Raw genomic sequence first — 72089 nt, forward strand, 5'->3', positions numbered from 1 at the left:
GTAGCATGTTTACAGTCCCTGACCACCTCCTGCAGTATGTCTGTCAGTGCCAGATCTAGGGGGGTGCTGCCATGCCCCCTCAGTACCCAGGGCTTCCAGGTCCGGTCAGTTCAACAGGGGGGCCATGAGTGTTCCAGTAAAAGCTTCTCCTACAAGGCAATCCAGGCCATGATGCTGCAACTTTTTTTTTTGTCTCTGCACACAGACCTCAGGTAATAGGCAGTGCAGAGCCAAGGGAACTCATAGACTCCTTCTTGGCTCTGATGTGTCATATGACATAGATGAGGGGGAGGTCTGGGAGGGAGGAGTTCCCCTGGGGTCTGGTAGGTGTACAGGGAGAGACTTTCTGCCAGGATGAAGTATCTTGTAAGCAGAGAGCTTTATGATGTGTGGGGAAGATTGCTTTGGACGGATTGTTCTTGTGGGGACGTTTACTATGGAAGTTAGCTATGGGAAGGGAGTGTGCTTGAGTGAAGGGAGGTTTGCTTTAGGTGTAGGAATTTTGTAGGAGCATATTTGATGTAGATATTTTTGCTGTGTGGGAAGTGGGGTTGCTTTGGGGTGGAGTAGGGGGATCTTGAGGGTGAAAGAGACTTTTGCTTTTTGAGGTGAGCGTGTGGGGTTTGCTTGGGATGGGGTTTCTTAGGGGTAAGAGGAGGACATTTTTGCTGGGGCAGATTTGTGCTTTGAGTGGGGTGCTTGAGTTAAGGTGTGTTTTGCTTTTGAAGGGGAATTTTGTTTGGTGGGAGAGGATTGTTACTTTTGGGGCATTTCTTGAGGGAAGAGATGCTCTTGCTTGGTGTAGGTCAACTTTTAATTCGCATAGATTTGTGTTTGGGTGGGTGTAGGGGAGTTTATTTGCTTTGAGTGATAAAATTATGCTAGGGAAGATTTTACTTGTAATCACCAGAATGGGGATGTTGGAAATGTTTGTCTGAATGCCAGATCTCTGGTGTGGAACTCTGCTGGTGTGCACTGAGTGTAAACAGTGCTGATGCACTGATTCCAGGATATCACACTGTTTATTTTTTTTGTGTTTTTGTAAGAACTTTATTGAAATGTCACAAGTGACTTTTCAGTTTTTTTATTCAGTATAGTGACATTGCGATGAGGTGGTTTGCTTTGGAACACACTGCATTGAAAAAAAGTAGTAGTGCAGTCTTTTTTATTTTTTTTCAGCACACACCAACACAATGCTGTGGTGTGAACTAACTACATAGAAAAATAGGCAAAGCACTTTTTCTTTGTGTTGGGACAATACTGGGCAAAGGTAAGTACATTTTTTAAACATTGCTAGGAGATAGAGTTTCCTCGTTCTGCTAACAAATCATTTCCCCTGTCCCATAATAAGATTTTATTTAGTGTACACTGCCTGTGGCACATATGATGTCCAAAAGCCAAATTGCAGTGATATGGAAACCAGAAAAAGTGGCATTAAAATATGGAGTATGAAATCAATTGCAAATTTATAATCCTCAATAAAATACAAAATTTGTGACTGAGTGATTTTTTACCCTTAAATTAATTTAAAATCCCAGTAATTTATAAGATTAATAAATCCAATTACAGTGATTTTAGTGCCAAATAATCATATAAACAAAATTATTATCATTAAATCAATTATAAATTAATAATCCTAAATACAATACAAAACATGTTACTGAGTGATTATTCCTCTTCAATTAGTGACTCATGTGAAAATGTATTAATTTTTTTTTTTAATGGGATTTGTAATTTAAAAATAATTATTGTTTAAGGGTTACTATGAAGTATTAAGGAGCGCAACATACATTGGTGAAATATTTTGATACGCAGTGGTAGTTATGTGTTTTATGTTGGCGATCCATTAGAATTGAGGATATTTTGGCTCGCAGGTTATATAAATGTATACATATTTTCAGAATTAAAATATGGAGGCACCGAAGGATGAAGCGACAAGATACAGCTCAGTCATTGTTGATGGAGGGCAAACAGGCAGGTTTTTCTGCCACAACGTGCAAGCTACAGAGTACCAGGCAACTGCATTTTTAAGTAATCCTGACCTGTGCATTCTGTATGTTAGCCTGTACATAGCATACTTCTAACCTCTGCACACTGTACATAATATACTCCGGATCCCTGCACTCTGTACATTACATACTCCTGACCCCTAAACTCTGAATGTTTAAACCCCTCCCATTATTACTGCAGTTTGTTCACATGTAGAACACGCAGCGGCATGCAATATAATATTGTACAATACATACTGTATTGCTAAAAGAATGAAGTATATATTTATTTTTCAGAAACACAGCTGGGCAGTAACAGTGTCCAGGTGTTTTTAATGGTTATGTCATACACTGATGACATTTATTCACTGGAATTGTGCATTCAACTTATTCCTGTTTTGGGAATCATCTGGGAATCTCATAATAACTCCTACCATATGGAGAGCTACACGGATTTTCTGACAATGCCAGGTTAATTAGACATCAGACATTGCATTTTACTTCACACAGTTTGATTGGGACTGAAGCTTTTCAGATAATGTTTGTTATTGAAGCTGAATTCCAGGCAAGCAGCTAAATACATAGTTAGAAAACATATCCACGGACAGTTTAATCCACAGCAGGACTGGACATAGGTCAGCCCAGGATAACCCCTTCTATTTCCAGCATGGTCAGTTTGTAACAAGCAATATTAAGAGCATGATCATAAACACAAAGTATCTTAAGTCCCTTAATCGACTCCAAAATCATTTACAGTGAGTACAAAAACCCTATTTTATTTTTCGTCTGTTGAGGGACACAGGAAGTCTTTAATTTTTTTGGTCATCTACAGTCAGGCTGCCCAAAAGCAGTCCAAAAGTATTCTTAAAGTGTAACTAAAGGCAGAACTTTGGGAAGTAAGATTAGATCACTTGACATTTTTTATTGCTGTCTGTGCCCCCATTAGGGAGATTCTCCCTCTCTATTTGTCCCATTTACTATTGTCATTAGAAGTGAGGATAAAAGAAAAATCCAAATTCTGGGTTGACAGCAGAATACCAACCAACCAAAAAATAAAAATAAAAAACTTTAGTGCTTCTTGAGTTCTAAATATAATTTGGACCCATATAGTGATTATGGATTAATAATAAAGTGGCCCTTTTAGAAATATCTTCACAATTACCGACTCACCAAATAATGTGGGGTTCCATAAGGCTATGTACAGTACCAACCAAAAAGTTATATAGGAAGCGCCAAAGATGCACTAGCCTATAAAAAGTAGCCTCACAAGGAAACCAACTGCAGCATATTGTGAAAAAATGTAAAAAAACAACCTTTATTAAATACAGATCACATATAAAAAATACTCACTATCAAGAGGCAAATATAACTGAATTTTCCCAAACCACTTTTAAAATAGGGCTGACATTATTGTCACCTCAATATTTCCCCATTTGAGCCTGGGCTGTCACACAGTACAGTCATACCCACATATATATCACTCAATACTTAGTATTTGAATCAGCACAACTTGCTTTCAATACAATACCCAATTTATATAATTGCCATCTCATATAAGATATCAGGTACTCAGAACTTGATATTCCCTGTGGTATACTGAAAGCAAGTAAAGGCAAATACCTAGATGCATCAATAAATGATCTGCATTTAATAAAGGTTGTTTTTTACAATTTTTCACAATATGCCGCAGTTGGTTTCCTTGTGAGGCTGCTTTCTATAGGCTAGTGCCTCTTTGGAGCTATGTACCTATATACATTTTTGGTTGGTTGACAGCAGAATAGTCATAGAGGGGAAAGCTTCCAATGGGCACACTAGTTCTTGTGACCCTGGTGCCACCCCAGGATTCCCTCATCTTGGAGGGATTTCCTCTCACTTTCTAATTTGGCTATGAGACAGAAAATGAAAGGAAATCTCCTCTATTGGATACAGACGGAAAAACAACTGACATTGGTTATAACCCTCCTTTACTCTATCCAAAATGGAAAAAATGCCTTTAGTTTCACTTACAGGAAAAAAGCCTTCTTCATAAGAATCAGCCAATGAAGAGGGTCTAACCCCAGGTGAACAGCCTATGAAGTCAAGAAGGCATTCCTGGTTCATGTCAGAGGATACCTGCAGCAGGAGACTGGTTTGTTCTGTTTGCAGATGGTCCAGAGTGACATGGGGCCCTCCTCTGACATCCTTCAAGTTCAGAAGCTACTGGAAGAACTGGCCTCCAGAGGATCACCCTTAGGGCATTAGTGCAGGTAAGACTAGGACCAATAGCATCCACAACAGGAACCAAACTGCTTCTCCTGGCACAGGAAGGACTCCCATTCCTCCTTGGTGATGAAGACACACCAGTAGCTACATGGTGTCCCATTGTGTCTGAACCAGGAGACCTGTCCAAGAAGGGATCCCATGATGTAGAAGGAACTACCAGTTCTGCAAATCAAGAATGCAGCACAGGAGGAAATATCAGATGTCTGCCTGGGAAACTGAGTGATCAGGCCAGGAACTACCTAATCCTTAGAGGTGGACATGTAAGGACATGTAAGTCTGCTCAGGAATGAAACCCACAACAGCAGAAACAGGGGTTGAGGTATAGCACTAGAGACCCTGAGAAACCTGCTACTCCTACAAAGGTTGAGAGATGGGTAATTACTAGCTAATGGTGTGGGGCATAAGGTCAAGCATGCTGTGGACCTCTCTACTGAAGAACCAGGCTGGTCAATGTTGCCAGGTGACAGACAGTTTCCAATGCCGGTACCTGACAAAACCAGACAATTAGCCCTTGGGGAAAAATTGCTCACTAAGCAAGTAGAAACTGCTCTTTTCACAGAAAGTTATCTGTGTGCCCTACATTGCTGATGCAATGAGAAGGTACTAGGATGGACACTGGAGCCAACATCCTGAGCAGTACTTGGTGTGCAGAGCAACACTGAGGTCTCAGAGCCCTGTTAAGCAAGAGAACAACCAGTGCTGAACCCAGCTAACCAAGCAGGCCAAAGGGTTCCTATAGAAAAGGAAAGAACTGATGTCGTTGATAGATATTAGGCACCACTGTTGACCCTACATATGCCAAAGGAAGAGAGTTGCTCTGAGGGAGAAGGTGGTAGCCAGGCTGGATGACAGCTCCTGAGATCAAGGGAGCATGAGGGATGTCTGTTAATTTGTACAGAGGCATGGAGGGTAAAGGGTGAGCAGCTGAAGAGAATGCCAAAGACAAGAGATTAGACTGTAAACTTAAAGGGGTAGTCTCTGCACCTGATTGCTTGAAGGGCAAACTACCTTCACAAGTATTAGTAATCATCCACCCAACTGGAAAAGTTGGGGTGCATCTTCATGGTGAGGAAGTCTGTGAGAGTTTAGCAGGGTTCTTGCTTTCTACCTCTGGAGTAGGTGAACGAGAAGAATGGGACTGCTCTTTTCACAGGAGGTCATTGGAATGCCCTACAATATTGATGCCTTGAAAAGTTACCAGGACAGACACTGGAGCCAACACCCTGAGGAGTGCTCGGTGTGCAGAGCAACACTGGGGAATCAGAGCCCTGTAAGGTAAGAGAACAACCAGTGATGATCCCAGCTAAACAAGCAAGTCACAGGGTCCCTCTGGAGAAGGAAAGGACTGATGAGATTGATGGGTACCAGGAACTATTGTTGACCCTACATGCTCCAAAGGAAGAGAGTTGTTCTAAGGGAGAAGGTGGTTGTCAAGGTGGGAAACTGCTCCTGGGCCAAGCTGACAAAAGAGTTAGAGCAAGAACCCCTGGGTTGAAGAGAACCCCAAGGCAGCAGAGGGAATGTCTGGTTATTTGTACAGTGGCATGGGAGGGTGGAGGGTGAGTAGCAGAAGAGAGCAAGATATTAGCCTGTAAACATAAAGGGATACTCTCTACCCAAGGATCCACAAGAATAAGCAGCCATCCTCACAATTGGAAAAGTTGGGGTTCATCTTCATGCTGAGGAAATCTCTGAGAACTAAGCAGGTTTCTTATTTTCAGCCTAAAGAGTAGGTGCTCCCTGCTTTCCAGATAGAAAGAAAGTATGATAACAGATGGAACTTGCCATTAAAAGATAAGTGTGTAGATTATCATTTTAAGGCTGTGGGCATGTTAATTTCATCACATGGTAAAGCTGGGTGCTGGTGATTGCATCAAAGGAGGTTGTAATTTATTTCCACTTTAAGGCTGGCTATCACAGCAGTGGACCAGTAGTAGAATTGGGAGGTTCTAGAGACATAACCAAGCGTGATGTTTCCTGTACGGTAAATTTAGTCTAGCCTCTTCCCAAGTCCCAAGTCTTCCTATTAATCCTAAAGCAGAACTCTAGTAAACTGTTGCACATCCAAAAATTTTCAATAAAGCCACAGTGAGAGATTTTTAGAGGATTTATTGCATGCATTAAAATCAGCTATCACGACTGCTATCAGCAGTCTGAGCACTGTGCTAGATCAGTTTACTAATACATTACAAACGGGAGTTCTGCTTTAAGGATGGCTATAACATTAGTTGATTGAGAAATTTGGGAGGTTGTACAGGCATGGCCAAGAGTGACTTTTTAAAAATTAAAAAATTAAAAGTTGTACTTAGTCTTGCCTACTGAATTTCCTTTATATCCTTAAAGCCTATCTAAACCCAAAAACAAACATTTAATATAAATATATTGCATCTTACAAGCTCATAAAGCTGCCAAAATCATTGTCTATATTTGTCCTTTAAAGTGGTTGTAAACCCTTACATTTACCCAGTAAAGTGACTGGTCTCAGGTGATACACAGAGATGAAATAAATCCTCCTTCACAAGTTGTGCCTGTTTATCTGCAGACTTCTCTACATGCATTCAAAGTCCAGAATTTATAACCTTTGTCTGAGCTGTCAGAAAACAAGGGATGGAGAGCTGAAGTTACACACTGCAGAGCTCAGTGAGGAGAGCTCTGAAAGATGATTGTAGGGAAGGGACACACTTCTCTTCATACAGCACACAGGATCAAAGCTGAGGCTGTCATTCACTGGCTGTGTGCTGGAACTCCCTCCCCGGTCACTTTTCTTCATTGGAAACCTCTCAGAAGTGATTTCTACTGTCAGGACATGCTATAGAGGGATATTCTTTGTTCATATTTCATGTCTGAAGTTTACAACCACTTTACGTTTATTAAATCGACTATAAGGCTAAATATCATCTCACTGGTCTATTGTCATTTCTACAGCAAGTACTGTATACCATGCACATCAACAGGGTAGGAAACATTCTTTGTAAAAATATTTTATTCCATCTTTAAATTCAAACTAATTATACATCTTACATAATTACAAACAAAAAACAAAAGAAAGTTAACCATACTTGATCATCTAAATAAATTCATTAAATAGCTTATCTGAAAGTTGTATTGAGAGTTTTTATGGCTTTTTCATCCATTAGCTATTATGCAGCATGTCAACACATTCATACGCTCAACATTTATTGACCATAAAGTTAAAATAAAATTGTTCTACAAAATGAGTGTACCAATAACATTCATCAATATAATAATTTACAGTTCATACACTGAGCTGAGCAGAGCAGAGCAATATATTGGGTTACAAACATTTTAGATGCTCTGTAACAGGCTTATTACAGTCCCAAAGCCTTCTCTGCATAGCCAAAAAGAGATCTTTTGTTTGGATTAAAAAAAAAGAGAGAGATCTTTATATATACCATCAACGGTTCATTTCGAATTTCTTCAACTGTAATATCCCTATTTTGTCTATTACAGACATACTTGTGAACTTTAAACATTTGAGTTTCTGCACATTTATATGTTGGTGCTTTCTCTGAATACATTTCCTTTTTTGCATGGGGACTGTATGAATTGTGTAGACATTCATTTGGTACTTGGTGCAGGACACAAATCTACAAGAAAAATGCTCTGCATTTGGAATACATAATGACATAATTATTACACAGCCCATGTTAAAAGCATGGATGCATCTATCAATGCAGCCATAATGCATTAACCACCCAACAAACACATATTTCAATACATGCACAACCATATAATTGTGAACTTACCCTTTAAAGTTAAACTGTAGTTAGATTTTGGGCATTCATGTATTTACATATTCTTAACAAACAGTAAATAAACATTAAACCAAGCCCTCATTGACTCCTTTACCTGTAAGCACTGTGAAGTAAATAATTCTCAAAATTCACAGCAGGGTCACTATAGTCATTCAGGTTATTCTCTCAGCATTCTCTCTCCCCTACTCCCTGAGCTCCGGCTGCTCTGTACTTACATTAGAGTAGCAGTTGCTGGGTGGGGGTAACAAGGGTAGCTGAACATATGTGAACACTTGAATGCCCATAGCCTGGCCACAGGTTCACTTTAAGCCAGGCAACTAGGATTCACAATAAAAATGCATTACAGCTGTTATGAGTATTTACATTTAAAATGTGTTTATCTTGATACACAAATAAGACATTGTAGTCCATATAGTTATAAATAACATATATTACACTTATTTCCACTCTGTTGCACTATAAATAAGTACAACAGCGTGTTCTTATTGCCTTTACATGAAAATAATTACAAGATATATACAATATATTGATCTGTGTTAGTGTTCATTTTACTTCTGATAGGTATGTGTTTGTGTGTGTCTGTTGGGTTGATTTAATAAAGGAGTGTAGACTGTTCACTTAGCAAAGTGAATTTTCATTTTCAGTGGACGTTTTCAATGAATTAGTGCAGTGTTTCTCAACATTTTTTCAGTCAAGGCACCCTTTAAATTCTGCACAATCTCCCCATTCCAAAATTTAAAAAACAAAACTTACAGTTTTAGATACCACAGCAACATCCACACATGTAGGACACCCGATATTAGAAGTGATTGTTTATTCTTTCAAAGCAAATACACCTTTGTACACTGGTACTGACTAGTATTCCAATGTTTCTTTTCTGCCTCAGTTTCTCTCCTTCACTCAGATAACGTGACCCAAGTGATGATGGAGAGGGGCAGAGAAGGAGCTAACAAAGATTCTGTGCATATCCAAATGTCCTCATTATCAACTCCGACAGCATTGGTTTTTAGGTTACTGGCGGCTAAAAGGTTGTAGTAGTGCACAAAAACCTGTGGCTTTGTGTCACTAAAAGGTGGGCTGATTCATCTCCTTGTGTGCAATTTTTGGACAATTTTTAGGCGTTTTGCCAAGGCACCCCTAAAGACATCTGAGGGTACCCCAGGGTGCCTAAACACCCTGGTTGAAAAAAGCTGGCTAAGTGAATAAGATGAAGCTCTGCTGACTTAAATTATCCAATCGTGTACGAGTAAACAATCCTCTGTTTTTAATTTTCTTTGCACTTGATTGGGTATTCTTTGCAAAGTGAATCTTCACTATAAAAATGCTCTAGCCCTTTTGTAAATCAACCCTTAAGAGTGTGACTGAAAAAAAAGGCACAGGTCTCAGTTTAGTACTGACTGTACATATTTAAATGTTGAACTGTTTGTATTGCCCTGTATTGTGACAGTATCCAATGACACCCAAGGAGGTTCTCGGTGATGGTAAAAAGTGGTGCATAATGGGTGATACACACATATTTAGACTTTTAAATCTGTAAAAACTGAGTTTGCATAGTATTTAAGGTGCCAGGTGTTTGTATTTCTGAAAACAGCAAACAAAACGGTTACTGCAGAGTTATTGCTATATCTTACATCTCTGTTATTGCCTTATTGGGGTTGATTTACTAAAACTGGAGAGTGCAAAATCTGGTGCAGCTGTGAATTGTAGCCAATCAGCTTCTAAATTCATCTTGTTCAATTAAGCTTTGACAAAAAAAACTGGAAGCTGATGGGATTCTCCGCAGAGCTGCACCAAATTTTGTACTCTCCAGTTTTACTAAATCAGCCCTATTGTGTATTATTACAACACAGATTGCACAGACAGAAAACATTATTAATAGACAAAGCTTTGGCAACTGATATATAGCATGTAGCCAGTGTATAATTCATTGACTCCTGTTCTTCAGATGACATACAATTGGGCTAATTCAACAACTGAGATCAATGGTGAACCTTTGACTGCACTACTCAGTCAAAATTAGATTTTCAAAGTTTCATGTAGACTGACAGCAACAGGTGGCAACAGGCTTTGCATAAAATAAGTGTTTCACGGCTCAAGGTTGATCTCAGTTTTACAGCACAGATATCAAGCCATCAAAGGAGGCTTCAGATAGAGCCACAAACTGAGGTTTATTTTGTTTCAGATATGAAACCATTTTCTGCAATTGTCTTAAAAACAGGATACACAGTATTGTAATATGTATCCATTGAATGCTGGAATAGATGTGGCATATCTGTAATCAGGTATACTGTACAATTACATATTCAATAACATTCAAATGTCTGCATATAACATTATTATCATATTTAGGTTTCCATGGAACCCAGTACAGCTCCATCAGTGATGGTCCAGTTGAGCCTGTTTATAAATCCATACAGTTGTTAACAACTGTTGATCTTCTCCAAGTTTGGCATTAATAGAAGGCATACACGTACACTACCAGCTTCACTAGTCTTCAGGAAATCTAGTTGTGAGTCACTCAACGTCCAGATGTGGCATGTGGCTCCCAATGATTCATACCCTGTTTCTTGAACAGTATAAAAATATATAAATGTCCATACTTTTGAGGCAAAGCCATTCCTGACCTGGTACTGAAACATCCAGGGGACCTAGTTCTGCAGAGAACTGAAATTCTGTCCTCCAGTGGTGTTGATGCAGAGCAGATTTCCATAATTTCAGTCTCTATTAGTGCATGGTGTGATGTTAATAGTTCTGAGTGTCTATACCTCAGTGCTCAGTTCGATAACAGCTTGGTGTGGTTTTGTCTCCCTGTAGTAGATCTCAAGTGAACTCCCCCTTTTTAGCAGCTGCGTTTTTTCATTGGTGTCATGTGCAGTTTCTGTGTCATCTGAGTGGTATCCCGACTGGTACTCACTGGTTTGATTTGAGGATCCTGATGTGACTGATTCTTTGCTTTTACTTGGCATCAGAATACTAAAATTAATTAGAAATACAGTAATTGTAAATGCTGTTCAGGTTTATTAAACAGTGTGCTATGGCCAAAATTACTACATCAGTAAACTGAGCAAAGCTACTTTATTGAGTGGTAAGACCATAACAATTATTATAGATATAAATACAGCTTTTAGCATAATTAATATTGTCACAGCTAGGGCCTGGGTATGACATATACTGATACTGATGCTGTCTGTGGTACATTGCAGGATTTCTATGCAAAACTGTTCAGTGAGACAATATATTCCCTACAATTTCTAGTAAACATTTGAGAGATGGAGACACAACACCTAGATGCACATTAGCATAGACAAATAGATAAATAGTAAAACAAAACACACAAAATGTAATATTCATGTTTTAACTTTTCATATTTTCAATGATACTGGTAGGCCATTGCAAGCATAAAAATTAACTCAAACATTTACTAAAGTAAGCCCTGGTTCACACTGATGCGGTGCGGAATTCACAGCGGTTTCTGTGCAAATTCCGCACTGCATCAGAATCGCACCCCGTTCATGCGAACCGCTGCGGGTGTGTATGTTAAGTTAACAACACCCCGAAAGCGTTCCGCAAAACGTGTTGCGATGTGCAGAATCGGATCGCATAGGTGTGAATACCCATGCGATCTGATTCTAATGCAGACCAAAAAAGGGTCCTGCACCTTTTTGGTGCGGGTGCGGTGAGAATAGAGCCATACATAATGTGTGGCTCCAATTGCACCGCACAAAAATCGCATGTGATTTGCACAGGAACGCAGTGCGGTTCCTGTACGAATCACATGCGATATTCCGCACCGCATATATGTGAACCCAGGCTGAGAGTCAAAATATGAATGGCCATCATCTGAGTCCAAGCATTTAAAAACTACAGATTTATGTTAGCCACAAAAAGGCAGCTGACTATATGCTGCTGAAACTCGTGCACAGTGAAAGGATTTAATTTTTTTATGGAAAACAGTCAACATTTTTAGAGATTTTATTCAATGTAGGAAAACTTGCTGCCTAGGAGTTGAAGACTTTTTCACCATGTTACATGTTACACCCATATTTAAGGGGTGACATGGTGCAAATATGATCACCACACTTCCTCCAGCTCTCTAACTGAAAGTCCTTACCTGGGTATGGAGGAAGAATCTGCAGGAGGCTTTGCACCCACAATCCACCACTGGTGCAATGCTTTGCAGGCTGATTTGCAAAAAAAAAAAAATAAATGCACATTTTTTTCCTGCAAAAATATGTGCATTTATTATTTTTTTGTAAAGTGTCAGTCTACCAAAACTGATATTTTAGCCAAAGTTGGATCCAGGTGGGCTAAGTGAGCCCCTGGCTTAATACAATATGGGGTTTACTTACTAAAACTGGAGAGTGCAAAATCTGGTGCAGCTCTGCATAGAAACCAACCAACTTATTTTTTTGTCAAAACTTAATTAAGCAAACTGAAGTTAGAAGCTGTCAGGCTGAGCGCAGATCCTGAGTCAGTCCGGAGCGGCGGAGCTCATCCCGCACCTGTCACCTGCACGCAGCACTCCTACTGGAGGAGGGACAGCACACTGAGCCAATCCGGTTCTGCTGCAGTTTACCATGAGGGACTCTGCACCCAACATGACTATGTCCTGATTGATGGATATTATATGCGCATTTCCTATGCGCGGTCGGTGAGTGCGCATTTTTGCCATACCCTCTGTCACAAGCCGTTTGAAATATTTACAGCTGTGGGATTACCTGATTGGTTTTGCACATCTATATATATTTATTTTCTCTGCACAAACTTTTTTGAACAAACTTTTTGATGTTGATCCTTTTTAGCGCTGCACTTTACTTTTATTTGTCAGAACATGAGGCTGTTGTGATTCCCTCAAGTGTTTTAGCTGCTTTATACATTTTATTTGATGAGCGCTCGCTTTATTCTATTATATTTGAAGTTAGAAGCTGATTGGCTACCATGCATTGCTGCAACCAGATTTTGCTTTCTTCAGTTTTAGTACATCAACCCCCCTATGTCTTAGATACACGAACAGCAAGGTTATCCTGTAACTGCCCATCAATCCTGTCTGTCCATCAATCAAAAGAGTGTCACACAGTTACAAATACAAGACAAAAACATGTTAGATTTTGTAAAGACTTATTTTAGATGAGTATCAATAAGCTTTTTGCTGAAGGATCTGTGATCAGGCGCCTACTCTTTTCATCAATGTACTTCCACTGATGGCTGGCAGGAGTCAGAGTTCTGCACTGATGTCCAGAACAATCTGCATTGGGTGGAGGAGGTTGAGTGATCTCATACTCCATGTTGTTCTGTTTCTGTCCAACTGGGAAATTTGTGTGTTCCAGTCCAGCTTTGCTTGTTCCAGCATTGCCTGCTGTATTTTTTAAAATATCAAATAAATAAAGGGCACAAAAGGTGTGCAGACCTCGGAACTAAAATAGAGATCTCACAAATAGAGTCCCTAAGAGATATAAGGGAGGAAATTAACACTACAGCAAATAGCAAAAACGAAATTATTAGTTTTGGCTAGACAGATATTGTAATCCCTTCATTCACCAGGAACGTTAAAACTAGTTTCGCTGCTTGAAAACATCTGACTGGGAAAGGACATGCTTACAGCTAGAATTGGGCCTGAACTGAAATAGATCAAGGAATACATAAAGCAACTGATACATGTTCAAAGAAAAGATTCTTTTTCACTTGTCAATCCTCAACTGGGAAAATCAAAAATACAACTTTATTGACTGTTAAGGGCCTTACATTATTTGTTATAGTAATTTACTATGCACAGTTATAGACAATAACAGTTTATTCAGTATAATTACAGTATATTCACATATAATGATAACATTTAAAAGCAGGTCAAATAAATCATATTATATTGATCATTTTAATTGGTCTTTTCATTGGTGTTAAGTAAGAACTGTTTCACGTTGCCTAAAAACCACCAATTCAGCTTGTAAATGTGCAGAAATACAGAACAGTTCTTACTGAATAAAAGTGAAAAAAGAGGCCAAATAAAAGCCATTTCATCTACCTAAATAACTGTGCTTACTTTTGCGTGTTCTCCAATGTCCTCAACTCTTCCGATGCAAGTATCATCCCACTATCTGTTTGGTTGTCCTAAAATATGAACAACATGTTTAATACTTGGTAGAAAATTCAAAGAATGCTGTAATATAATAACCAGCCTGCAGCCAATACTAATCATCCTTACATCAGGGGCTACTCTCACTGCAGGCTCTACAGGGATATCCTCAAACGTCTTCACACTGACAGGCCGGCTATTTCTCTTTGTGTTTTGGATTATTCTGTAGATAATAAATGATGTTAAATATATTTTATAAGAGTGATTACAATGCAAACAAAATATGATCTGCTGTTGCCTCCACATTGTGCATGATCATAAAACAGAACGTTATGAAGGTATAGTCATGGGGATGGGAAGTAGGAGACAAATTCAGTCCACAAAACTCAAAATGACAACAGTCCACCTAAGCCACATTTTTGTCCTCTGTCCTAGTTCGATGGCTCCCAAAGTATTGAAGCCATTAGATCAGGGGTGTCCAAACTTTTTTCAAAGAGGGCCAGATTGGATGAAGTGAACATGGTGGAGGGCCGAACATTTTTACGAACATTCTTTGAACCATTACAATTAAATGCAAATAAATTATTTTATGCCAAGTTAATTGCAAACGACATACTTTTTCATTTCATAACATTAAGATCAACTGACAGCTGAGTTTTCACAATGTATTGAAAATAAATTTAAAAAAAACTTACCTGCACTAATGTGAAGGGTGAAAAAGGTAGCTGGAGCTGAAGTCTCTGCTCGGCAGCCGGGAGGGGAAGAGAAACACACTTCATGCTGGAAGCCCGGCCCTGACGTCACCGCCCTCTGTCGCTCCCAGCGCGGCGCAGTCACGCATGCGCACTGCTCTCAAGCAGATGACTGTCTGCCACAGAAGGGAGGGCCATGCGACAGCCGCATTTACACAGACCAGGGAGAATGCGCCGCAGTCAGGCATGCGCACTGCCCTCTGCTCTCAAGCAGAAGACTGTCTGCCATAGAAGGGAGGGCCGTGGGAGGGCCACATTACACAGACCAGGGAGGGCTGTTGGAGGGCCGTATTAAACCGACCCCCGGGCCGTAAATGGCCCACGGGCCGGACTTTGGACATGCCTGAGTTAGAGCCTCTGTCATGTTTGTATTACTGTTTGTGTTTCTGTTGAAGGGATTTCCTCCAACATTAGTGGAAAGAGGTTAGAAATTCTGACCTAGCTTTTAATGATGTCCGTGCCTCATTATACTTGTGATAACAGCCCTTTTATTTTTTGTAAGCATGTAACATCCATAGTGAGTGAAGGATGAACTCTTTAGCGGGATCACAGACAGAAATAAAATCATGACAAAAGTTTTAACTGTTCCATAATCTGTCCTAAAGTGGAAAAATGGCTGTAGCTAGGCTTTAAAGATCATTTGCATTGGGGCTCTAAGTAGGCTACTATTGTTGACGTCCCTGAAAATGCAGGTCTCCTTTCTGTCATGATGATCTAATGCAGGCATGTCCAAAGTCCGGCCCGCGGGCCATTTACGGCCCGGGGGTCGGTTTAATACGGCCCTCCAACAGCCCTCCCTGCTCTGTGTAATGTGGCCCTCCCACGGCCCTCCCTTCTATGGCAGACAGTCTTCTGCTTGAGAGCAGAGGGCAGTGCGCATGCCTGACTGCGGCGCATTCTCCCTGGTCTGTGTAAATGCGGCTGTCGCATGGTCCTCCCTTCTGTGGCAGACAGTCATCTGCTTGAGAGCAGTGCGCATGCGTGACTGCGCCGCGCTGGGAGCGACAGAGGGCGGTGACGTCAGGGCCGGGCTTCCAGCTTGAAGTGTGTTTCTCTTCCCCTCCCGGCTGCCGAACAGAGACTTCAGCTCCAGCTACCTTTTTCACCCTTCACATTAGTGCAGGTAAGTTTTTTTTTAATTTATTTTCAATACATTGTGAAAACTCAGCTGTCAGTTGATCTTAATGTTATGAAATGAAAAAGTATGTCGTTTGCAATTAACTTGGCATAAAATAATTTATTTGCATTTAATTGTAATGGTTCAAAGAATGTTCGGAAAAATGTTCGGCCCTCCACCATGTTCACTTCATCCAATCTGGCCCTCTTTGAAAAAAGTTTGGACACCCCTGCTCTAACTGGTCCACAGTCTTTGCAAAATAAAATAAAAAGTTTTAGCTAAAGTCAGGCTTTAACCTCCCTAGCGGTATGATTATGTCAATATTTCTGTGCTCAAAGCGGTACATGTTTTTGCATGGAAATATGTTGTTTTTTTATTGTAGGCCTGTAATTTTTAGGAATAACTCACTGAAATCTGTCCAAACAAGAGTCTAGTAAACATCCCGGGTATGATAAAATATGAAACACAAAATCATAAATTATAATATAATAGATAATCATAAAAAATAATAAAATATTAATAATACATTTAATTCAATAATGTAATCAAACCAAAAACACTGAAATTTGAAATAGAGCGCCAAGTTTGCACATCACTGAGCTTCGACGCAAAATCGTTTTCAGTGTCTGATGACGAATTTCCCCACGAATCATTATCACTCAATTCTGAAAGTGGTTCTAATTTACTATCGCTGTTCTCTAGCTGGTCTAAAACCGCTTTTGAACTAAAGGGACGTTTTTTGGACGCCATGGACGTGTCTCAGTTTCCAGGCAGAAAGAACAGTAAAAATGCAGGCAGGGCACAGGACAAAGCACTAGGGACAAAATGTATGTGAAATGCTTTGATACAGTAATGTTTTACTATGTGATTTTAGTGTATTGCGTGAATGTCACTTTTAAAATTGTTGAATTTCTCGCCGGTTCAGTCCTCCGTATGTCCCATACGTCCCGTTCCGTATGGATACGTCCATACGGAACGGAACCTGGAAGGCGGATGCCGGCATCAGCCGGAGGAGATGGCCGGGGACACTGCATGGGGGACATCGCGGGAGCGCAGGACAAGGTAAGTGAAAAAGGGATCCCGGAGCAATGCTGCAGGGTAATCCTGAGTGTAGCTCGGGGTTACCGCTTTTGGTACTGAAAGTTTGCCCCGAGCTACACTCGGGAATACCGCCAGGGAGGTTAAAGTGATAGTAAACCGCTGCCTTTTTTTTCAACCTCCCAGACAATGGCATAGTATGCATCACATACTAGCACATTATGAAATACATATCTTAGATCGAAGCCCACTAGCGGCACGCTGTCACTGCTGACAGGGCTTCCATTTTCACCCGGTCTTCCTTCTGGATTCGTGTGCTCCGGCCTCCTGACTAGCCGAGCCGCGATGAGGATACTCCCGCACATGTGCACAGAAGTTTCAGCTGTGGCATGGAGTTCTGAAGGAGCGGCACAGGTATTCTGTCCCTTCAGAGCGCATGCACTGGTGCTGTCACCGGCTGCATGCAGTGTGAATATCTCCTAAACTGTGCACGTTTAGGAGATATTCACTGTGCCTACAGGAAAGCCTTATTATAGGCTTAGCTGTAGGTACAAGTTAAAAAAAAGACTTTACTACCACTTTAATATAATCTTTTTGTGACTTTTGTGTTTTTCTTCCAAACAAGAGGCAGCAATGAAAATTCTAGACATGAAAAAATACTCTGCAACATATGTCATGTTTGTAGGAAATACAGGTTATAATTAGGTCAGTACCGTATTCCGGCGGAGCTGTCATAGTGGAATTTTGCATCACACATTTCCTCTCCTTCCATACAGGAAACAGGTGAGGTCGGCATTGAGAGACCCGAATCTTCTTCGATGTTCAAAGTCACTAATATTGGAACGTAGTCTTTTCCATCCTAAGAATAAAAATGGAAACAAATGGCACATAGTATAGTCCTAAGCTTCACTAAATTATGTTTTTGAATGTTATTGATTATTTTTGGAATTATGCTCAAGCGAGGCGAAAACAAGAGAAAAATATTTACCAATTGCACATTTCTTTGCAAAACATTTCCCAGATGTTCCACTAGTTCAGTAAAGGTAGGTCTCTGTAAGGGATCCCCCTGCCAGCAGTCCAGCATTGTTTGATATCTGGTGCGAAAAAATCAAGTCAGTAGGTTAAACCCTTTTTTACTGTTAGGTCTACCTGATGTTCCTTCTGCTGTGTGGGTGACTTACATTTCCACAGTTGCGTAATCTGGAGCTCTCATCCGTGTCCCCTCTTTTAACCTTCTGCAGAAATCTTCATCAATCTGGACACCAGGATATGGGGATCCGCCTAAAAGAAAGATGTTGGTCATTTAGGACCCATTCAAAGTGTTGTGTTGCGTAAATGCATTTTTTTTTCATTTGTTAATGTGCATTGTGTTAAGGGAATCTATTCCTTTTAAATGGGATCTCAATGCACTTTAGTGCACAGAAAAAAAGACAAAAGCATTATTTGTGACAGCACTAATATAATAATAATGATGATAATAATAATAATACAGTAATAATGACTCTTAACAACTTGCGCTCCTGAGGATTTACCCCCCTTAATGACCAGGCCTCTTTTTGTTACTTGGCGCTGCACTAATTCAACTGATAATTGCGCTGTCATGCAATGCTGCACCCAAACAAAATTTATGTCCTTTTTTCACACAAATAGAGCTTTCTTTCGTTGGTATTTGATCACCTGTGTGCTTTTTATTTTTCACACTATAAACAAAAAAAGACCGAAAATTTTGAAAAAAAACAATATTTTTTACTTTCAGTTATAAAAAATATATAGTAAACTCAAAGTTAGTTATACATTTAGGCTAAAATGTATTTTTTGGTAAAAAAAATCCCAATAAGTGTATATTGATTGCTTTGTGTGAAAGTTATAGCGTCTACAAACTATGGTATAGATATTGAAATTTACACCATTTTTTTGCTATACAGCACTGTGCTAGTTTAATGGACAATTGCGCGGTCATGCAATACGGTACATAAATGAAATTTATGTCCTTTTTTTCACACAAATAGAGCTTTCTTTCGGTGGTATTTGATTGCCTGTGCGTTTTTATTTTTTGCGCTATAAAAAAAAAGCTAACAATTTTGAGAAAAAAAAACTATATTTTGGACTTTTTGCTATAAAACATGTCCAGTAAAAATAATTTAAAAATCAAATTTCGGCATAAATTTCAGCCAAAATGCATTCTGCGACGTGTTTGCTAAAAAAAACCCAATACGTGTAAATTAATTGGTTTATGTGAAAGTTATAGCGTTTACAAATGGCGGGAAAGATACTGGGATTTTTAATTTTTTTTATACTAATAATGGCGGCGATCAGTGACTTATGGCGGCGATCAGCACGGGAACACGCTGATCCGGAGATATAAACTCTTCTCTCCGGATTAGCATGTAAGGAGCTGACAGCGAACTGACAGAAAGCACAGCTGCAGTGTAAACACTGCAGCCGTGCTCTCTGTCAGTGATTGCCGGTAATCGCCGGGACACAGCAGGTAATGACCGGCCGTGACCCGGTGACTGACACCTGCGGCCGCGATTGGCGGCGCAGGTAGGGCAGTGGCGCGCCTCGTGCGTGCCCCATACCTGTTTTACAAAATCACGTTTTAAAACGTGGTTTTGCGCAGCTATGCCGCCCTGCCACCGTATTTCTACAGTGGCTGGTCGGCAAGAAGTTAAAGGCTGGAGTTGGTTCAACTTATTCCAATTAGCCAATACAAAAGAAAATTATTTATAAAGGACTACAAAAATAAATAAATAATGGTTGACTATATCCAGCAACTGCTATGATGAATCATTAAGAATGGCATCATGGTCAGACTAACATACGGATTTCCTGTACATTTATTTTCCTCCATTAAGGCAGAAATATATATGTGTGACTCACCTAATGAGAAGATTTCCCATAGCAAGACCCCAAATGACCACACATCGCTTTGTGTTGTGTAGACTCTGTCAAAAATGGTCTCTGGCGCCATCCATTTGAGAGGAAGCCGGGCCTTCAGGAGGAGTTGAGTAGTTAGTAGCAAATAATGAAAAACAAGATAACACTAGAAAAAGATTTAAGATTCTAAAACTCTAATTACTTACATCCCCTTTCCGTACATAATCTGGATCTTTATAGACATCACGTGCCAAGCCAAAGTCGCAGATTTTGACCACGTTGTTGTCAGCCAGAAGTATATTACGAGCTGCCAAATCCCGATGAATGCACTGTAAAAACAGCAGCACTGAGTATTAAACTATTTGTGTTTACAACTTCATATTTCAAAAAAAAAATATGTTTTAGCAGATATTTTGTTGCAATAGCATGTTTTATGTCAGTTTAAGGAAGACTTTCATGTATGTCTATTAAAGTATATGTAAACCATAAAAAAGAAGAAGTCAGGAAAGAGTTAGAACACTGTTGGGTTTTTATTGTAGTCTGATAGGGCTATTTTTCACTTTGCAAGGGAATTTTCATTTAGCTTGTCTCATAAATGAAGCTGTGCTGGCTTCAATCAACCAATCATGTGCAATCAATATCCTGTTTTTAGTTCATTTTCCTTGGGTATTCATTGCAAAGTGAATTTTCTCCACATTTACATAGTTGAATAAACATTCTCCTGAAAAGCAAAAATTCACTTTATGAAGTGAACATGTTCTGATCCTTTAGTAATTGGATCTCTATTTGTATTGATATAAAGAATGATGGAAAATTCAATAATTTACAGTTGTTATCAGAAGAGATATCTCCCATCGCATTCTGTTGTTTCATGGTACACAGACCCTAATGGGACACAGACCACAAAAAAGTAATGGTTTTAACTATTTCATAATCTAATCTCAAAGAAAGCTTTGGCTTTAGATATACTTTATTTAGTTTGGGGAGAAGGTAAAAGAGCATTTTCAGCGTAACATCTTTCTGGCGTTCTCATCACTGTTCATGATACTGTACCTGTGAAAATTTTATGTTAGCCCCATTTTATATGGAATCTTCCAATACCAACAGAAGATGCAGCAACACAAATAGTGAGGCGATGAGTGTGCCATCAGTATATTCCAGTTGAATTTTAATATAATAATACAATTTGGCTATTTTTATAAATCATTTGTCTGCATTCAAATTTGCCTGTGGCTGAAATTGCCATTATGGTGACCTTTTTGAGGGATCAGATATTTGTGTCCAGTTCTTTAACATTCAGAAATACACTGTAAACCAATTATCCAGTTACTTTTTTGCTTTAAGTTCTCACAAAAAAAGAAGCACCTACTTTACGTGAGGCCATAAACTCCATGCCACGGGCCACCTGGAAGCTGTATGAGATGAGGTCCTCCATGCTGAGCTGGTTCTTGCAAACCTCTTCAACTTAGAATAGATAAAATCCCATTAGAAACTGCATGCTGCTGACAATCTCTCATTTTGAAAGAAAACTATTAATATTGTAAACTTTGAGACCTCTGCCTCATGTGTCCTGAAGGAATTAATATGTATGGACTCTTTTTTACAGATGTAAATACTCTACAACGGGCCACAGAGTATTTACATCAATCTGAAGGTTTAAAAATTGAATATAAAAAATGTTATGCCTCACTAAATATAAATGTCCTACCTTCTTCTTCCTCCACATCACTCAGAGATTTCTCTTCTGCAAAACCAGAGCTTGCTGAGCTCTGGCTGCTGGCAATACTGTCCAGTCTCTTCTTCAGATCTCTGGGTGTTTCCACATAGTGCTGTTTGGCCTGTCTGTACCTCACAGACTTGGTCTTCAAAACAGGAAAATATAAGCTTGTCAGTCAGCAGAGAATGCGGCTTTCAGCTTTTGAATATTCAGCTACATTTCTATGGTCTGCACCTTTCACTAAGTTTCACTGAAGTATGCTGTTCAGAGCATATTCTATTACTAAGTAAATGGAAGAATATGTGGACAACATGCTGGCCAAGTTGAAAGCAGGTTTCATGGAATTTAAATGTTGCCTTTGTACATACTGTTTTTGCTCCACAATCCAAAATCATACTTAAAGGCAATCAGCAAGAGCTTACCTGTAATTGTAGGCTGGCCATACGTGGGTCACTTTTTTCATTCAGCCAGCAGGATGAATAGAAAAAAACTGACCCGAATCCCCCATCAACACATTTGATTTGTAAGCGGGAATCCTACTTATTGTGCCATTGTATTCTGACAGTGGGGAATGCCAGAATACACAGATCAGCACTGCATTCTATTGCCTATGGCACTGATCAAAGGAAAGTATACCAACAGGGCAGTTGAACAGAAGATGATCACTAGATTAAATTCTGTTCAACCACAGTGGCCACACATGGATCGAAATCTGGCCAGTCCCTGCTGAAATGTCCAAATTTCGATCCATATTTAGTCTATGTATAATATCTGGCCAAGCAAGTCCACAGGTGCATGCTAAACAGGACCAGTACAAAAACCAGGAGTAACAAACTCAACTGCACAGCACTACTTCTTGTGCTTGAAGCATTATTCATATTTCCATGCACTCGCTGTGCAGCCCCACTCTCTATGGCACTCAAAGCATCTTTATCACAGATGGGTGGCATTTGAGTTGGAGGGAATTTATATTGTAGAAATCAATCAAAAAATTCTTGTAAGAGTAGAATCCCAAAACAGTATAATATTTCATTCAACACTAATATCATATTTCTTAAAAAAAAACTTAATCTTATCAATAAATAATAATAAAAAAATATTTATATATAGTTTTTATCCATACCCATACTAAGACAAGTCTGACCCATAAAAATATGGCACATCACACTCAAAATTTAGGCCTTGTTTATTTCTTGTACTATTGTAAGCACCCAAAAACATCCTGGCTATACATCCAGATATTTTTTTCCCCTCTGCAGATAGGATGATTTCTGGCATTAAATTTGGTTTAATATGTATTTACCAGAATGATGTAGTTAGACCAGAATAGAAATTAGTGAACATGACTTGATCTGGTTAAAATGTTTTGCTAATGGAACAGATACTCTTTCTGCTTATATGTAGACACATTGATATGTCAAAATGTATACTGCTACCCAGTGTTAAGGCTGCATTTATGTGTACGTTTTTTATGTGTAACAACATTCTGCCTCTTGTCCGTGGGATCAGACGGCGGAGACAGGAAGGAGGTCAAACAGCACTCCATCTACAGCAATTCAGTACAATATGTTTAAAACACTTAGGAATGTAAACATATTTAATGATTAAAAGAACATGTTGTGTGTTTCATTAACTTATAAATACCTTGTACAGAACAAAGTCATTCCTTTTACTTCTTAAATATGCAGAGAGGTTTCCAAATTGGCAGTATTCAACAATTACCATCAGTGGACCTGTGGGAAAGAAAATTAAACTTTTTTTTGTATTTGTTTACCTCCAATCTGCCCCCCATTCAGACAACCTCATCCCCTCCTGCCAGGTACCTACTTCTCCAGACCATAAAAAGAAACATGCTAAAAATAAATTATATAGGAAATAGTCTATAAATATTAGATAAAACCTGCAAACATGAATTGTGAGAGTACTTTGCAATCTTTGAAGCTTTAAAGAAATCCAACAAAGTCTAGTCTATATGGCTGACTTCAGTGGTGGTTTTTGAAGTGATCCAACCTAGCTTGTGGCATATCCAATTATAGAAGGGAAGTTTTAAAATAATTGACGTTAAAATGGAATTCCAGGTAAAATGTTTGTATTTGATTTGGGTGGGGAGGAAAAGACTTTGAAACTTTGTATGCTTATATACCTGTGTACCCGTTGGGTAGGATTTCCCCTTATTTATAATAATAAGCATGGAGAAGGATATGAAAAAACTAGAAAGCTGGTAGACAGAATGAGGTGTCCTTACCTCCTAGTTTAGTGCAGGCCCCAAGCAAGTTCACAACATTCAGATGATGACCAATGTGACTGAGGATTTTTAATTCTGACATCAATGCTCTGTATTCACTATCAGTTGCTCCCTCTGTTAAAACAAACATACCGTCATAAAAATATAAACAAGCCAACAATTTGTTAAGATCGGTTGTGAACTTCAAATTTACCTTTCAGCATTTTCACTGCAACAGTTTTGCAAGTGCCAGTTGTATCGATTCCAAAGGCATCAGCTTCCACAACTTGCCCAAAAGCCCCACGACCAAGGGGTTTCCCTGTGTAATGCAAGATATTATAAATGAGAATTCATTATAAGGAAGGATTTCAACGGAAATATACATTTCAGAGTAAATGTCATAAAAAATAATGAATCCAAGTCATGAATCTTTACATCTTTAGTAAAACAGGAATAAATGCTGAATCGGTTGTTTGTGGGATAGACTCATAGCTCTGAAATGGATAGCAATGTGGTCTAAGAGGTATCACTGTTTAAAGAATCTGATATGAACAGTGGAATTCATTTACTAAAGGATAATAGATTATTGGCTCAGGAAAGTGAATGTTCATTGAGCTTAGTAAATAAGATAATGATATGTATACTTTAATCAACCAATTATATGCTGCAAAAATCTTGTTCTTGAACATAATTCAACAGATTCACCTTATTAACTATCATTCACTTGAATGAACATACACGTTTTAAAGTTAACATGCACTTTAGTAAGTGAACAGCCTGTACTCCTTTAGTAAATCAGCCCCACGGTGTGTATACTTAACTTGATATAAAAGCAAAGAACATTGTGTATAGTGTTGTATTTCATAAATATCATTTCTAACTCAGACTTAAAGTGGTTGTTAGGCTGCAATGTAAATGGAAACTAAATCTGCTAAATGTTACTGAAAATCATGTCACTTGTCATTAAATTCTATCGAACCAATCAAACACAGTAAAACTGGACATAGATGGATCAAAATTTGTCCAATTCAGCAGGGACCAGCCAAATTTCGATCCATCTATGGCTGTTCCTGTTAGAAAGAAGCCCGACTTCTTTTGAATGGGAATGAGGGAAATTTTTCTTTTGATCGGTGCTGCAGCGCTTATGAGTGTATTTTGATAGCAGAGGAGTCCCACTGTCAGAATACAATAACACAGCTGGGAGGATTCCTTCACCCATCTCAAATGAGGGGATGGGGAAATTCATCCACCTATGGCCAGCCTAATATTTGGATATGTTCCCATGTTTGTGTGTTCTTTTTTTCCAAGAGATTTGGCTTATTGTGGACATCAGAGTATAAACTTCTCTGATGGGCAAGAATTATACAGATAATATTTTTTTACAATATTATTATGCCATTATTGGATAGTTGTAGTAATATTAAAGTGGCTATAAAGGTAGAAGGTTTTTTTCATCTTAATGCATTCTCTTCATTAAGGTAAAAAAACCTTCTGTACACCCCCCCCCCCCCCTTTACTTACCTGAGCCTGAACTCGACCCAGCACTGTGCCAGATTGCTCTGGCTCACTCCCCACTGGCCATGGAGGCAGCAGTGGGAGTCATTGGCTCCCGCTGCTGTCATGCAATTAATTTGAGGACAGCAGGGGTGTGGCAAAGCTGTGCTCTGTGTCTAAATGGACACACAGAGCACTCTTCGATATCAAGAACACATATGTGCCCCATTGTTATGTGTCACTCAGAAGGCAGGGGACCCAAGAAAAAAGAGGATCTGGGCTGCTCTTTGCAAAACGATTGCAGAGAGCAGGTAAATATAACATATCTATTTTTTAAAAATCCCTTTGCAATCACTTTAATAACAATATCCTACCTAATTTGAGGCGATCTCTTGGAAACTCCCATTTTGCTGAGTCATAGAGTAGTCTTTCACATTGCTCATCAAGCGGCACTTCACCAGGGTCCATAATTATAGATAAATAGCCAGCCTTGAGTTCCCCTTCATTGGGCTGGAAACACACAACACATCTGGTCAACTTTCCATAACAGTGAAATAAATGACAAAATAATTCCGTTTTGTGCCCCTACTGTATAATGCTGAAGAAGCAGAGATCAGCAGGGAGTGTTCACACGGATCATAATTAATTTCTTTCTTCATTACAAGAAAAGAATGCCCAGGAATGTTTTCTTTAAGGGCAATTGCAATTAAAACCAAATTAATACATCTTTAGTAAATCATGGAACAGTTTGATGGCATTGAAAGGGAAAATGTGTCTGTTGACATAAGTACAATGACAAGGACTTGAAACAAAGGGCTTGCAGTCAGTTTTCATTTGTCATGCCAAGCAAATACTGATGGACAGTAGAGAATCTTGAATCATTACCCTCTTTACGGTCCGGAGGATGATTACAAGTAGCATCCAAAAGAACAAGGCAATCACGCCAGTGCCAACCAGAATAATGAGCTCCAGATTTGTTTTCTCTTCAGAGCCTAGGGGGGAAACAATTGGACATTTGACAGTTTATGTCAGCTCTCTGTTTTAGGGTAGCTGTAAAGTCATCAAACATAGTCCATTAAGTCTGAGAAAGGAGGATTACTAAGGAAAATGAGGCAAGCTATGTTGGTTCAACAGAACATTTCTCCTGTTTGATTACTTTAGCATTGCATGGGGCTTTTAACGTCCTAGTTCTATTACTGCACAATCCCATCCTATCTAGCAAGCCTCCTAACTGCTGGTAAGAAACAAACTTCCATTATGAACCATTTATGAAACCATTATTAACCATAAATAAATAAATAAATAAATGAAGTATTAAAGAAATAAAGTATTTTTAAAGCCCAAACTTTTTCCTCTACATTTTGAATAGAGCGAAGGGTCATTAGAGCCCATCAGGATTTTATTGCTTTATTCTCTGTTAGGGCAATTTTCACTCTGTTTGTCACTATCAATACTGTCACCAGAATTGAAAGGAAATTAAAATCTAACACTCTGAATTCTCCCCAGAACAGGAAAAGAGGGGAAATCTCCAGTAGGGACACACTGAGAATTCTCAAAGAGGGGATTTCCCTCACTTTGGAAAGTTTTGCTCTTGCGTCCTGTTGTGTCAACAGGACAGGGCATGAAATCAAATTTCCTAAACAAATTTTCCCCAAATTTTTGAAAATAGATGGCAAAAATCTTCACTACCAAAATGCAAAAAAAAGCTTCTGCTTAAGGTATGCTTTATGTACAAATATTGTACCCTGAACTCCAGCCTCTCACCTGTACTGAAATTGCTAACTCTGATTTTACTATGCACTGTGAGTCTCACAGTGTGCTTTAGAAGCTGCAGCAAGTCAGACAGAGACTGCCTTAATTCCTGATTGAAGGACGTCCAGCATCATCTAGCACTACTTTTCCAGCCTTACTGTGTTTTCCCTTCTCTTTCATTCATTCACAGGATTTCAGATATTTGCATAACTCCTCCCAGGAGCCAGACCACTGCTTGCACCAAAGCTCAAAGCTCCTAAAACAAGTACTGAAGCAGTGTGATGTGATGCTTTCAGGAAGTTATGTACAGCACCCTGCTGTTTCCTACCACTAACCATGATCTGCCGGCATTGCATAGAGAGGCACAGAGACTCAGTGATGACATCACTGGGTCTAAAATAAGGTATGTGATGAAAAGAGAAAGGTTTTATTTAAACATTTCATTAACTTGATGATGAAGGGAGAGGGAGGAACCAGGAAAGGCAAAATATTATTATTATTATTATACAGTATTTATAAAGCGCCATTAGTTCGCTCAGCGCTATAATCAGATTAAACTTCAACATTATGAGTTGACAAGATGTTTTGAGCTTCTGACTTTTAGTAAATACGTGTTGATCTTTCATCTGCAAAGAATATGTTTTTGTTGTTTTTCTTTTTTTGTTTTTTAGGTAAACAGATTACACTGTTCAACAAATTTTTATTTTTTGCCAGTTTTGGAAACAAAAGGATCCATTTCTTAATGAATTTCACATTCTGAGTTCAAATATAACAATGAAATTTGTCAATTGGCTCTAGTTTTTCTGTAAACGGAAAGTTTTCTACTATAGGCGTAATGACTACATAATGCACAATAATTATATAGATAGATGTCTTTCCACAAATATAAAGCAAGTGATATTGACTACATAACAAAGCCTAAATGGCATAATATATTGCATAGGATTACCAAGAAAAATTATAGCCATAAGCTAAGTTGAATCATTTTAATACTTAGGATTCTCACTAGTTTTGTCTTCAGTTTGTGTCGGTTTTGCTTCTCTTGGCTTTTCTCTTGTATTCGAGGAAAGGGCTATCTCTTACAACTGCACGTGACTACACGCTTCAGGTTCTTCCTCACTTGACTCAACCACGAAGGATTCTGGTGCTTTAGGAATTGGTAGCCCCTCTCCATGAGGAACTGGACGTATTGCCGATGGAATATTTGGATAGTGCACAGATAACTTTTTCTTCTTATTTAGCCCTTTTACAATTGGAGGCACCATACAAAAGTAACAATTACTAACATGATCTGTTGGCTCTCTCCAAATCATTGGCACAGCGAAAGGCATAGATGCCTTTTTTCCATTCAACCATTGCTCCAGTGCCGTCCCACAAGAATTGCAGCATATATGTGGTGCCCAGCTCTTGTCCTGGTCTCCTATTTTGCAGCCAAAATACAAGTTGTAGGCTTTCTTAATCATTCCTGTTATCCTTTTTTGTGAGATTAAAGTTATTTCACCGCAGATATAGCAGAAATTATCTGCTTTATTCACACAAGTTCGAGGCATTACTGAGTAGCCTATATAAGCATAAAACGAAATGTAAAGACGCTGTCGAACTACAATCAGCTACAGATACTGCAGCTTTTATGCAGTGAAGTGATGCAATTAAAGGCTAATATTGCATCATCTCAGTATACATGCAATTTTCTATTGGTCACCAGTATCAATTGCGCAATATGCAGCTGAAGTTGCATCATAATTTTGAATGGCTTACGTCATTAGATGGGTGAATATATCATGGAAACTAGAGCCAATCAACATTTTTTAGGGTCATTTTCGTTTTCAGCACCCCAAAATTATGTAAGATTAGCTAATTTTATGCCCAAAACTTTTTACCTGTTGAACAGTGTTATTTCCCTTCTATGGTAATCAGAGGATCATGTGCATACACCTTTGCTGTAGTAGGGAACATTGTTCTGATACTATCTATCACCATAAAAAGGGTTTTTCAAAAACATAAAATAGATTTATTTTTTATTAAATCATTTGCACAAATCTATGTACAGTCCTCTAGTTGACTGTAAGTCAGAAAAAAAACTCTTTTTTCTAAGGGTGACTTCTGGCAACAATATTCTCAGAGCAATGTTGAACTATAAGTGGATTAAATTGATTTTTACAGTGAAATACATCCTGTCAATAAGCATGCAGCCTATTGCTAAAATATTGGAGCATTGTTAAAGACTGATGTGAATAAACACAACACCTGTTATTAATAAGCACAGTCTGTCTTTATATTGATAAGAGGAAGTCAATACAGGGATATATATATAGCGTGAGAGAGATCATTATTTTTTATGAATCAGTGCATACCATTCACTGTAAAGTACATTTCTGCTTGAGCACAACCCAAATCATTGCAGGCTCGGCAGGAATAAAACCCTTCATCTTGTTTTCTTACACGTTGTATAGTCAAAGCTCTGTTATGTTCCCTTAATATTATTCCTGAAAATGAAAAACAAAATCATTTGGAGACAATGGTGATTCTGAAGTCTATTTCTAGACATGTGAAGAATGGTTAGAACCCTTGTAAGGTTTTCATTGCTATCTGTGTGCTCAATGGGATGATTTCACCCTACTCCCTGACTGTCAAAGTATGTGTGATGGACTTCTAAATAGTTTGAAGTGTATCTAAAGTCATTTTTTTTCCTTTGGACAGAGTGACGAGGGATTAGAACCTCTGTCATGTTTTATTGCTTTATGTGTTCTCAATGGTGTAATTTGCCTTCTCTCCTTCACTGGATTGGCCCTAGTTAGTGACCTTCCTGAGGAGAACTGTAAAACTTTGAGTTGTCACTGGGCCAGGAACTCTGGATAACATCTTCCAATGGGGACATTCGTTCCAGTGACAGCTGTTAAGGAGAATGTCCCTTACTTTGGAAAGATCATCTACTTCCTGTTGTGTCTCTAGATATGAAGTGGAGGAAAATCTTTCCTTTGACATCAAAATAAAAAATGTGTGTTTTAACCATTCTCTAAACTATCTAAAATGAAAAACAACATTCTGACTTCTTACAAACAATGTTCTGGCTGGAAATACTTTATGGTTTGAAAGAGATTGCAATGACAAGGTAACGTAGTATCCACCAGGTTGTGATCATTTCTAGGATGGCAGACAGCATAGTCAAGACCCTCCATGATTTCAGTTGGAGCGGCTCTTTTTCAAACACAAAGAGTTGGAAAATATCTGTTTGAGTGTGGCCAGAACCTTCCCTTTTCTTTGGAGAGGGAAGAATGAGCCGTGCCACTCACAAACCACAATTATTGTCAGCTAGATATTGTGGTGGGATAGATGCTCCAGTCATTCATTTGAGGATGGACAAATATCTCCCTACCCATTGTTCTAAAGGAGGCATCTGCCTGTGTAGTAAATTAATCTGACATGCTTAGATGAGATTATTTTTTATCTTTTGTTACCTGAGTCTCCAACCAGAGCCTGGGAATTTTTGAACCAAATGATCTTTGGATCAGGAGTACCAGTGGCTTGGCAGCGCACCTCCACCGTTTCACTAATATTGGTAGTCTGGTTCTTCAGTTCAGGGTAAATAAAAGGAGCTTTCAGTGCTGTGTGAAAACAGGAATATGTAAGATGCCATGCAGCATATTTATGGACTTCAATTATTTGCATTTGAATACAAATATGCCTCTGGTATTACAAATAACAGTCTTACCGAGAATATTTAATTCTATGATAGAACATTCCTTCTTCTGCATCTTCCTATTATATGCTTCACACATATAGACACCATGGTCACGCCAAGAGATGTCTTGTAAATACAGCTCTGAGGTGACATTTACTCCATTTGTATCCACTATAGAGGAATCCATTTCCGTTTTACTGAAAGTATTTAAGTTTTCACAGCTGACTTTTGATACTGGTCTAGCAGAGCGCAGCTTGAACCAGGCTGGTTTCTCATATGTATCTCTATCAGCGTTGCATCTGATGGTCACATTGTCCTGTTCGGTGAGCTTGCCTTCAGGGTTCATGCTGATGCTGAGCTCCCCTGAAAGACAAAAGTAATCATCTTGCATTGTGCTGACAACTTAAAGTGAAATTTGATTATTTGATATTGGTTACTATATTGTGTACATCATTATTGCTCCTTAAACTGCCTTATCAAAAAATCTGAATGCCATCATTTTCAGTCAGTAGAGCCATTGCTCACAGTCTATGAACATTCTAAAGCTTTGTACACATGAGCTGAAAATCAGCCGAAATCCTGCCGAACCGGCCGACTTTCAGCTCGTGTGCACAGCTGTCTGTTTTACAGAAGCCGGTTTCATGAACAGCTTCTGTCGAGCGGGCATGCTGATAAATCAACATCCGACCCACATCCGATCAGTGCCTTGAGCCAATAGTTGCCAGTGCTGATCAGTGTGTTCTAGTAGGGGGGAGTCCTCCTGTCAGAACACAAAGGCACAGCGGAGGATATCACCGCCTTAACATTGCTTGTGTTAGTAAGGCAATTTCAGGTTTCTTTTCTTTCTTTCTTTCTCATCGGGTTGAATGAAAAAAAAAATCTTCTAGTGTGTACCTGGCTTTAGGCTGAGCACCTACTGCACTAACCAACAGACAACTATCACAATTATCATTGATCCCTACCATACCAGCTGCATCTACTATGTATATTATTATGCACTCCATGGCTTCCCTACAGCCCAGTCACTTGTGGAAATCATGCAATGGGAACAAGGGTCCTAAGTGGGGAAAAACTGCTTTGACTAAAGGATGAAAGAACCTCTGACTGGCCATAGATATGATCATTTTTCAGCTGACCTCACTAAATAAATGAGAAATGTGAATGACTGCTTTTTGCAAAAGCTAGAAAAAAATTCCAGAAAATTTGTCATCATCCTGTTCACTAGTGATGTACCATCCTTTACAAATACGTTACGGTGAATCCCCATCCCACTAGCATAGGTGATTGTCATAAAATAACTCAATAATGTCAATAATGTTGGTCTGCAGAGAATTTTTGCATTTTCTTGGAAAACCAGTTATTTCCTTTGCCAGTTTATTTGTTTTCTATCAGTTTTGTACATGAAGGCAATTAATTGGTGTACAAGTTCACTAAATCTTTGCCCAATCAAATCAATATTTAAAACATGGGATCATGGCTGGTCTTGCTATAATGTCTGTTCAGCCCTGTAACAATTTTATAGTGAAACTCATGATGTAAAAGAACACTGAAAGAGGGGCATTTGTATTAATTCCACACATTTCTGTTTGTTTCAAATACCAGATTAGGTAAAAGAGGATTTGAAGTAAACCCAAGACTGATGGCCATGAATAAAATGTACACTTTTTAATGACCTCAAAGTTTAATCTAGAATAATGGCAATAAATTGTTTTTCTTTTAAACTTACGTGTAACAAGAAAAGCAATGGTGTGTTCATCTTTTCCTACTTCATTTGTGGCCGAACATTTGTAAATTGCAGAAACATTAGCTGCTGCAATAAACAGCTTGCTCACAGTCTAAAGAAAGGAAACAAAAGCTGGGTATTAGTGATGTTGATGTTTTATTAAAGCATAGCTCCATTAAATTTTTTTCTTCCTCCCATGCTGTGGGACTGTGCCCGTGCATGGGTTAACTGCTTGTTTTGTCGAGGGGTGCACTGAAAGGCTATACTAAACCGATCCTTTGATTCTCTGGAAAACTGTGCTCCCCGCATCCAGCAATGGACTGTTCCTGCTGTCCTCACATCAATGGTCTATGGGTGAGATGACATCAGGAACAGTCCATTCACAAGACTGCTAGCATACAGGGGGGCAGGAGCAGCAGGGACCTTGCGCTGGAAGGATCGGCATATTAGGTGAGTATACCTCTGCTCTGAAATCTCCTAGAAAAAAACGAGCAATTAACCCATGCAAATTTGCCCAGAGTTCTTCTTTAAGAAGATTAAAGATCAACATTATATATAGTTATTTTCTCAAGTTACTCTAAAGCTCAATTCCAGACAAGTAGCTAAATACACTGATTATTTATATATGTGCTCAGGGAGTCACGCACAACCCACTATTGAGCTAATTCCTGGGCTAATTCTTCACTATCTCACACTATATATATATATATATATATATATATATATATATATATTCACTGTATATAGAAGCCATTTAACAGCTAAATGATTTGCATTTCTATATTTCCCATCCTAACATTACTTTCTCTGTGATAGCTGAAGACTCTAGCAAAGGCAGTGTTTTTTCTTATTCCTAGCCTTCTAAATGACAGTGAAAGAGCAGCAGCAAACAGATGAGGCTATCTCTCTGCTCTATCCTCCTATCACCATGTTCTTTGTGTGGATATTTGCATGTCTCCCAGTCCTGCCCCTACCCCTCCAACTGTGAGTGTGTTAATGTTGCTGTACAGAGGAGAACAAGAAGCTGATACTGTATTTATTCCAGTCACTTACACTGGCTGCAACAACAAAATACATTTAATGATTTATTAATGACTACCTAACTGCATTATTATGTGCCTTTGTATCTACCTGGAGTTTAGCTTTAAAAGTGGCCATACATGGAGAAATTTGATTATTTATAAACTTACATAATCTTTATTTTTTGGACACATAAATCCACTATTTAATGAATGTTGTCCACACCTAGGACACAGGATTTCAAAGGTTATCTTAGTCATCAATGCCTTTTAACCAAAGATTAAACAAGGGGGCACATTATCCCATATACTATCTTCTGATTTTTAATGAGCACAACATTGATTGCACACACAGCAGCAACCACTGTACATCATTGCTTAGGGTGGGTTTCTTGATGGTGATAATAGGGGATTATACAATTTACATATATATTTCATATTAGCATGTTAGGCCCAATTTTTCTCACCTATTGCCCCTTTAAAGCATATCAAAAAATAATAAAGAAGAACTACACTTTATCTGAGCATCACAAACCAAAAGGGCTATTAAATTATTTTTAATATTCAAAGCAAACTTTCTATCCATCCATGTGCCCATGCTTTATTTTTCTAAGAAATCATAACACTTCTGGCCATGGCCATCTTGAGTAAGGGCAGATGATCATGTAGCAATTACTTCTTGGAATCCATCTGCCCTTAGCTCAGGCATACAGGCAGGAGGGTGTGATTAGCTGAGAAAACACCTCCTGAAGACTGCTGGGATGTATGACATCATTTGCCTAGGCATGGAATCTAGGAAGTAACTAATGAAATGTAAAAAAAAACAGTTTAAACCAAGTAAATATGATATACTGTCCTATCTATTTACTAATGCTAGCAGCTCAAGAATTAAAAATAGTCAATGTTGATTGAAAGAGTGAAGTTTTCACCTTTTTTTTTCCTTCTATGACATCTGTATGAGTTTCATGCATCTCAATTGTATTGCCTCCATGTTTGTCTGGAATATTCCTCCAGTTTGGGCAGCTGTAAGTATTCCTCTTTTCACCTTGCACTCTGAATAAAAGGAAATGTAGACCTTTTAATAACACACGCATTAATCAGCATACATAACAAAAATCTATAAAAAAGACACTTGAGCTTTATGTGGCATTCTAGATCAATGAAGCATGTCAAGATCAATACATGGTAAATAAATAGTATTATCCGGGTGAAAAGGTGAACAGCCGACATCCTTTCCAAAATTAGATCCCATATTTGGAAGGGAGGAAACAGAGGCGGGGACTCGTAGAAGATAGAAAAAACAGGTTCATTCATAAGTTCTTAATTCTCCATATGAAGCTAAATAGAAGAGCCACAAAAGCCTTCTAAAAGACCTTTCTGTGGGATGGTAGGAAGTGCAATGGTTCCAAAGGAAGATGTTAAAGGAAGTCACCTGGTCAACAACAGCAGGAAAGCAGAATACTCTGGTCTCTAAAGCAGGAAGCCTGGACCTGTGCAGGGGTCTGATAAGGGAAGTCATGTGGGCTTAGCACAGGATCCTTGTCTGTCATCTGTGCATCAATCAGCACGTTTCCTCTCAAATGGCCTTTCACCCAGATAACACCAAGCATTTCAAGCTTAATTATGATGTCAAACTACTGTACCAAAAAAGACGAGATAAAATGTTCATTCACAGAGAAGTACCTATGGGTGAGCTAATCAGATAGAGATCCATTACAGTAGTGTTCTCTTAGATAAAACAAAGAGTTTGGGAGTGTGCCACTTCTGTAATCCCAACAAAATGACTCAAACTAAAGCTCCATACACACAATGAGAATAATAAACAAATGATCTTCCTTTTTTATTTTGCATGCTAGTCTCATATCGAAAGTGAAGAGGTTACTAAAGTTATGAAAATTCTTCTATGACAAAATAAAAATTTGTAAGAGTTGTAATGTATTTGTATTGTATTTCAGGACAAAAACTGTACTGATTAAATGAAAATCGTATGATCTGGTATTGTATGAGAAACATGTTTGTGCTTGTCCCTTTAATCAATTTTGGACGAAAGCTGTGTACTAACGATCACATTATCATACAATCGCTTTGAATGTGAGAATTTTTGTACAATTTTCTGATTGTGTGTACTAGGCTTTCAGAACACTAGAAGATGCCTCTGTCATCATTAACACTATTAAACACTCCATGACCTTCCCTTAGGCTTGGGAATGGCTAGCTTAAAGAGATCACATTTTTATAGATAAACAGGCTAATTAGACTCTGTGCATAAACCCCTATCAAATAATGGGCAATGTATCTATGCCTATGCAGCCATACAGGAGAACAGTCATTCAAGCCTACTTGGTGGGACTTCCATGGGTTCATTGCTATTTGATGTTCAGCTGGTTATCCATGTGCATACAGTGCTTGATGGATGCAGGCTCAATTTCCCTCTTTGATGACCCTGACATTTTCACACCTCAATGACACTGTTGCAAGCATATAGTACAGTTGCTGTGAACTGAAGAATCTATTATACATCATCACCAACTTGTGTTGAATTGTTGAAGTGAGATTGTGTATGGTCCTATTTAACACCCATTTAAACTGTTTCGTATCTGCAATCCCTCTCTGCCAATCCCTCCACTGGCTTCCCATTGTCCAAGGGATACATTTCAAAACATTAACAATAACATATAAAGCCATTTATAACTCTATCCCAAATTACATCACCGATCTTGTCTCCAAATATCACTCAAACCGTACTCTCCGCTCCTCGCATAACCTCCTGCTCTCTAGCTCCCTTGTCTCCTCCTCCCATGCTCATCTCCAGGACTTCTCCAGAGCTTCCCCCATCCTCTGGGACTCTCTACCCCAATTTATCAGACTATCGCCTACTCTGCTCACTTTTAGGCAAATCTTCTATTCCTCCTACCAGTCCATCCCCCACAGTTATTACCTTTTGTACCACTAGCCCCTCCCTTTTAGACTGTAAGCTCCAAGGAGCAGGGCCCCTAACCCTCTTGTATTGAACTGTATTGTTGTTGTATTGTCTCTCGTTATATTGTAAAGCGCTGAGCAAACTGTTGGCACTATATAAATCCTGTATACTACTAATAATAATAACACCATTATACAAGGTGGTATACTAACTTTCTGCAACTTTGACATTCTGGAACTAAAGGAACTTGTCACTTTTTCTTCAACATTTAATTGTGCTATAGGCATCATTGTTTATGGGTTGATGTGTTATATATACATACAGTATGATAAATATTTTTTAGCACCTAGAAGTGCATTTTCGGTAACTGACCTTTATGTTAGACAAAAACAAGTTTCATTATTGACATTAGGGCCCTGCTGTGCTTGCCTATAGTTTTTAGATAGGGGTTTATGCACAGGGTCTATTTATCTGTTTTGGAGGATTACAATAAAAAGCTTTTACTGAAATATTTGTCTATTTGCACATAGATCTATCATAGAATACCTTAAACAAACCATTCAAGTCTAGCTTAAAGAGACTATCAGAAATCTAACAGCATATAGAAAGGCATCTAGAGGTATCTTCATTGAACTTTGCTATGGTTGAATGCTGGGCCACTCTGAACAGGCAAAGGTATGACACTCTAGGTAGTAAACTTTAAATGTACTAGAAGCATGATCAGTCACTTTAATGGTATCCACAGACATGAGATGACCTCTATCTGAAACGGCCACAGTTGACTAAAATAGGCAATGGCTGTTGTGTGAGAGTACCACCAAAGAAGTTTGATGAGGTTAACACCAAAAGAACAGACTGACTGCCTGTACACTTAAATGCCATTTCGTGTTTATGGGTTCCTTCAGATTTTTATAACCTAAAGGTGAACAGAATTCCAGTGAAAATTGTATTTTTAATTTCCCACAGAAAGGGTTTAAGCCAGGCCACAGCTGGTTAGAACCTCGGCCAGTTCAGGAGGATACGGCTGAGATTCGAACCATGTATGATCAACTATCATCTATTGATCAACTTGGGTACCACCAGCCTGGTGGATTTTACATGCAATTATCATCAGCGGCTGTTTTAGCTGCTAGCAATAATCACTGTCCAGGGGCGGACTGACCATTTGGAAACTCGGGCACTGCCCGAGGACCCGGGGTCAGTAGGGGGCCCCATGAGATAACCCTGGTACCTTTTCCATAGGCTTTTTTGTGTTTGAGCAAGGACACAGGGGCCCCATGATCACCTATTGCCCAGGGGCCCGATGAGTTGTCAGTCCGCCCCTGTCACTGTCTAATAATTACTGTCCCTGCCAGGAGAACACAATAGCTTGGTGGGAGGGATTCACCTGTCAACACTGACTGTGTTGAGGAGGGATTCGAGTGGTTTTGCAACCTGTAGTTGCAGGAAAGAAATTTCCACCATCTATGGCCAGCCATAGAGTCTGAACTTTGTGTCATGTTCATGCTGGTTGTGTCCTAATTGCAGAGATTTGCCCTCAATCACTGCCCCTGTGACATTGGGACAAGAAATAAGAAGTGTGAGTGTCACTGGCACAAGAAGACATAAAAACTAGACATATTATTTTAACCCTTCAGCACTTTACTAAATAAAGAGGCTTTTTATCATGTTCATGTCCTCCATAGAGATATCACATTTTTTTCTGTTCTTGTGATACTTTGTGAAAGAGATAGGAAGTGAGGGTAAGTCATTCAAGTAACATAAACAGCACAAACTTAACAAAAGATCTGAATCGTACCCACTCAAAAACAAAAAATAACTGGCTGAAGTTGGGTTTTGGATGAGTTTTAAAGGGGAATGTCATATTTACAAGACCTGAGCAGTCCACTTACTGAGATGATGGGATGCATTCCTCCAGCAGTTGCCATGTCCACTGGATGTTAACTGGTGCTGGAATCCCAGATGCAGTACAAGTTAAGGTAGAACGTTTGCCAAACTTGATTGATTCCACAGAAGTAGATACTGCCTTTTCACATATGTGTGGAGGGACTAGAGAGAAAGATAAAGTGGGTTTTATCCTCTCTTTTCACTTTTTTTTGTACATTAAAACATTTTTTCCTTGTTTTCTTTGGGAAGAATTAACTCACCGTGTACAATGAGCTGGAAACTGTACTTCTCATAATCCTTTGTACGTGGGTTATTAAGAACAACTGTGTAATTGCCAGAGTCCCTTTCACTGCATTCATTGATAGATAGGAGGTATGGTGTTTTGTGAGTGTGAAAGATTTTACCATTTTTGAACCTGTATGGAAGGCACCGCAGTATTACTCAATATTACTTCTTGAATGAAACATATGAATGCCTTTCAGAAGGACTTTAGGAAAGAGCTCTTACCATTTAGCCTCAGGATCAGGAAATGCTGTAAATTTCACTGGTATCTTGACACGATCTCCAGCTTTCACTATGAACACCTTCTCCATGTCATCAATTAATATAAATGGTTTTTCTGAAAAAGACATTTGTTTAGAATATCAACCATGCTGCACTTTATACTATAGTGTGAAAGAGTTACTGAAGTCACCTGATCAAATCATAAAGCAATTAACAAAATGTAAAACAAGTTAAAACCTGAGCTGAGGAACATAGTGATCTTTTTCTATATTGCTTTTTTTATTATTAGGCATATAGCAAGTGGATGTGGAAAACACATCCAGCTATCCAATGTTTTATGTTTTGGCTGAAACAATGTAGGGTGCAATCTCCTGCTAGGTCTTTATTGTTGTCTGTAACCCTGGATAGTAGCTCTCTGCCTACACCCAACCCTAATGTGACTGCCACGGCTCTGCTGTGGGCTGAGTTTCCTGGTTTCTCTCGTCGGAGCACTTCCTTTTTATATTTCTATGGGAAATCCAGCAACACCATAATGTTGGTAGAGCCCCAGCTAGGCTGGGGAAGTAGAGATCTTCTGTTTGAATTTCCGTAAATGGATTAACTATAGCCATACCACACAATACGACTGTTATGGAGCCAAGACGCACAGAAGGCCCAAAAACTTTCTGGCTACACAGTTATTTGTGCAAGTAGATATAGCATTCAGCATACATTTGAATGACATTAATGTATAAAAAGTCTAGGAACCTCTCGTAAGTGTGACATCCAAAAAGCCTGCATGGCTGTAGTATGAAGAGGTCTGTGATAAGGGTAGCCTAAGGGCCTTTTTTTTTTTATTTGCTGACATTCATGTTTTTGTCATGTTGACATGCATTTAGTGGCTTTCAGTGCGCATCCATGGACCAAAGAATGCATCCATTTATCCAGTGCGCCAAGTCAAGGTGTGTGATTTCTACTGTATGCACTGCAGCGTGATGCTGGTTAGATTCAATTGTTTTGAGCACAAAGAACAGAAAGAAAATAACACGCAGTCCATTGCGCATACATTATGTGTTGTTGCAATACAAGTGAATGGATGCTGCACTGTGAGCACCAGTGCTTATGAGCCTTTAAGCTAAATGAACAAATGCAGTGACAATAAATAAATATAAATGTTGGCATGTCCACAATGAAAACAAGTAAATGCCCAATTTTTCACAAGTGCAGTGTATTAAGACAGCCTTATTCATTTTGGAAGGGACTAAAAAAAATGACTCCTACAGTATACCACAAGGCTCCTCCATGTCTAATGGTATGCTGTAGCTGTACGTGTGTTGGGATGCCATTACAAATGTGCACTAGGTGTCCACATGTCAAAAATAAATAAATATACATCCGCATAAATTTAAATCTACAGTCTATATTTAGTCCATGGCTCCCAAATAAACAGACCTATAAAAATTAATCAGTTTACAAAATGAACTACCAATGTTATAACAACTACAGATCTCAATCAGATGACCCTGCTAGCAGCTTGCTTAACCACAAGCCTACAGGGCACTTATACCCCCTTCCTGCCCAGGCCAATTTCCAGCTTTCAGTGCTGTCACACTTTGAATGACAATTGTGCGGTCATGCAACACTGTACCCTATACCCTATACTATACTGTATATGAAATTTTTATCTTTTTTTTTTTAGACAGATAGAGCTTTATTTTGGTGGTATTTAATCAACTCTGGGTTTTTTACTTTTTCTTAAACAAACCAAAAACCACTGAAAATTGAAAAAAAAAAATGTTTTCTTAGTTTTTGTTATAGAATTTTGTAAATAAGTGATTTTTCTCCTTCACTGATGTGCGCTAATGGGGGCTGCAGTGATGGGCACTGATAGACTGCACTGATGGACACTGATAGGTGGTACTGATGGGCATTGACAGGCATCACTGATGGGCACTGAAAGGCAGCACTGATATATGGCACTGATATATGGAACTGATAGGCGGCACTGACTGGCACTGATAGGCGGCACTGACGGGCACTGATAGGCTGCACTGATGCACACTGATAGGCCTGCTCTGACTGGCACTGATAGGTGGCACTGATTGGCAACACTGATAGGTGGCACTGACTGGCACTGATGGGTGACACTGAAAGGCAGCTCAGATGGGCACTGATATGTGGCATTGATGTGCACTGTTAGGCACTGATATGTGGCCTTGATTTGGCACTGATGGGCACTGGCACGTGGCACTGATGAGCACTGACAGCTGGCACTGATGGACACTGACAGGTGGCACTGTTGGGGCTACACTGATGATCAGTGTAGAGGTCCCCTCCGTGGAATGCCGATTACTGGCTCTCCTCTCCTCTCGAGCTGTCAGCATGACAGCTCGTGAGGAGAGAAAAGCAGATAACCGGCATTTCCCTATTTACATGTGATCAGCTGTGATTGGACACAGCTGATCACATGACCGAGCCAACATCTTCGGCTCTTTCCGTGGATCGGTGATCCACTGTGTCCGAGGGACACAGTGCATCTCCGATCGCCGGGATGCGCGCTCCCTGAGCCGCGCATGCGCGGTGAGCATGGGAGAATGTCATATGACGTCCTCCCAGAACGAGAGAACCACCTTGTGCCCGTCATTGGACTATATGGCGGGCGGGAGGTGGTTAAAGTGGCAATCAGCACTCTCATTGGGATCTGTGTTCAACATTTACAAACTAGAGCTGAATGGTACTTTAAAGGCTTCAACAAAGCTTGCTGAAAGCTCTGCAAATGCTTTGTCAAAGCTTGCTGTTCACACTGCTCTTACACAAGTTGAATCCTGTGTGAAACAGGCCTATGAGCCAGATGGAGCTTCCCAAGGAAACATGCCCCAAGCCATGCCCCAGTGGCACAGCTGTCCTTACATAAATCCAACCCAGGCAATAGCCATGACTGTGGCTCTGAGGAGAAGTGACATGATAAGGTACTCACCATAGACGATGACTGTGGTGCTGTTAGTTTTATTCATTTTACTTGAATCTGCTGTGCAGCTGTAGTTCCCTCCATCGCTCAAAGTTACCTCTTCTATGGTTAGTGTACTTAACTGCTCCATTTCACTTGGTGCATGATTTAGCTTCCCTTGAACAACTCCATTATTCTAAAATCACAAACATCATACTCTTCACTTCAGTCATGTTCCAACAAAAAGAAGTACAACCGTACTTTTGTTCTATTACAAAGAGAAAATAAGTACTGTCATATAGAACACTACCTGTAATTTAAGATCAGCCCTCCTTTCTCCAGCTATGCCCCTTTGTCTTACAAGGTGTCAAAACAAAAGTTAGCAGATGATGGTAAAGGCTCCAATGTTAGGGCATGTCCCCTGGACTATTGTACTGGTAAAACTCTTACCCTCGGTTCACAATATTGCAGACCGTGTGTCCCGCGTTTGCTGGGACACAGCCATCTATTCATTTGAATGGGTGGCTGTGTCCACGTTTCCGCACAAAGAAGGTGCATGCACCTTTTTGAAAACGTGGCGACAGGAAAACTGCATGGTCTTTTTGACCACGAGGTTGCCCTGTAGTTCCCACACCCGCAATCATGCTGAGATGCATGAGAGTGCCATTCAGAATGAATGACAGCCCCGCGAGTCTTGCAAGGGGAGCGCGATTCAGCTCTGGGTGTTTGCGGGTGAGGGAACAGATGCAATTCCACACCCACATCCGGCTAACATTGTGTGAACCGAGGGCAAACAATAATTCCACTATGGATTTGAAGCTAAAGTTGGATACAGTTGAATTATAATTGGGCCAGTTCATCAGGGACTAATGACTGACTTCTGTTGAACAGGCTTGTTGGAAACATTTTTTCAATGAATGGCTGCAGCAAATGGGCTACAACCACTGATCACTGTCAGAACACAGGGGGTTATTTACTAAAACTGGCACGTGCAAAATCTGGTGCAACTCTGTATTGAAAGAAATCAACTTCCAGGCTTATTTCCAAAGCATAATTGAACAAGATGAAGTTAGAAGCTTCTAGGCTACCATGCACAGCTACACCAGATTCTGAGTACTCCAGTTTTAATAAACTTACCCCACAATATCTCATTGGGGAGGATTTCTCTATCCAACTCAATTATGTGGATGGAAAAACCTGTTTATTTTTTTCCCATTTAGCCTGCTGGCTGAAGGAAAAATATAAAGATCCATCTATGGTCAGCCTAACAAAACAGGTAACATTAACTAAATTATAATTAGCGAAACAGGCAAATATATAAAAAAATAAGTAAACACACTCCAAAATCACATGAAAGCACTCAAGTGTGAATCCATGCTAATGTTCAATACAGTGCCATGACTTCTGGAACTGGTCACATACACACACAGACAATGATGGATATTGGGAACATTCAGACTATGATGGAGCATGTTCATGCCAACATTTTCATTTTTTTTACAGAAATGTATACCTACAGGCAAATCATTTTTCTTTAGTTTTGGATAAAGTGGAGAGGGACTGGAACACCTGTCAGGTTTTTATTGCTGTGTGCCCATTGGGGCAATTCATGTTCTCTGTTTTTTTTACCACTGAAAGTGAAAACAAAAATCCCAAATTTTGGGTTGCTCCCGGAACAATAATATAGGGTAAATCTTCTAATGGGGAGACTAGTTCTGGCGGCCCTTGTAAAAAAAAGGGAACCTCTCGCTATGGAGGAATTTCTTGTCACTTCCTGTTTTAGCTAGGCAACAGGAAGTAAAGGCAAATATCCCCAATAGTACACAGGTGGTAAAAGAAATTACAGGGGTTATAATCCTTACTCTATCCAAAATGAGAAAACAGTTTTGCATTTAGTTCTATTTTAGGGTGTGAAAAAAACAAACTATACACTGAGGGACAACTATAATTACCATCATTGAAGGATAGTCCCAGCTGAATTGGACTCTGACATTTAATGGAGTGTGAGCTTTGCAGGTTATTTCCAACCTGTCCCCCACAGCCAGTTTGATCTGAGGATACGGATTCATCAACAGTCTACAGATCATATAATCTGACAACAAAAAAAAAACAAAATAATTAATAATCACCAGTCGAAACATATTGGAGAGTAAATGATAGGCTGTGTATGGTTATTACTGAAGAGCTGATGAATTATTCTTACCTTGAACTACAATAATAAATTCGTGGGTTCTGTATGTTTCTCCATTGACAGTTGTCTCACAGAAGACCATATCTGCAAACCTCACCAATCCACTGGAGATAGTGAACCCCTTCTGATAATGCCACTGAATATTGTGTCCATTGGGAACAAATGTATTGTCTGCATATTTCTAAGAAATAAACATTGCTCATTATTTACATGGTCTCATGGAATGTATTCTAGTCACACCTGGTACAGAGATAAAAGTGAGAACATATTTTATGATATGGACAAAGGCCTGAAAGAAGAATTGGGAAATTCTGAAGCATGTGCAAGTAAATGCACAAAGATCTAGTGAAATAGCTTAGCAGCTTAGCATGGGAGAGGGCCAGAAAATAAAACCTAAAAATTAAAAATAAATTATTTTAAAAAATAATGAAAATTGAGAACTGTTTCTGATTTACACGCAGCAAGCACAGCTATGGAATCAAGCTTTGCATTTGACAAAGGTATGCACTATGACATAGCAGTGGCATGGCATCAATTTAACAGAAAAAGAACACGACATGGGCTTACTATGGACACCCTTCCAAAGGCTGATGACAGACTCACAGTAGATTGAAAAGCCTACAGCAGAACATCCATCTACAGTATTTGCTTTAAAATATTTGAGGAATGGTCCAGAACTCATGCAGCTTTCAAGGAGTCCATGCGCTTTTAAGAGTTCAGGGTATAGCAAAGAAAAAAAAAATTCCCCTCTACCTTCACTCCATAGGCTTATTGTGGGAAATTACATTTTTATGTTAATAACCATTAAATATTTTTACAGGATTTGAATGCTCAAAAACACCATTTACTTTCAACTTAAGTGATACTAAAGGCTAATTTTGTTAAATTAAAAATAAAAAACGGTGTCAACTGTTACTTAAGACCTGATCTTATGTGGATCTGTTAGTATTTTTTCATAATTGCTAACCTATCAATACAAATATTGAAAGTAAAATAAAAAACAGGTTATATTCACTTCTCTTCCCTTCTCCCTTCTTCTCCCTGCCATGGGTGCCTCCTTAGCAAGCCATGTGCTATGCATGGACCTGTGCAGTCATAGACACACACACAGCACTGGAAGGTCACACCCGCACTGCTTCCTTACAGGGGTTTGACTGACAGCAGCAGGAGCCTGTGGCTCTCGCTTCCCTTAGTGTTTCCTGCGAGGAATACACATTCCTGTGGGATTCACATGTGATTCAGGCACAGTGAGATTCAGATAATTAATTTGAATAAGTTGAATTTGGGCTGGACCGCACCAAAAGTAGTGCCATTATTTTATAAAATGCACAGCAAACGGATCACATGGTAGGCAAACCCACTGCATTTGCAACCTGTGTTTAGGGTGTTGTGAAGTTAACACTGACACCTGCTGCAGATCGCAAGTGCAGTGGGTTTTGAACACGGTGTGGAAAATGTGCACAAAGCACAGGTTTCCCGCACAGTGCTTTGGTGTGAACTGACCCTGAAAGCAGAAAGTGAGGAGTGGTGCTGCAGCCAGGAAAGTGCAGAATCAATGTAAGTGTTTAGGGATGGAGGGGAACACTTAGTAGGGTGTTTTTGAACGTAAAGTGATTGTAAGCTATACAACTTGCAATCAACTTACAGTTTAAAATAGAAATTAAAGGCAAAACATTTGTTTTATAGAGATAAAAAACATTATAGATACTTTTTTCCACTTTTTTATAAGTGATCGCATACCGTTCGTTCTCAGCTGCATAAGAGCTGGGGAAGGAAAAACAGCAGCACACTGATCTTACCAGTGAAAGGCTGTGCAGCAGGGTTTGTCAGCACAAGTCAGAGGAGAGCAGGCTGAGTTCCCAGCATGGCAAGAGAACTGACCACGCTGTGCTCTCCTGCTTAGTGTGGTCAGTTTCATTAGGAAACAGAGGGACTGTCAGGAACACCAGGGATTTCACACAAAGGAAGCAATACAAAGAGGACAGGATACTTTTTCATACAAGTACATGGTACAGCAGGCGCATATCAGGAATATGAAATGTTGGGTATACATACACCAAACTTGTCTCCAAATATCACCCTAACTGTACTCTCTGCTCCTCACATGACCTCCTACTCTCTATCTCCCTTGTCTCCTCCTCCCATGCTCATCTCCAGGACTTCTCCAGAGCTTCCCCCATCCTCTGGAACTTTCTATTCCAATTTATCAGATTATCGCCTACTCTGCTCACTTTTAGGCGATCTCTGAAAACCTCTTCAGGGAAGCCCATCCTGCCTTCAGCTAATAATGGAATCTTCTTTTCCTCTTACCAGTTCATCCTCCACAGTTATTACCTTTTGTAACACTAGCCCCTCCCTCTTAGATTGTAAGTTCCAAGGAGCAGTGCCCTCCTATCCCTCTTGTATTGAGCTGTATAGTTGCTGTATTGTCTCCCGTTATATCGTAAAGTGCTGAGCAAACTGTTGGCGCTATATAAATCCTGTATAATAATATACTTTAATGCAGGGAATGCATCTATCTATCCATCTATGAGCAGTCTAGTTGTACAGAAGTCAATCTCTCAATCAACTTCTGTACAACCAGCCTGTCGGGTTTTTTTTTTGCCTGATCAGTGCTGCCGGCTAGAGCCAGCAGCACTGATCACTGTGTTCTGACAGCGGGGAACTCTCCCTGCTGTCAGAATACAATAGCTCCCACTGCTTAAATGAAAAAAAAAAAAGCATGACCTATGCCTTCGTATTGTATCTGCCAGTCCCTTTGTGTATACAGTTAGCTGCAAATACATTACACAGAGAACAACAAGTAGCACTGATCATTTATTCATAATAGTGATAGATCACACAGAGCTGCGGCTCTATGTGTCTATCAGCAACTGCTTTGATAAATACACAGTCTGGCCAAAAGGTTACAATGAACAATCGACAATGTCGGGAACGGTACACTGTACGACACAGCCCAAGAGTGCTGATCGCTCATTCATAAAATGTATATATTCTCATTCATAAAGTGTATGGAAGAAAGCAGCTGCTCATAAAGAAGCAACGCTGACCGCCCTTTCGTAAAATGTATATATGCTCATTTATAAAGTATATGGAAGAAAGCTGCTGCTCATAGATAAACAGCGATGCAAGCTGAGACCATTGTAAATGGCAGTGCTGGCCTCCAGAGCAGCCCCTTCTGCTAGAGACCAGAGCTGTCAATCACAAATCCAGGTCCTTTCTAGCAGCGTTGTTGAACGGGGGCAAGGGGAAACCTGTTCAACCACGCTAATTAGAATCCAAGGGTTTGATTTCAGCAGCACCAAGTGATATATGTACTTGGGTGCCTGGGGAGCTACATACCATTAACATTTTTTAATGATATCCCTTCTTTAACTTACATATTAAATACCAGGACATATTAGTACTTAGAAATCCATAATTCCATAGTCAGCTTAAAATGCGTGAGTGTGTCGCTTACCGTACGCAGAGTCATGTTGAGATCAGATCTTGAGGCCAGGCATGGTATGGTGACAGATTCATTGCTGGAAGCAGTGCTATGGATGGTCACAACACTTGGGTTTTCATTTCGCACAAATGGAGATTCCTGGTCTAAAGATGACATTACATTGTGTTTACAAATGTTACTTTTTTGTGGCATTTACTTAAAAATATCATCTGTGCGATATTACTAGTTCCTAGTTAGAAGGTAGATTTCATGGTAGTATTCTGAACGAACTGATTGACTAATCCTGCGTCAGTCAAAAGTCTACAAATTGACAGTTATAATTAGAGTGAATGTAAATAATCATATTGTATTATATGAATGAAAACTAGATTCAACTCTGGGTACAGTAGGCATTCTCTGTCTACAGAAAATGTTCACTGCTGTAAACAATCTAAGCTAGGAAGATTACTCACTTCTTCGTAGTTCCAGCCTACAGCGGTAACTCCTAGAGTGGGTTGACTTGTCAGTTCAGATTAGTGGATTCATTAAGCTGACTTTTATTCTATCTCAGAATAAAATTCTGTGTCAGAATTAAAGCCCCATTCACACATCACTTAGCGGGAACACAGGTTCCTGCTAGTGAATTAAAAATCAGGATTTGCGTGCGGAAACGTGCGTCACATATAGGGCAGTCCGTTCACTTGAATGGTGTTACCCTATGCATGTTTGTCATGCCAAACAAGCCCAGAGACCGCATTTTGGCTCTGAGTCAGGCTGGATCTTACAAGCATGCTTTGCCACGATTCTCATGCTGTTTGTCGCAGAAAAATCACACCGCATTTGGGGTGCCATTCATGATGAATGGTACCCAGTCACCTATATGTGAACAGGACCTAAATTGTCCAGTTGTTCTTGATGGAAGATATCAACTCTGGGACTGGTGACAACTTTAACATTTTAGATTTCCCATCACTTTCTTTCCCTGTTACAATGGTCATTAATATAAACAGAGAAGTTGAACCTACGGAGTGTGCACATAAACAGAAATGACAGATGTCCTAAAAGGTTTCAGCTAGACATAAACATTAATGACTGTTATGAGATCAATAAACCAAAACCCTGCCCTGGATGTTAACAACTGGAAACTAAAATTTTAAACCTATTTGGTAGTTCTAGAAAAAATAACCTTAATAGTCATAGATAAGGAATAATATACATTTAGGTCCATATACAGTTAGGTCCATATATATTTGGACACAGGCACAATTTTAATTTTTTTTCAGATATTTACTAAAACATATTCAAGCTATAGTTATATAATAGATATGGGCCGAAAGTGCACACTCTCAGGTTTAATTTGAGAGTATGTGCAGTACATCCAGATTGGAGGAAGGGTTCAGAAATTACAGCCCTTAAGAGTAGCCATCCCCCCTTTTTCAAGGGACTAAAAGTAATTGGACAATGGAATCAAAAACTGATTCATGGCCAGGTGTAGGCTACTCCTTCGTTATTTCATCATCAAAGGTCTGGAGTTGATTCTAAGTGTGGTATTTGTATTTGGAATCTATTGCTGTAAACGTACATCATGCATTCAAAGGAGCCATTGTAAGGCTTCAAAAATGAAACAAATTCATCAGAGAGATAGCAGGAACATTAGGAGTAGCCAGATCAACGGTTTGGTACATTCTGAGGAAAGAAGAACGCACTTGTGAGCTCAGAAACATAAAAAGACATGGACGTCCACGGAAGACAACAGTGGTGGATGATCTCAGGATCCTCTCTATGGTAAAGAAAAACCCATTCACAACATCCAGACAAGTGAAGGACACTCTCAAGGAGGTGGGCGTATCATTGTCAAAGTCTACAATCAAGAGAAGACTTCATGAGAGCAAATACAGAGGGTTCACCACAAGATGCAAACCATTCATAAGCCTGAACAATAGAAAATCCAGATTAGACTTTGCCAAAAACCATCTAAAAAAGCCCGACCAGTTCTGGAAAAGCATTCTTTGGACGGATGAAACTAAGATGAATCTGTACCAGAATGACAGGAAGAAAAAAGTGTGGAGAAGGCTTGGAACAACTCATGATCCAAAACACACAACGTCATCTGTAAAACATGGTGAAGGCAGTGTGATGGCATGGGCATGCATGGCTTCCAGTGGCACTGGGTCATTGGTGTTTATCGATGATGTGACAGAAGACAGAAGCACCCGGATGAATTCTGCAGTATTTAGAGATATACTGTCAGCCCAGATTCAGCCAAATGCAGCAAACCTGATTGAATGGCACTTCACAGTACAGATGTGCAATGATCCAAAACACACTGCAAAAGCAACCAAGGAGCTTTTGAAGGAAAATAAGTGGAATATTCTGCAATGGCCAAGTCAATCACCTGATCTCAACCCAATTGAGCATGCATTTCACTTGCTGAAGGCAAAACTAAAGGCAGAAAGACCCACAAACAAAGAACAACTGAAGACAGCTGCAGTTAGAGCCTGGCAAAGCATCAGAAAGTCGGAAACCCAGTCTTTGGTAATGTCCATGGGTTCCAGACTTCAGGCAGTCATTGCCAGTAAGGGATTCCCAACAAAATATTTAAAATGAAAATTTTATTTATGATTATATTAATTTGTCCAATTTGGGCCCCTGAAAATGGAGGGACTGTGTATCAAAATGGTTGCAGTTCCTAAATTTTGTACTTGATATTTATGTTCAACCCCTTGAATTAAAGCTGAAAGTCTGCACCTCAAATTCATTTGGATTGTTTCGTTTTACACTATTCTGGTGGCATACAGAACCAAAAGTATAAATATTGTGCCTGTGTCCAAATATATATGGATCTAACTGTATATTTGGACACAGGCACAATTTTAGTTTTTTTTTTCAGGCATTTACCAAAACATATTCAAGCTATAGTTATATAATGGATATAAGCTGAAAGTGCACACTCTCAGGTTTAATTTGAGGGTATGTACATCCAAATTGGAGGAAGGGTTTAGGAATTACAGCTCTTAAGAGTAGCCATCCCCCCCTTTTCAAGGGACCAAAAGTAATTAGACAAATGAATATAATCATAAATAAAATGTTAATTTTTAATATTTTGTTGAGAATCTTTTACTGGCAATGATTGCCTGAAGTCTGGAACCCATGGACATTACCAAAGACTGGGTTTCCTCCTTTCTGGTGCTTTGCTAGGCTCTAACTGCAGCTGTCTTCAGTTGTTTTTTGTGGGTCTTTCTGCCTCAAAGTAAACCTGAGAGTGTGCACTTTCAGCCCATATCCATTATAACTGTAGCTTGAATATGTTTTGGCAATTACCTGAAAAAACTAAAATTGTGCCTGTATCCAAATATATTTGGACCTAACTGTAGCTTCTTGTCAGGTGATTTTGTAGCTCAATAAGATGGAGAGTGCAACACAGTGTGCATACAATCTAAAAGTAAAATACAAATCCACTTACCCATGACAGACACATAGACAGTTGAGTTAGCATTGCTTCCTTCGTAGAAGCACATGAACATTCCAGTGTCATTTTCTGTGAGCTCTCTCACCACAAGGATTTGGCAATAGACATTCTCATTACACTGAATCAGGGATATACGGCTATCATTAGTGCTGAGATTTACAGACCACGACCACTCTACTGGCTGCTTCCCACTAGGAAATAAAGGACATGCATCATCCTGTTAATTTCTGGCTTGCGTCCTTTAATAATCATAATACAGCTTGTATAAGTGATACAATTTGTTATGTTAAAAAGTAATATGAAAGTCACGTTTTTCCTACTTCAACATGTGTAAATATATGAGAATCGTTCCAATCAAACCAGGCTTTTCATTTTATGGGTATAAAAAGGGATGCTATTGTGGCAGTACTACGCATAGTAGTAAGTGGCAAGTGCTTCCTATTACTGATAGGCGGTGCACATGTCGTGCGCCAGTCCACAGACCAGTAATCAAGTTTGCAGACAACAGTGCATGCATGGAACAGCATGTGGTGATGAAGTTTCATCATTTCCAGAATCAAAACAAGCATCAAAGCAGTGGAAGCATGCGGACTCACCACCACCAAAAAAATTTCAAACAATTGCGTCTGCAGGTGAAGTGATGGCAAGTGTCTTCTAGGACAAACCTGGTGTTATTCAAGTGGATTTTCAATACCGTGGTGGCACTATCAACATTGAATATTACAGTGGTGCACCGAAATGAAAATTCTAGTGCCAAAACCAAAACTTCAGGATGCACTTGGACGAAAACCGAAACCGAAATGGATGGAAAAATTAATATATTTTTTTTGGAAAAAATACGCTTTAATGATGTAAAAAAACCCACAATATATACCCCAATTTTTTTGCAAAATATGGAATATGAAGTTACGGTGAGTAAATAGATACCCAACATGTCATGCTTTAAAATTGTGTACGCTCGTGGAATGGCGTCACACTATCATACTTAAAAATCTCCATGAGTGACCCTTTAAAAATTACTACAGGTTACCAGCGTGAAGATACAGAGGGGGTCTAGTGCTAGAATTATTGCTCTTGCTCTTATGTTCAAGGAGATACCTTAAATGTGTGGTTTGAACACCATTTACATATGTGGGTGTGGCCTATGTAGGCATTCACCACTATATGCAAACACAGGGGGACGGGGGCACTTTAAACTTTTTTTTTTTTTTTACACTGTCCCTTTAAAAAAAATAATGTAATCACTTTTATTCCTGTCACAAGAAATGCATGCATCCCCTGTGATAGAAATAATTAGTGACAGGTCCTCTTTATGGAGAGATATGGGGTCAATAAGACCCCACATCTCTCTTCTACAATGTAAAGCATTAGATCAAAAAAAGCATTGATCTAGTGCTTTAAAAAAAAAAGTAAAATGGCCTTGTTTAAAAGGCGCAGGAACCAGAAGTGACATTGCTTCGGTCCTCCAAGGGGATAGAGATGAGTGGAGGCCATCTTTCCTTCACTTATCTCTATTCCCAGCACTGGGATCGTTCCGTGGTTTCTCAGGTAAGGCTGAGAACTACCAAGTGGTGGTGTGTGGTGGCAGTGTCGGGCAGGTGGCATTGAGGGGCGGCAGCGATGAAGGGGCGGGGTTATTTTCAGCACCTGATTCGGTGCTTATTTTCATAATGGCCGATAGGGGTTGTTTTCACCTGAAACGTTTTGGCCACCGAAATTTCGGTGCACCCTAGAATATTACTGTCGTGTTCTGAGTCATGTGCATACGAATTTGTGGAAAGAACGGCCTGGTTCGAGCTCATACTGTTTGCTGCACTACATGCACATTACAACAACTTGGCTGGGAGGTATTGCCACATCCCCCTTAGCCCAGAACTCGCTCCGAGTGATTTACACTCCTAAAAGAGTTATTTGGAGGTCATCATTTCAGCACTGATGACGAAGTGAAGCAGGCTGAATGCCTGATGGTTCAGGCATTAGTTAAACACTGGGTATAACTGTAGCAGGGGAGTATGCCGAAAAATAAATGTAGTTTCCTTGAAATTTGTTCTTTTAATAGAAAAACTAAAAAGTTATGAGTTTGACTTGAACGCCCCTCATATATACACTTTATGGCCAAAAGTATGTGGACTCTTGACCATCACACCTATATGAGCTTGTTGCATATCCCAATCCAAAACCATGGATATCAATATGGAGTTGTCCCCTCTGCACTTATTACAGTCTCCACTTTTCTGGGAAAGCTTTCCACAAGATTTAGGAGTGTGTCTGTTGGAATATGTGTCCTCTAAGCCAAAACAGCATTTGTAAATTCAGGTGCCAATATTGGATGAAAAGACTTAACCTATAATCAACATTCAAATAATCCCATAGGTGTTCATTAGGGTTGAGCTCGGGGCTCTGGTCAGACCACTCGTGTTCCACCACACCTAACTTATTAAACCCAAACCAAGTCTTGATGGATATCAAACTAGGTCATTATGGAGCTGGCTTTGTGCCAAGGGCACAGTCATAAGTACCTCCCTATACTATTACCACAGGGTTGGAAATACACCATTGTCCAAGATGTCTTAGTACTGTATGTTGTAACATTAACAATACCTTCATTGGAACAACCCAAACCCAATCCTTTGGAGAGGTGTCCGCATCATTCTAGCCATATAATGTATATTGCTGTTAAACCTCATTTCTTTCTATCATTGTGCAACCAATATTTAACATTAAAAATGTCCAAACTTTGTAGCTATTATATACAATATATACCTTCTGTCCATGAATATAATCTTTGGAAGGCTCTAGAAAATATTTAGAATTGATATTATTTGATGGTAACACAAGAAAATCCTAGCCTATAGTGATTAGGTCTCATACCCAAGATAAAAGTTTGTGTAAGAAACTGCAATTAACTGTACCAGCATATACCTACTATTTACCAGGCAAAAGAGTAAGATATTAAACCTGCTATGACAGAAATATGTAGGTAGCCATTGCTGACTTCTGAAAATGCCAGAAAATGAATGCAGATCCATTTTGACTTCACTTGTATGCTTCCAGTTCAGTGGCTCAGAAAAAAATGAAGCAAGGGACAGCCAAGCAACTAACATTTTCAGATAACCAGAAAAGCAACACATGATGTAGTGAGCTATTCCTCCAGAATTAGGGGCACACAATTGGAGGTTGGAAGCTGTGGTAAGACATTTAGTTAAAACATTCAAAAAGGCACCAAAAGATGGCTTGAATTTTGGTCCACAACTGCTGCTATCAGCCAAATTTTGTGCCATGGGTGGCCCTGCAAAACCATCTAACTCGACCAAAGTTGATTTAAAACATTACTGAGCTGGCTGAACAGTGATGTATAGGGGATGTATGTATCAGATTTCCCAAGAAAGTCAATTATATTGTTACAGGTGCATATACTATGACCTGTGAGGGGTTCCTGAATTGTCAGGTGTGAAGGAAAGATCACACTTCAGCTATAGATAAGAAAAAGTCATCTGAGTTTTTTAGCTTTCATTTTGAAGTATCAAAGTCAAGCTGGCTCTTGTTTCTATAGGACACAGAAGGGACCTTCTATTGTAGTGGTCAACTGTAGAAGGCAATCATTAGTAACAGAAATGAAGACTGAGTCACGGAAAAAGCATTTAAACCAACACATGGCATCCAACATATCTGAAGTATCAAACCAGAATAAACATTGTATTTGCAGTATATCTATGACATACCTGCATGTAATGTTTAGTGTACTGTTGGAAGGTATTACCAGATTACTTTCCTTAGTGCTTAAAGTTGGGAAATCTGCAAAGAACAAAACACAACAGGGTGTAAGAGCAAAGTGTGTGAAACGTCCACATGATAAATTCTTCGGTGTGCACCTTCACCACTCAGCTTATCATAACAGGAAGATGGTGCAGATGGTTCAGGGAGAAATGCAAAGCAAATCAGTTCTTAGACTTGGGTGGAGTTCCTGTTATTCTACCAGGCTAGCTTCAATGTCCCTTATAACGGATGTGAGACATTGGAATACTTGTGCTCTCATCTGATGATCCTACTTGGTTTGGACCAGCGTTGACATACTTTTGCTATAATAAAAGACCTAGACCTCTAAATACCAGACAGACAAAATGGACCTGGCCTGATATTACTGAGGTAGCATGTGACCATTGTCCTTCTCCCACTGTGGCACCCCAACCCTTCCTATGTACTTTACAGAAAGTGACGTGTACTGCGTACTTTCTCACCTCCTTTCCCGTAATGTTACATAACGTACCAGAAGATTACTAATACTTAATGCAGACAGTATTAGTAATAATGTTGTAAAAATATTATATATATCTAATATCTACCGTATATATTATATATATATATCTTACAGAAACATTACATATGGAATAGCATACACTATGGAAACGTAACTGGTGAGCAGAGAGATCTTTATAAAAGAGAATACAGAATAGCAAGTAAAAGGATTTACACTGGTTGTCCACACTTCCACTACCTTTCTTAGTGTTTGTATGGACTAGAACACAACAGGAGCTGACAAAGAATAAGTACTAAGGTTATGCACAATGTTTATGTGCATATACCAAAAACAATATATATTACTAGAAAAGCTACAATTTCTGGGGAAATTGTGTGAAGTTTTTTTGCCTCCACCAGTAGTCTACAACTGGAGTGGTCACAGTTTAGAAATTGCCCTTCAAATTTGAGGTGGCTAGAGTGGAGTTTCAATGAATGTCAATGGGCAGCGTGACTTGCAAACAAATGGTCATATTGTGAAAACTATCAGGACTATGGCTTAGCCGTGGACATTTTTAGTGGCAGCAGGGATAGCTGAACGTTTTGATATAAGATTTGTGTAGGTGGGCTTGAAAATGAGGGAGTGATGGCAGTTTAGAAATCATGTCCTGATTTTTCAGCTCCCACTCTAGTTTTGAACATTTCGTTATTCATTCCTATGGGACCAATTTCACCACAAAAACGCCGATATTTTGTGAACCATTCTGCGAAACGTTCCACAAAGTAATAGCACACCAATCGGGAACAATCCGCACGTTTCGGTATATTACTGTCTATGTAGTGTAAAAACTGTGGGAGGAGTTAGGGTGGTAAATTTTCCTATAATAATAAGAATATATATGTGAGACTAGAAAAGCTACAATTTCTGGGGAAATTGTGTGAAGTGTTCTTGCCTCCACCAGTAGTCTACAACTCACACTCTAGCTTTTGTCACTCTGCTGGCTGCTCACACACCTGGGTTCCTATGGTAACTCACTCTACAGCAAGGACAGAGAAGAGCGGTTAAAAACAAACTGCTCCAACTTGCTCACTTCACTGGCGGTTGCCATCTTCAAACGGTTGTACACCGAAGAGCTTTATATTGTGAGAATCACAAGACCCAGACCTACATTTTGATGCATAGTATGTCTCTGAAATATTAAAAATGAAGGCACAGTTGCAGTTTAGAAATTGCCCTTCAAATTTGAGGTGGCTAGAGTGGAGTTTCAATGAAAGTCAATGGGCGGCGTGAGTTGCAAACAAATGGTCATATTGTGCAAACTATCAGGACTATGGCTTAGCCGTGCACATTTTTTAGTGGCAGCAGGGATAGCTGAACATTTTGATATAAGATTTGTGTAGGTGGGCTTGAAAATGAGGGAGTGATGGCAGTTTAGAAATCATGTCCTGATTTTTCAGCTCCCACTCTAGCTTTTGTCAGCTCCCACTCTAGTTTTGAACATTCCGCCATTCATTCCTATGGGACCAATTTCACCACAAAAACGCTGATATTTTGTGAACCATTCGGCGAAACATTCCACAAAGTAATAGCACACCAATCGGGAACAATCCGCAGTTTTCGGTATATTACTGTCTATGTAGTGTAAAAACTGTGGGAGGAGTTAGGGTGGTAAATTTGGCTATAATAATAAGAATATATATGTGAGATAACAGTAAGTGGTCTTGCCATGCAAGAACACTTAATGATCAGTTAAAGCAGTTTATCACAGTGGGTTGGGGAATATTCCCTCTTGCGTTCCTACTAACTGTCCCTTTTTTCTAAATACAGCTTTTAGATCTATCCAGGGGAATTTTGTTGGGATTTTGAACACTGATCAACTATACAATAAAATCCCTGCTCTGGGGAAGTTGCAATCCATCCACACTTTTATTTTCTAATGAACCCTGAATTCTAAATATTTTATAATCTTATTTAGTACATTTGCTTGCAGGCTGCCATCTGCTGAGATGGGGCAGTGACCACATCTAGGGACAGAGCTCAGCAGAAAATGTCCCATCAACTTATTCTAAAATTCTGGAACTGTTTTCCCTTGCTAGTTAGGAATGTTATACTGATCTTTACTTATAAAAAAAAGAAAAAGGATTTAAGTGAACAACCCCGACAATGCAATAGTACAATAATCTCTGAAAATAAGGCTAGTAATAAAAAGCTGTTTTTATATACAACAATATTTATCACTATGTATAGATACAGGATAGATCCATAGATAGACAGACAGACAGACAGACAGAAAAAGTGTGTATCTTTGAATTATCCCATCCTAGAGCAAGATAAAATTTTTGATCTCTTTACACATTATTTTCATTGCTATAGTTATTAACATAACAAATCATAATACTCTTCATTGATCTCTCACCTGATGGCATAAGAGATCCAACCAGCCAGCAGTGCAGAATTACCACCAGCAACATGTTAATCCTCATAGTGTCCATTGTGGACAGATTCTTATATCCCAGTTCAGGAACTCTCATGGACCGAAGACATCAGCAGTGACAATATAGTAATCGATAGTTTCCCAAAGTTGTGCCTGGTAATAGGTGATCAGCTCCTGTGCCTAGTGATAGATCATAAGCTCCTGTGCCCAGTGACAGTTCAGCTCCTGGTGCTCGGCTCCGCTCCCAGTGTCAGAGACGCTCCTACAACATACACGGTGCTGCTCCCTATCCGGCTATGAAGCTGTTTCGCTATGTGCGAGTCTGGCTGGCTCATCTACTCCCTGTGAACGTATCTGCAACGCCCACCCAGAGAGTCCTTGCCCCCTTTAAAGAAAGTGGAATCTTCACCCTGTGCTCTGCTACAATTGTACAATAAAATCCCTGCTCCAGGGATGTTGCAATCCATCCACACTTTGTTTTTTCTAATGAACCCTGAATTCTAAATATTTTATAATCTTATTTAGTACATTTGCTTGCAGGCTGCCATCTGCTGAAATGGGGCAGTGACCACATCTAGGGACAGAGCTCAGCAGAAAATGTCCCATCAACTTATTCTACAATTCTGAAACTATTTCCCTTGCTAGTTAGGAATGTTATACTGATCTTTACTTCTAAAATAAGAAAAAGTATTTAAGTGAACAACCTGGTCGATGCAATAGTACAATAATCTCTGAAAATAAGGCTAGTAATAAAAAGCTGCTTTTATATACAACAATATTTATCACTATGTATAGATACAGTGTAGATAGATTGATAGACAGATAAATAGACAGAAAAAGTGTGTATCTTTGAATTATCCGGACGGACGGACGGACGGACGGACGGACGGACGGACGGACGGACGGACGGACGGACGGACGGACGGATAGTTGGATAGATAGATAGATAGATAGATAGATAGATAGATAGATAGATAGATAGATAGATAGATAGATAGACAGACAGACAGACAGACAGATAAACAGATAGGTAGATGGATAGTTAGACAGACAGACAGACAGACAGACAGACCGACCGACCGACCGACCGACCGACCGACCGACCGACCGACCGACAGACAGACAGACAGATAGATAGATAGATAGATAGATAGATAGACAGACAGACAGATGGATAAAGTGTCGATTTTTGAATTATCCCATCCTAGAAAGACACACTTTTTGATCTCTTTACACATTATTTCCATTGCTATAGTTATTACATAATAAATCATAATACTCTTCATTGATCTCTCACCTGATGCCATAATAGATCCGACCAGCCAGCAGTGCAGAATTACCATCAGCAACATGTTAATCCTCATAGTGTCCATTGTGGACAGATTCTTATATCCCAGTTCAGGAACTCTCATGGACCGAAGACATCAGCAGTGACAATATAGTAATCGATAGTTCCCCAAAGTTGTGCCTGGTAATAGGTGATCAGCTCCTGTGCCTAGTGACAGATCATAAGCTCCTGTGCCCAGTGACAGTTCAGCTCCTGGTGCTCGGCTCCGCTCCCAGTGTCAGAGACGCTCCTACAACATACACGGTGCTGCTCCCTATCCGGCTATGAAGCTGTTTCGCTATGTAGCTGGCAGGCTCATCTACTCCCTGTGAACGTATCTGCAATGCCCACCCAGAGAGTTCTTGCCCCCTTTAAAGAAAGTGGAATCTTCACCCTGTGCTCAGGTACATCTGCAGCGTCTCTACAGTATAGAGCAGCGATTCTCTATTGCTTTCTTTACCTTCCCCGTAAACTTTGATTCACTTCAGCTGCAAGCCATTTCTGGCACTTTTTGTTTACATTTTAAAATCAGTAATTGTTTTACTAAAAATGTCTTTGAACCCGAAATACTATATATTTTTATACAGAGGGGCTAGAGAGAATAAATTGGTGATTTTTGCATTTTTTTTATTTCACACAGTATTTGCGAAGCAGGTTTTCAAAGATAATTTTTTTTAAAAAGTATTTTTTTGATGTTATTTAAAAAAATCACAATACATAACCCATTTTTTTGTAAATATAAAAGATGATGTTATGCCAAGTAAATAAATAACAAACATGTCATGCTGTAAAACTGCGCATGCCCGTGCAACAGCCACAAACGGCATAAACGTTACTATTCATAGATGAAGCTTTAAAAGCCTTTACAGGTTACCACTTTAGTTACAGAGGAGAAAAGTAGTGCTAGAATTACTACCCATGATCTGATGATCACAGCAATATCTCACATGTGTGGAATGATCACTGTTTGTGTGCGTGTGGGACTGACACATGCGTTCGCAAGCATGGGGGGGGGGGGGCACTTTAACCAATTGTTAACTGCGCTAATAGCAGAATGATGGCTAAAACCTCGTCGTCCAGTTCTGGGAGGGAGTCATATGACGTTCTCCCAGAACCGCGCTCCAAGCAGCACACACCTGGCACTCTCTGTGATCGCTGTGTCCTTTGGACACAGCTGATCACATGCCACGGTAAAGGGCCAATCACAATGGCCTTTTACCACATGATCAGCTGTGTCCAATCACATCTGATCATGATGTAAACACACTAGCCAGTTATTGATAGTACTTTCTTCACACTGTCACAGCGAGAGGAAAGTACTGCCTATAACCGACACGGGTGCAAGGAGACATCCACACTGGTGTTATGATTATTAGTGCAGCCCCAAAAGTGTCTATCAGTACTGCCAATCTGTGCATGTCAGTGCTACAACTCTGTGGCCAACAGTGCCTCCAGTCAGTGCCACTTATCAGTGCCACCAGTCAGTGCCGCCGGTCAGTGCTCTTCAGTACTGCATATCACTTCAGCCTCATCAGTGCCTCATCAACGCCCACCAGTGCCACCTCATCAGTGCAGCCTATCGATGCCGCCTCATCAGTGCAGCCTATCGATGCCGCCTCATCAGTGCAGCCTATCGATGCCGCCTCATCAGTGCAGCCTATCGATGCCGCCTCATCAGTGCAGCCTACCGATGCCGTCTCATCAGTGCAGCCTATCGATGCCGCCTCATCAGTGCAGCCTACCGATGCCACCTCATCAGTGCAGCCTATCGATGCCGCCTCATCAGTGCAGCCTACCGATGCCGCCTCATCAGTGCAGCCTATCGATGCCGCCTCATCAGTGCTCATCAGTGCTGTCTATCAGAGTCCATCAGTGCAGCCTCATCAACATACAACAGCGAAGGAGAAAAATTACTTATTTACTAAATTTTATAAAACTGGAAATTGAGAAAAATGTTTGGATTTTTTTCAAAATTTTGTTATTTTTTCCGTTTGTTTAGCAAAAAATAAAACACCCAGTGGTGATTAAATACTGCCAAAAGAAAGCCCTATCTGTCTAAAAAATTTTTTTTAAAATGTCATATGGGTACAGTGTTTCATGACCGTGCAATTGTCATTCTGTGCAACAGCACTGAAAGCTGAAAATTGGCCTGCGTAGGAAGGGGGTAAAAGTGTCCAGTAGGCAAGTGGTAAATTTTTTTTTAATGATTAATTTTATATGTTCACACTGTCACTTTATTTTTTTTTAATCACTTTTATTGCCGTCACAAGGAATATAAACATCCCCTATGACAGAAATAGACATGTGACAGGTACTCTTTATGGAGGGATCTGGGGTCTATGAGACCCCAAATCCCTCCTCTGCACTTGAAAACATTCAAAACATCAAGATCGATGTTTTTGAATGTTTTCAGATTTTTAAAAATGGTATTGAAAGCTTCTGAGTAAACTAGAAGTGATGCCCGGACATTGCTTCCGATTTGCAATAAAGGAGAGCTGATTAAAACAAATTGTGACTTTTGTTTAGCTGTCCTGCCAGCCAGCGGATGTGCCGGCTGGTTGCTTGGGACATCCGGTGTGGCAGGAGATCCCAAGACATCGGCAGGAGACAGCAGGAGGGGGGATGTCACCTCCAGCTGCTTGTACAAACAATTGAGTGGCTAGTAGCCACTCTGGTTGCTTGTATAAGAGAGCCGATAGCCGGCTCTAAAAACGATACCAGGGTGATATGGGTGCAACTCCAGTACAACCACGGAAAGTCCAGCAATGCATAGGTACATCCCTGGTCCAGAAGTGGTTAAAATTATGTTATTGCATAAGATGGCTTGTGGTCATTTTTGGTCCATGTCAATATGGGGCATAACTAGGAATCATGGGGCCCCATAGCAACATTTTGATGGGGCTACGTGTCATTGATCTTAAAATAAAGTGGATCTCAAGTACAGACAGCAGGAAAGCTGTTGATATATACAGTGCTCAGCATACATGAGTACACCTCTTTTGAAAGGTAAGATTTTAATCAATATCTCAATGAACATAAGATCAAGTTCCAAACTTTTGACAAAACTGAGTTTTATAGAACATCTGTTTAGCTCATTACATTAAAGTAAGGTTAATAATATAACTTAGATGACAAAATCTTCAGTTTTACTCAAATTAGTTGATGCAAAAATGAATACACCCCCCAACAAAAACTACTACAACTAGTATTTTGTATGACCTCCATGATTTGTAAGGACAGCACCAAGTCTTCTAGGCATGGATTGAACAAGTTGGCGACATATTACAACATCTATCTTTTTCAATTCTTCAAGAATGACCTCTTTTAGAGCCTGGATAGTGGAGGGAGAGCGATGCTCAACTTGTCCCTTCAGAATAGGTGTTCAAATGGGTTCAGATCAGGAGACATACTTGGCCACTGAATCACTTTCACCCTGTTCTTCTTTACAAATGCAACAGTGGCCTTAGATGTGTTTTGGATCATTGTCATGTTGGAAAAGTGCACGACGACCTAGGGCACGGAGTGATCGTAGCAGCGCTTTAGGAAAAAGGTATAGCTCAGAGGCATCCAACCATTTTGTCTTTCCTGGGCCACACTAGAAGAAGAGGAACAGTCTTGGGCTGCACATAAAATACACTAACAATAAGGATAGCCGACGAGCAGAAAAAAGTCAGACAGATCAGTTAATGATCTATAAGGTAGTTAATGTATATATGGGTAATAAAACTTCATTTTTTGTGTAATATTTTTATTATAAAAGTAAAAGAGGGCAACATAAAACTAATACGATATTTGAGGGCCTGTTCATACCACATGTAGTCCAGTGCATTATTTTCTGTATCAAAAACGCATGGAAAGTAATTTATGTGGTTTCCAATGACATAGTTCACACCAGTGCAGTCAGTTCCAGGGCGTTCCAGTTCCAAAAAAGTAGATCATGCAGCATATTTCCTGCTCTGGACTGTACTGAAATGCATAAAAAATGCACCAGAATGCATCAAATATGCACAGAAATGCATCCAGAACAGATCTGGAGTGCATTTTTGTGCTGTGAACTGGCCCTGACACTGTATTTGAGAAACTAACGCATCAATATATGTTTTGATGAATGTAGTAGAAATTCTCAATGAATTCTCAAGGTGCTCATCAGACATTTTGGTTCTAATTTTGCCCTTCATGTGCTTCATCCTTGAAAATAGTGACTCACAAATATAGGTGCTGCTGAAAACTGATGAGAGGAAGTCGTGATCGTGAAGAGTGAGATACTTTTTCTCTTTCTCTTTGGGAAGATAAAACGTATAAAATTCTAGTAAAGAGACACTGTCAAGTTTTTCTTCAGCGGCATTTGTTCGTTAACTGTAAACACAGTTTTACAACCCCCCCCCGAAAAAAACAACATTTTAACTGCTTTAGGACAGAATGCACTGAAAACAGTAAAAAATTAACTATTTAATACTTTTTGAGAGAAATAGAAGAAGAGAGAACAGTATGTGTTGAGATTAGCTGTCTTTTTTTTTGTGGTGTTTGGATGTGTTCCAGCTCATTTCTGTGCAGAAATTATTGCAGCAGTGTCTAACATATTTTCTTTCATGCGAATCCTCAAAGTATGGTGTGCCAGGTCCATTTGAATACCGGGACAACGCTTTGCATGCATTTTTCATGATGAAAAAAATCTCTGGACAGCATCTGGCAATGGAAGAGTTAAAAAAATTTCCAAACGCAAACGCTTATAAACGCAGTTAGCCACATTTACATGTGTTTACAAGCGTTTGGTGTTTGAAAAGCTGATTAAAAAAATGGTGTAAAATTATTGATACACCAGGTAATATATTAGAGCTGAACTCCCAAGAAACTTGAAAATTCTCCCTTGCAGTGGAGCAGCACCCACATGTCATCAAGGTGGATGTAGGGTCCATAGTCCTGGATTGGATGTGATGACTCAGTGGGACAGTCCACCTCTAAGAGCAATCTGCCAAGGGAGTGGGGGATAGGGAAAGTGAAAAGTGCTTTAACCTTGCAGTTTCCCAGAGCTGTGCTTTAAAACAATATGTAGATTCTTGGAAAAAAAGGGTACACACCGCTCAAGGCTGACCCACCAGAGATTCCATGCTGCCGGATGTGTCTGTGTGCCTGCTCAGTCTGCAACTGCAGTCCATTCATTAGTAATGAATAAGCACTGGAAAGTGTGAAACACGTCTACTGATGTTCCCAGAGCCATGTAATGCTGTACTATTATCTTCATGGATTGAATAATAAAAAAGTCTGCTGTTTGTACATTGGAGTGCTGCTACTTCCTTTCTTCATGTTCAATATGTAGATTCTCACCTAGGGATTATCTGTACGTCAGACAGTGCATTCAGAACTCCTGCTGAATGACAAGATCAAGGGTGGACTGACCATTTGGAAACTTGGGCACTGCCCGAGGGCCCGAGGTTAGTAGGGGGCCCCATGAGATGCCCCGGGTACCTTTTTCATAGGTTTTTTTGAGTTTGGGCAAGGACACAGGGGCCCCATGATCCCCTATTGCCCGGGGGCCCCATGAGTTGTCAGTCCGCCGCTGGACAAGATAGAACCAGGTAGGGCATAACTATCCTACAATGGGGATGATTTGTGAAAAGAATAGAATATTTTCACTATGAAGGTGTATGCTAACTTGACTGTTCCCCTAGCACAGTAAATGAGCTGAAGCTGTATTCACTTCAATCATACAGTGAACACAGCCTCATTTTTTTTACCAAGTGAATACTGATGGATTAGAAAGAGCTCAGCGAAGGGCACATAATTATTTATGGTTATGGAGGACATTAACTATGAGGACTGATTACTTAGATTACAGGTTTCACTCCGGAGAAGAGGCGCTATTATTTATTTCAGGTACTTATACAGCGCTGTCAATTTACGCAGCGCTTTAAATATATATTGTACATTCACATCAGTCCCTAACCCTCAAGGCATGTACAAGCTAAGCTCCCTAATTCACATTCATATACAAGGGCCAATTTAGACAGGAGCCAACTAAGCTACCAGCAACAATGTCTTTGGAGTGTGGGAGGAAACTGGAGTACCCGGAGGAAACCCACGTAGGCACAGGGAGAACATGCAAACTCCAGGCAGGTGGTGCTGTGGCTGGAATTTGAACCAACGACCCGAGTACTGCCAGGCGGAAGTGCTAACCATTTAGCCACTGTGCTGATATGATAACAATGTACAAATATATCAAAGGTGACTTCAGTAACTGTAATAACCTATTTACTCTAAGGTCCCTGAAGAGGTTACGCAAGCACGCAAGCACGATTTGAGGTTAGACGAAAAAAGGGTTAGCCCTAGATTGCGAAAAGGGTTCTTTACTGTTAGAGCTGTAAAATTGTGGAACTCCTTCCCCCAGGAAGTGGTACTAGCTGAGAGTGTCAACAACTTCAAAAAATCTTTAGGGCCAATTCACACTACATGCGTTTCAGTTGCTTTTTTTCTGCATCCAAAATGCACAGAAAGCAGATTATATGGTTGTCAATGTCATAGCTCACATCAGTCAGTTCCAGTGCTTTACAGTTGCAGAAAAAAAAGTAGAACAGGCTGCATTTTTTCTGCACAGAACTGAATCGGAACACACCAAAAACACACATGTCCCTATTTAAATTGAAGAAAAAGAGAGAGGGAAAAAAAGAACTGGAATGCATAAACAACACACTGGAACGTGTCAAAACCGCATCAAAAACGCATCCGGGATGCATCTGGACTGCGTTTCTATAGTGTGAACCGACCCTTAGAGGTCTTCCTCAGGATGCAGAATATACATGGCTATAGGTTTGTTAGAGAATAAAAAGCAATAATATGCGTACACACACACATAGGTTGGACTGGATGGACTTGCATCTTTTCTGCAACTTTACAAACTATGTAACCAGGGTGATAATCCACAAAAATACTAGTGTCCAGCTCAACTGATATTGGAAAGTCAAATAAATACATATTCATTTTAGTAAAAGCTGATGTTTTTATCCAAACAGCCATTGTTCTTTGTACATTAATCGTTATATATGTCTGATAAATGCACACAAATAGGCACATTCATAACACAAGAAAACTTTACAGAATTTTGTGCTATTTAAAGTGGAGCTCCACCCAAAAGGGGAAGTTCTGCTTTAATGCATTGTCCCCCGTTAAGGATTGGCACCTTTGGGGAGAGGGTACTTGAATTTGACAGGTACCCGCTTCCACTTCCACTGCGATCGCCTAGGCGATCAGAATTGGAAGTTGTCCCAGAAGACTACGGGGACCATTCACAAAGTGCAGCGCTTCTCACGCATGCATGGTGGGCACCCGGCTGTGAAGCCGCAAGGTGTCACAGCCGGGTGCCCACACTGAAGATGCAGGCACGAGGGAGAGAAGACAGCTGGTGAAACCAGCCGTGGTGAGCGCATTGCTGGACCCTGGGACAGGTAAGTGTCTGTACTTTAAAAGTCAGCAGCTACAGTTTTTTATAGCTGCTGACTTTTATTTATTTTTATAAATCAGCTGGAACTCTGCTTTAGGTAAAGAGTGACTATACCGACCCTATAATGTACAGAGAAGAATGTTATGTAACGTTGTGGCCAGTAGGGGGCCATCAGCTCTTTCAGAAAGGTACAAGGTTTGAAGAAAACTTAAACTGAGAGTAATAATATGAAGACTATCATCGCCGACCTCCTTGAAAAAAATAATAAGGGTTGAATTACTAAAATTGGAGAGTGAAAAATCTGGTGCAATCAGCTTCTATCGACAGCTTGTTCAGTTAAAGTGTTACTAAACCCACAACAGTAAAATCAGTCTGTATATGCAGTAAAGCATGCTTGTTATATTCGCTGTGGAACCTAAGGGGTTAATCCTCTGAATTGTGTAAAAATGCTGACTTCTCTGATTCCCCCCTTCTTCCAGTGCCCCCTCCTTATCTCCTGATAAGACATATGTGTGGAGACATTCTGCATATGCTCGGTTTGGTGTGTATTGCTAGAGAGGTTTTTTTTTTTTTACTTGGGAGAGTGCATGTGATCAGCACAGGGCCAATCAGCTCTGTCCAGACAGAGGTCAGGGGTCCTGCTTCCTCCTACAGCTGAAAGAAAACTCCTACAAGCTTTAACCAATGCTCTGCTGAAGTCACAAGACTGCTCTAACTGCTAATGAGAAAAGGTATTTAGTAGTTTATATTTACTAAAATAATCCCATTTTCATGTTCTGTGGGAGATCAGATATAGTGAGTGCAGGGTCCTGGATTTAGTAACACTTTAAGCTTTGACAATAAAACCTGGAAGCTGAATGTTTTCTCTGCAGAACTGCACCAGATTTTGCACTCTCCAGTTTTAGTAAATTAACCCCTATGTGTCTGGCTGTTTATTTTAAGACACTGACCCCGAACAAGCTCACTTTTAAAGTGGACCTTCTATAACAAACAAAAGGTCTGCTTTTTTGCAAATCCCATGTCCCCCCAACTCAATAGGCTTTAAAAAGCCATTGATAAACAGATCGTCCAGAAACAAAAATGACTTTATTCAGCCGCAGCCTCTAATGCAGGGGTCCTCAAATTACTGCCCACGGGCCAGATATGTCCTGCCAAAAGACGTTTCTTCGGCCCGCCCGGCCAGGTGGAAAAAAAAAAAATCAGGAAAAAAACCCCTGGTGCCGGCCAGCAAATAGCTAGGCTGCTTGCTGGGTCCTCAGCTATGAAGACCCAGCAAGCTGCAGCCTGGAACCTATACAGGGTTAACTGATCTTGCAACCCATACTGATCCATGGGATCAGCCTCAGCGGTTTGCAGCCTGTAAGGGGTTAACTGTGGCAGCTCTGTGCTAAAGGCGGAGATCGGTGATTGGCTTCTTCGGCCTGAAACCGGCACATGTGCAGTTGCTTCAGGGGATACATATATTCATGGGTCCGGGATACTCATTTTACCGCTACACTGGGGGCAGCTGTCACTGTGCCGGGAATCTCGGATCACCCCAATAACTGACCAGGACCTTCACAGAGCCCAGAAGCTCTGCTGGCATCCTGCTCCTGCACCCCCTGTGATGGTGTCACCTGGTGTGGCCTGCACCCCTCTAGGGACGCCTCTGACACTGTTGTTTCAAAAGGCATACGTTGTGGTTTAGTTTTGGTTGAGCCCTAAGAGCTGATTCACCCATGTGCGGTGCGGATTGAAGCTCAGGTTTCACAGCTAATTGACACAGTGGTTGTTCACAGGTTCATGTCAGGTTTACATCAGGTTCAGGGCAGGATCCTATCATTTTCACACATATGCGGTTTAGAAACAGTTCCCATAGAAGTCATTAGCCTGTAATCCGCACCTGAATCTGAAGGCAGTGCTCAGAAATTGGACATGACTCTTTTTTAAAACCGCAGTGAATCTGCACTGCCAGTGCACCGGACTTATGTGAACAGGCACCATAAGAAGCAATGGTATTTCACATGTCATGCAGATTGGATTCGGTTCAAACCACATTCAATCCGCATATACTGGCACTATGAACTGGCACTAAAACTTTCTGAGGTTAAGTGCACTTCCTGTTTAACAACCTATTTTGAAGGAGAAGCGGGTGGGAAGAACTTATTTATTTATTTTATACAATATTGTACAGTATATTTTGAATTGTTCTTAATCATATTAGAAAACATGTCAACATGAAATGAAAACATTGAGTCTAATAAGAAATAAATGTTTTAGGTTAAATTTTAACTAAGCTATGGTAAAATTGTTATGTGAAATGTGAAATAAAAGTGTTACTAAACCTATGACCCTGCAATCCCTAAATCTGGTCTCCCACAGTACACAGAACATGGAAATGCAATTATTTTAGTAAATATAAATTGCTAAATACCTTTTGTTATCAGCAGTTTAGCATAGCAGTCTTGTGACTTCTATCAGTGTCCAACTGAGCACTGGGTAAAATCTGAGTTTTCATTCTGCTCTTAATGTCCTATGAGGCTGCAGAACCCCTGACCCTCTATTTGGATAGTGCTGATTGGCCCTGTGCTGATTACATGCACCCTCCCAAGAAAAAGGAAAAACTTTCTAGCAATACATACCAAACTGAGCATGTGCAGCTTGCCCCCAAAGCTGTGTTCTATCAGAAGATGAAATGGGGTCCGTGGAAGAAGGGGAGGATCAGAGAAGACAGGATCAAACATCCTTTTCACACAACGCAGAGGATTAACCCCTTAAGTTCCACCATGAGTATAACAAGCATCCTTTACTGCATATACAAACTGATTTTATTGTTGTGGGTTTAGTAACACTTTAAGGCCCAGTTCAAACTAGTGTGGGCCATCCGGCCCACGTTTGTGCGGGCCTGGTAGCCCATTCATTTGAATGGGTTGCTGTGCCTGCGTTTCACACAACGAAAAGATGCTGGCACCTTTTCCAAAACTCATTCACAGAGGAACCGCATGGTCTTTTTGACCATGTGGTTTCCATGTAGTTCCTGAACCCGCATTTGTGCTGCGGAATGAGATGCGTAGGGGTGCCCTCATGCGGCATGCAAGAGAAATACAATGCTGCTACAGGCGGTTGTGAGTAAGGGAACAGGTGTGATTCCTATACCCGCAACCAGCCTGCAGCGTGCGGGATAGTGTGCACCAGGGCTAAGTGTACTAAGGCTGCTCATTATGATGGTAAGGTATGGGGAATATATTATTTATACAATATATATATATATATATATATATATATATATACATACAGTACATACCATTTGTCTTCAGTGCTTCAAGAATGAGATCTCCCAGCCATAACTACTAAGCATAACTCTTACCCAAATGGAAGAAAAATATATTTGAAGTATATTTTAAAAATATTCTTCCCAAATATATTGCCATCTCCTAGATTGTAAGCTCCAAAGAGCAGGGCCTTCGAACCCCTCATGTATTGTATTGTTACTGTATTGTCTCATGTACTGTCCCCCACTACAATGACTACAATGTACAGCGCTGAGCAAACTTTTTGGCGCTATATAAATACTGTATAATAATAATAATAATATATTTGAAATGCTACAATTTTGGCCATATTCAATGTATTTCAAAATATATTTATATATATATATATATATATATATATATATATATATAATCTGAAGACTAGATTTAAATATATATATTTTTTAAATATATTATTCAGATTTTTTTTTACATATAAAAAAGTCATTTTAACATACATTTTTACATATATTTGTAAATGCATTTCAAAAATGTAGATTTGTGTTTTTAAAGACATATAGTATATTTGAAATGTGTTTTTAAAAATATTTGTCATATACTTTGTAATAAAAACGCATTTTAACATGCAGTGTATATATATATATATATATATATATATATATATATATATATATATATTGAAATATACTGAATATGGCCAAAATTGTAGCTTTTCAAATATATGACAATATATTTGGGAAGAATATATTTCAAATATATTTTTCTTCCATATGGGTATGAATGAAACCCATGTGTGTGGTGTTGACACAGTGATAAGGTGATTACAGGGTGATACTGTGATACCCTGGCTGCTCAAAGCGGCCAGGTACCGGGAGCAGCAGTCCACTAAGTCCTGTGGACACAGTGGTTGTGGAAGCAGCGTTCTATGCACCCATGAGCTGGTGATGTACATGTACATGATCCAGCCTGCCTTTGCCACCAACCCGCAGTAAATGTACTGTGGACAGGAACTAGTTAAACTAGACCCTAGGATGCACTTGCATGAATACTATAAAGGTAAAGTAACCCTTAGAGGACAAAGGATTTAAATCAAAATGATTTCACACACAGTTCCCTTTGGCAAATCATACATCTCTTTAAAATGCAATTTGCAGACACAACCACATTTACAAGCATACAGAATTTCAAAAGTCAACACAAAACGTGAAACCCTTGTTCTCCCATTCTGTCAGTCTTTCCCACAAATAAAGGGCAGATGTTTTTCCACACCTACTATCCTCTGAGGGCTGTTGTCACCTTTTTAAAGCGTGACACACATGAAAGATGAATAGAGCATGGTGGCACAGGATCCACTATGGTGACCTGCAATGGTCAGCTTTCTTCTTCCCTATCAGTGGCTGGTCAGTGCTATGTACTATATATACACCTAAGGTGATTCCATACCAGAATATGATCAGTCATCACCTTTAGAAATTGGTGGAGTAACACTCGAAGGCTATGTTTTCAGGGAGAAACCAGCGATGACAACCTGCAGTTGTAGAAACATCATTCCAATTCAGTAGAACCCTTACAGCAAGGAGAACAAATCTCCAAGTGTCCCAGGGACTTGTATTTAGAAACAAATCTCTCTCAGCACTCTTTGTATTTATGTCCAACTTTTTTGTTCACTTTGGATAGAGTGTGGAAGGATTAGTTCCTGTCAGGTTTTTACTTCTCTTCATACATAATTATTTTTTTCAGGTACCTATATAGCACTGTCAACTTATGCAGCACTTTACATATATATTGCACATTCACATCAGTCCCTAACCCTCAAGGAGCATACAATATAATGTCCCTAACTTACATTCATATACTAGGGCTAATTTAGACAGGATCCAATTAACCTACCAGCATGTCTTTGGAGTGTGGGAGGAAACCAGATTACCTGGAGGAAACCCATACAGGCACAGGGAGAACATGCAAACATCAGGCAGGTGGTGCTGTGGCTGGGATGTGAACCAACAACCCTAGTACTGCCAGGTGGAAGTGCTAACCATTTAGCCACTGAGGAGATAGAGCTGATGTTTTACCAAACAGGTAGGGGGGGGACAGCAAAGCAGACATAAAAAATACTTTTCTTTAGTAAACTAGGGGAAGCCAAAACACCTGCCAGATTTTCATTTCTGTCTTCTGTGTCCCTGTTGTTTTGTTCTTGCTTCCTACCTGGTGAAGCCACAGTCAGCAGAACAAGGAGCAAGGGTAAATCTCTGGATGGCAGTGAACACCAGACAGGAGTTCTAATCCTTCCCAACTCTAGACAAAACTGGAAAAAGTTGTTCAACACTTTAAAACGGAGCTCCAGCCCCCCCCCCCCAAAAAAAATTAAAAGCTACAAATCTTGTAGATGCTGACTAATAATAAAAGGACACTTACCTGTCCAGGGATTCAGCGATGTCCTCACTCAAGACGATTCTTCAATCAGGTGCAGGTGTTGGCATCTTAACCCCTTGGCACCAGCACCTCCCGGCCCTTTAAGGGTTCCAGAAGTCGGGAGACGGGGAGGGGTTTTAGGGTCATGTGACCGCCGTGATTCGCTGTCACAGCGGTC

At 39.8% G+C, this 72089-nt stretch overlaps 1 protein-coding gene across 2 annotated transcripts; it reads right to left on the reverse strand.

Annotated features, from left to right (window-relative positions):
- Positions 1-7215: 7215 nt before the first annotated feature.
- On the reverse strand, positions 7216-59058 carry KDR (kinase insert domain receptor). 2 transcript variants are annotated; one of them, XM_089669261.1, is made up of 30 exons: positions 58784-59058; positions 54538-54610; positions 50810-51006; positions 47380-47510; positions 43932-44100; positions 43681-43820; positions 41759-41924; positions 38806-38917; positions 38559-38713; positions 38304-38460; positions 34421-34544; positions 32476-32584; positions 30780-31112; positions 30526-30672; positions 29422-29553; positions 26201-26307; positions 25690-25825; positions 24036-24140; positions 23843-23956; positions 23242-23330; positions 21589-21742; positions 21250-21344; positions 20087-20209; positions 19884-19995; positions 18185-18284; positions 17992-18097; positions 17717-17862; positions 14226-14319; positions 14064-14131; positions 7216-10999 (listed from the first exon to the last, which is right to left on the reverse strand). In XM_089669261.1, exons 1-30 carry the CDS (start codon positions 58896-58898, stop codon positions 10786-10788), a joined length of 4023 nt encoding a protein of 1340 aa, XP_089525387.1. In that variant the 5' UTR covers positions 58899-59058; the 3' UTR covers positions 7216-10785. The 2 variants fall into 2 exon arrangements, with proteins under 2 accessions (XP_089525387.1, XP_089525388.1); XM_089669262.1 differs by lacking the exon at positions 58784-59058 and adding an exon at positions 57469-57775.
- Positions 59059-72089: the final 13031 nt, after the last annotated feature.

The sequence above is a fragment of the Staurois parvus genome, unplaced genomic scaffold (assembly GCF_062004578.1).
Source record: "Staurois parvus isolate SC_StPar_1 unplaced genomic scaffold, SC_StPar_1.0 ptg000071l, whole genome shotgun sequence".
NCBI classification, from domain to species: domain Eukaryota; kingdom Metazoa; phylum Chordata; class Amphibia; order Anura; family Ranidae; genus Staurois; species Staurois parvus.

Excerpts from the sequence above, each read along its gene's own strand:
- KDR (XM_089669261.1), bottom strand. The coding sequence starts at position 58,898 with ATGAGAGTTCCTGAACTGGGATATAAGAATCTGTCCACAATGGACACT. Across the intron at positions 30,673-30,779 it reads CATAGAATTAAATATTCTCG|CACTGAAAGCTCCTTTTATT; the intron begins GTAAGACTGTTA and ends GTTTTCACACAG. Across the intron at positions 25,826-26,200 it reads TCCTCCGGACCGTAAAGAGG|CCCAATGAAGGGGAACTCAA; the intron begins GTAATGATTCAA and ends GTGTGTTTCCAG.